General features: G+C 39.1%; 1 protein-coding gene across 1 annotated transcript; it reads right to left on the reverse strand.

The window, feature by feature from the left end:
* Nucleotides 1-38,120: 38,120 nt before the first annotated feature.
* CAVIN2 (caveolae associated protein 2) lies at nucleotides 38,121-50,742 on the reverse strand. Its single transcript, XM_037850650.1, has 2 exons — nucleotides 50,057-50,742; nucleotides 38,121-40,613 (listed from the first exon to the last, which is right to left on the reverse strand). Exons 1-2 carry the CDS (start codon nucleotides 50,537-50,539, stop codon nucleotides 39,795-39,797), a joined length of 1,302 nt encoding a protein of 433 aa, XP_037706578.1. The 5' UTR covers nucleotides 50,540-50,742; the 3' UTR covers nucleotides 38,121-39,794.
* Between the last annotated feature and the right edge of the window lie 10,274 nt (nucleotides 50,743-61,016).

Raw genomic sequence — 61,016 nt, forward strand, 5'->3', positions numbered from 1 at the left:
TTCTTAAGCAGGACAGTGAAATGATGAAAGTATTGTTTTAGTACTATTAGTCTGGAAATGAGACGCAAAATGGAATAGAATTGAGAAAATCTGGAGATAGGAGAACAACTAGGAGCTTGCTTTTCTCTGACTATGAGGTAACAAATGTCTTAATTAGCTTCATGACAAAGTAAGTAGAAAAAAGTGTTAGTTGGCAAAATACCAAGTGGAAATGGCAAGAATGGAGACACGTGGGAGAGAGGAGAAAGAAGTGGAAGACTGTCAGACACCTAAATTCAGAACCTAGAATAAAGTCAGGGTAATAGACCCAAGTTGGATAGTTAGGGTGAGGATGATGAGTTTAGTTTTGAACATTTTGCATTGGGTTGCCATCAGAAAACTGAACTAGAGGAGTCTAGGACATTGAGGCTCAGTATCAGGAAGCAAATTCGGGAGGTATATTAGTTTCCTATTGCTGCTGCAACAAATGACCACAGGGTTAGTTGTGTAAAAAACAACACAAATTTAGTATCTTATGGTTCTGTACGTCACAAGTCTAAAATAAGTTCCTTGCCTTTTCAGCTACTAGAGCCTACCTGCATTCCTTTGCTCATAGCCCTTTCCTCTTCTTCAAAGCTAGCAGTGTAGCATCTTCAAATCTCTGGTTCTGACTCTTCTGCTGCTTCTTTCACTCATAAGAACTCTTGTAATTACATTGGACTCTCTCGGAAAATCTGGGTATTCTCCCGATCTCAAGATTCTTAACCTAATCACACCTACAAAGTCATTTTTGACACACAGAGTAACATATCCTGAGGTTCCAGGGATTAAGATGAGGACAACTTTGGAGGGTCTTATTCTCCCTTTGTATAGAAACAGTTGGATTCTCTTCCAATTATGTACTCAAGGGAATGTGGATAGAGGGAAAATTCCAGAGGGCCGAAGACCAAGACTTACCCATCTTAATGTTTTCTCATCATTTTTCCTGTCTCCTTCTCAGTATCATGACTAATTCTCCTGGCAGACAATGCTTTCTTCCCCACTCTTTCAATTACTCATGTGGCTTCTCAATCAACACTTCACCTGTGGTGGCATTTCTCAAGGCAGAAGAAAATGACACTCTTTCCTTGTTTATTCTCACCTCTGGCCTTACAAAGCACTGGAATTTCTTTAAAATAAAAAAAAAGAAAAGAAAAGAAAAGAAAAGGATCCCCTAATTTTGATTTGTTTAGTATACTCCAGTCATTAGTTATATCTACCTAGATTGAATTTTATAAAATGGCATTGCAATTGTGCTACTGTTAAGTAAGACTCATATAATTCATCCTTTTTCTCCACTTAAATAATGAGGAAATAATCATGCTTTCAATAGTGGGCTAAACTGTTGTGTATTGACAAAGTTTTAATTGATTTGAAATATGAGAAAGCTCATGAAATATGAGAAAGCCAGGAAATCACTGGCTTAGACCCTTGGGGGCTCTACCTGGATTTAACTGTTGAAAACACTTACTGAATGCAGTTGAATCCTACTGGGCCCTGTGATCTGTGCTGCCACACACTTGATCTGAGAGGCAGTGTGCTATAGGTCAAGAAGGCACTTACGCCGTGGCAGCAGGGTACTTGGGCTTCCGAGTCTAGGATCATCCACGTAACCTGTTGATTCTTTATTCGTCAATAAACAGTGGTGTGCCTCTGATGTGCTAGGCAGGGTGCTACATCCTGGAGATAGGATACTGAATAAACCATAGTTCCTAGTAATCAAGATGCTGACAGTCGGTGGTTAGGGGTGGGAGGAAAAGACCTCCAAGAAAATAGGCAGCTATATGACACTATGGAAAGTTCTGAGATAGGAGCTGGTATGGGAACGAATATGAGAGGTACCCACTTCAACTTGGGGTTCCAGGGAGGCTTCCTACAAAAGAAAACATCTAAGTTGAGTCCTGAAAGACTGGTAAGAATTATTCACACTGATAAAGAGATGGAGAGAGGGCATTATGAGCTTTCCTGGGAGAGGTGCTAGTAGGTGCAGAAGATGGGGTGAGAGAGAGTGTGGTGAGGCACAGGAGTGGAATCTTTACTCAACCCCTGTCTGGGTAACATTGGGAAAATTACTTAAACTGTCCAAGTCTCTGTCCCTTCATCTTTAAAATGAGGCTAAGATGTCTTTCTTGAGGTACGATTGTCAACAAAGTGGTAGAATTGAGATTTAAAATATTATCCAGGAATAATTGTTTCTTTTTTTCGTCCTTTATTTTACATCAGTTACATAGTAATTAGCCAGTGATCCTCCGCTCTACTCAAAATAGCTTAAAAATGAAAAACCACATAACAAAAATAAAATACCAAACTGAACATGCTCTAGGTTTCTTAGCCTGGCTCAAGGATACCTGTCTGACTATATCGATCTAAATCTAGATTATTAAATGACTAATAATGATTATCATTTTCAATCACAATTGAAGTAGTACTCATCTCCAGCTTATGTTATGTATATACATATCTATATATTTTCACTTTTTAAATTAGAACAATTGTAGGTTTACAGAAAAATGAGGCAGAAAGTACAGAGTTCCCATATACCCCCACCCCACAGTTTACCCTATTATTAACATTTTCATTAGCATGGTACTTTGTTACAATTGATGAAAATGGTATTATTATAGTCCATAGTATACATCAAGATTCACTGTTTGTATTGTCCTATGCTATGGTTTTTTTTAACATTTTTATTCTGGATTTTTTAAGGCACTGACTTCAGATGAACACCTGCCCACATGGCTTAAAATAGACCAATTTGGACCTAAAAAATAGCATGTGTTTTCTTTGATTTCTGTGCTGTGTTTTCATAGGAATTTTTTTTTCTAGGGAAACTGTGAGTTTATTAAGCTGGAGTTTCTCTTTCTGGTATTGGAACAGTTGGGGAAGAGTGGGCATGACTTAAGAGGGAGTGAGAAGCATTATTTTAGGTGAGGACAGTTTAATCGTGCTTACTGATGAACACATCCTGCAATATAGAACAATTTGTCTTTTCCATACATGTCTGTATCATCTTCATTTGTCATTATTCTTGTTATAAATATATTGAGCAAATCAGATGCTGACACTACTTATTTTTTTCTGGGAGGTTTATAAAACTATATATTGTTCAATAGTCATGTAGGCATCCCAAATTCATAGAAAATTGAGAGAAGGAGACATGGCATAGAGTGTCGTGGAGTGTCAGTAGAAGGGTTAAGAATGAGGGATTTAAAGTCACAGAAACCTCAGCTTAAATCCAGGATCCTATATGGCCCTGGAAAATGATAGCTGACTCTATGTCTCAGTTTTCTCAACTGTAAAATGTGGCTATGAATAGTACTTTCCTCAAAGGATACTTAACAAATTTAATTAAATAATCCATTAGAATTATGTTGAGAGTAAAAGAGAGAGCCAGAAACAATAACAGCAATAACAACAAACTGTTAGTTTAATGAGCAGAGGTATGTGGAGTAAATACCTTGGAACTATAGGCAGAGTCAAGACATAGGAAGGAGTGAATAACCTTGGCATTCTTTTCCAGTGAAAGGATCAAAGAAAAGCAGCTGGAGATGGGCCAGAGTAGCAAAGGACCTGAGACCCTGAGATCTCAAATGTCAGTTTTTCAGTCCCATCATGCTTGCCTAGGACTTGCAGAAATTGTTTGGATAATTACGAAGGTAATGGGATGTCAGTAAATTGAGTCAAGGAAGGTCCAAATTGGAGTAATATGGCTGTGAAAGCTGGCCCCCAGAGATTTTTTTAAGCTCTTGTCTTCTGAATATGATTTTATCCTAATAAGCTAATTAAATCTAAAAGTGTGAAAGTGAGTCTGAACATGGCCTTCTCTTTGCCTCTTGTCTTATTTTTTTAATAAGCACAGTCCTTTCTATTGCTCTCTCTTGAGATATATTTTCTAGCTAGAACACTTCAGAATAGATTGCTCGGGCTACCTCCATTAACACAGCAATTCTTCCCATTGCAGGTGCAGACCTGAGCTATACATGTCTGAATTAATGGACACTCGCTCCCAGTCACGCGGGCAACTTGCTAAGTGGTCTTGTCTCCTTCAGCCTCTGCGGAGGGCGGTGCTCAATGCCAGAGAATAGGCAAGCTTAATTAAGTAGGGGCCCTTACTTTGAATAACATTCTAATTTTAGCTCTGAGTTGTTCTTAATTCTAATGACAATTCCATTCTTAAAAGGACCTGGACAACAAACCAGAAACATTCTTCCGTGAATTTATTAGACATTATTTAGGCTGGTAACAATCTGTTTTGCAAATCTGGAGAAATTGAACAATTACTCAAAAGTCCCCTGAGCAAATATCACATTGGATCTGAACAGATTGCTGCTTTTTTTTTCTTTCTTTCTCCAATGCTTCATATTACCTTTCTGCCTTTCAAAGTTTGCTTGACTGGAAGAGGAAATATCAGTACGAATCTATGCGACAATATGCTACATGACCCAGATCTAACACACTGACTTTCCCCGAATAAAGGCTCCATGACAAGCCATTGCAGGAAATACTTCAGGGCTTTATAAGCCTAATTATAATTTCATTAACTTAATCATAAATTACCCCTGGCTCAGGTCTGCTTGTTACCTTTTCCCTCTCAGTTCGGATTTTGACCCATGGGTTTCCTATTTAATGTGGCAGCTGCTTAGATCCTAGGTGAAGCATAGACTTGAAATGCAAGCAGTCAGGGGGCTATCTTTTTCAGTGTGCTTGAAGTGCACCAGGAAATTGTAGGCTTAGCAGGAAGAAAAAAAAAGCTCAAATGCTGTACAGACACTGCAGCTTCAAGTGTCAAAGTGGCGGCACTCTAAGAGAACATGGTGACATGCTGCCTCTGCACCAGAGGTTCTTAGGTCTTAGGAAAAAAAAAATTAGATCCCATTTACAAAGTACGCATGCGGTTCCTTCCTCCTGATCTAAGTTTTAAGGTTCACTTAGAATTAAAATCAGGCAACAGATAAAAATCAAAAGTTTAAAATGTCATGCATCAAGTAATCAGTTTATGGAAATGGGAGAATACTGAGGAAGGCACATCTGGAAGGTTGTCCAATAGCCCTGAGAGTTATGTGCTGTTCAAAGGCATGAATCCTCTATCACTTAAGAAAATCTGCTGGCTGCTCTGCGTTTGACAGTTCGCGGCACAGTATAAATTCACCTGAATCTGATTTATGTGCATGCAAACACTGTAATGAGAAGAATTACTATGACTGTTTAGTGGTGGATGCTGTCTGAATGGGTGCCAAGATGTTGCCTGATTGTTGGTGCAATGCCAACCCTTTTCTCAATTAAGTATTCTTTCAAATCACAAAATTGCTTTGGTTGAGGGGCAATTTTAAATGGCTACAGAGGTTTTTTAATTTATTTTTAATGTGAGTAGATCATTTGGCACTTTAAATTGTTCAGGGCTTTAATTTGCAAGATGTGTGGCATCTTGTTTTCTTTGGTTTGGTCTGGTTTTCTGGGCAGTTGGGTACTAGAGTTGACTTTAATACTGGTTATAATATTGTCTTGATTTTTTTTTTTGATGCACAGCCTTTTTGGGGGGAAAATATTGTTAAAGTTTCTGGTGTGAGTAACTGGAATCCTTCATAGATTTTTATTTCCTTTTAGTGTTCATTTTTTGATGACTTCAGTTGGAATTCTAATTGCACTTAATCTTTATCCATCTGGAAAACATCATGGCTTTAGACTAAGCATTCTTAAACTGTTTAATTTCTCTATCTTCTGAAGGAAAAGTTCATCTGCTTTTACAAATCTCTGCTGAGATTATAGGAAGGGAAGGATTCTTTAAATATAAAAATTTTCAAAAAATCTTTAAACTTTTTGAAAAACATATAGCTTATTTTAACTTTGGTGGTGGACCTGAGGGAAATCTTACTGAAATCTAGATGCATAACCCAGACTGGACTGCTGACAGGTACCTGGCTATCTCTGCAGTGTTTTTTTTTTCTTTTGGGGCTGCAAGAGTTCATCCTCAAGATTGGGAAAGAGTCTATGACTGCGAATCTCATGAGGCCGGGAATCACATCTTGTCGTAATTGTACCAAAGTAGTGATATAATTCAGGATCAGGCACTTGCTGTCTCCTCCTTCTGCAATATTGCTCTAATAAAGATCAGCTAAACCCAGAGGCCAGAAACATTCCTCTCCTTATACCTAAAGCATAGCTAGGGAAGAAGTACAAAGAACTAGGGGCCTTTGACAAAGAAAAAAAACAGTATGGTAATTGGTATTCCAAATACAATTAGTGAGATAAGTTGATCTTTCATCAATCATTCAAACCCCAAATTTATAGTGAATGCCCACAACACACAAGACACCTCGTGAGGGAGACTGTAAGGAAAATTTGTGAAAGACTGAAATGGGCAAAAAGAAAAAGAAAAAAAAAGACTCCAATGTGATCTGTCGGGAACAACCTTCTGGGTTATCTCTGACTTCCATTGTCTGGGAGCTATTTTGCCACTCTCTAAGTTGTAGAAAATTGATAATAATGCAAATGATTCTTGTTCATAGAAATGTAAATTAATTGTGTCTGGTAGAATGAAATTAATTATTGCTTTGTGAAGAGACCAGTTTTGCATCTAGTTGTAATTTATTTCAGATTTCCTTATCTGAGGATATATGTGTCGTAGGTTGAATTCTCCTTTGAACGGGTTGTAACATCATACAGTTCCCCTCATTAATTAACAAGTTAAATAAAATCTCTGCCATATTTTCTTTTTATATTTGTATAAGGGTGATGATTACACCCTCTTTTAAACATTCTCTTAACAATTTGACAATTAAAAATATGACTCATACTTGCTCTTAAATTGTGTACTATCTAATTGGGGAAATAGGACATATAACTACAAGTCGACAAGCAATTCTCAGCTTTCTCAGTCAATGAGGTTGATGTTACTATATTTTGAGGGAGATTATAATAATCAATAACTACTTTCATGTATTATTCCCTCTTTTAACTAGTTCACTACTTGCAAGTGAGAAATTCATGTGGAAAGATTAAAGAGTAAAATTACAGGCTACTGTAGCCACAGGGATTAGTTTTTTAATAAGATTTATTTTTTCCATTATTAAAGTAATAATTTTATTATTTGGAAAATAATACACCATGAAAAATTTTAAAAATGGAAATCATGGAAAAGTAGATGGAATAAAAAAAAAATAACCTACAACTGTACTAATCAATGTTAAGGTTTTGGTATGTTTTCATTCAGATTTTCTATGCTTGGTTTTATCATTGTTGGTTTTTGTTTTTAGTTTAGTTTGATTGTTTGGTTTTGTTCTCTTACACAATGTATGTAGGCAGAATAATGGCCTCCCAAAGAGTTCCACATTCTAATCCAAAGAAAGGGGAATGAAGACTGAAGATGGATTAATCAGCTGACCTTAAAATTGGGAGATTATTCTGGATTAGCCAGGTGGTTTTAAGTAATCACAACTGTCCTTATAATCACAACCGTCCTTAAAAGTGGAAAAGGGAAGCACAGAGGGAGAACCAGAGAGACGGCAGTCGAGAAGGACCCACCTGCTGTTGCTGGAGAAGCAGGCCTTAGCCAAGGGATGTAGACAGCCTCTAGAAGCTGGAGAAGGCAGGGAAGGGAATTTCCCCCTAAAGCTCCTAGAAGATATACAGGTCTGCTGACTTCTTGATTTTAGTCCAGTGAGACCCATTTCAAACTCTGACCTCCAGAACTGTAAGACAATAAGTTGATATTGTTTAAGTCACTAAGTTTGTGGCAATTTGTCACAGCAGCAATAGGAAACTAATGTGTACATATGCAGAATTGCATTTTTTATCCATAATGTAATATCATATGCATCTACATGTTATTTTAAACATTTTGCAAATGAACTTGTAATGAATGCCTCACAGATTACTTAATCATTCTCTTTTTGACTATGTAGAATTCTAAAGAATTTTTATTTTTTCTACTAAAGTAATGCTCCTATTAGTATCTTTGGACATAAAGCATCTTTTATATTTTACATTTTGCATTGTTTCCCTAGGATAGATTTGTGTAATAGAATGACTGTACTAAATGGAGAAATACTGATTTAAAAGGCAGGGGTAAATAGTAGAATTCATGTTTTCAACCAGTTGGGATGTATTTTCAGTTTTTACCAAACCCTTAAAAGAACCGAGTTAATAATCCCCACCCACTTCCAGACACGCACCGCCTCCTGCACTTACCTCAGTGGGCCAGTGTGACAGAACCCAGAAAGAGGAAAATGGCAAAGTCCAATGAACTAGGTGAGAGTCCTGTAGACACAGGTACAGAGGGCTGCAGGTGACGTCATTCATCCCGGAAATAAGTAACTGGCTGAAGGCCCAGAATTTAGCAGAGCTCATTGGAGAAAAATAATCTTCTTCAAAAACATTTAGAGTGACAATTTTATGCAATTAGGACTCATGCGGGATAGTGGCCATCTCAGGATGAGGCCTCAGAGGGCGACTAGCACAATCTTCAGAATACAAGAAGATATTTTGAGGATGGACGGATGTTTCATTTAGTACCACTGTTCAAATGTCTGCTAATTCCTAGTAAGGGAGAACTTAAAATTAATATTAGAACCATGATATCATTTTAAATATATTATCTATAATCAGCTGCATGGTAACTCATCTATGATTCTTACTCCATGGAATAGGTTTAGTGATTCCCAAATAGATCCTTTCATTGTCTTCATTGTCTTGCTAAAGGGTTGTGAGAATGAACCTCTCAGTATTTTTATAGCTAGATATTTTAACAAAGTGGACACACTTGACAACTGCAGAAAATTCCTGTATCTGGAGTGGGCAGACCAGGTAAAAAGGGCCTTCTTCCTCCCCCTCCCCCATACCCATGTTGAATATTGCCTTGTATGCGACACAACACTTTGTATTTTCGTGAGCTAGTCATGAACAAGGATAAGTTAATGCAACCAGTTAAAAAAGGTTGCGAAATATTTCGATTAGCTAGTTTCCTAGATTCCCTAGATAACTAGTAGGGAAGTTTTCAGCTTTTAAGCCAGTCTCAATGAAATGAAAGAAGCCTTGATTCTTAGATACACAGGAAAGAGTGAAACTGGGGAAAAGAAATGAACTTAAAGTTCCAAGCATACTGTTAGTTATTATATTTTAATCTTAGTTGTTATATTTTAATTTTTCCATTTATTGTATGTTTCTCAATCACTGCTTCATTCCCTCTAACTCCCTTTACAGATAATTCCATTTAATGTGTCCTGGATCGACAGGTTAGAGAATTTACTAAGGGCTTTTATGGGCTGAGGGGTGACTTCCTGGGAAACATTCCCCTAGGAATGATGCTCACCCTCAAACAGCAGGAGGACAGCCTAGTGGAAAACGGGTCATTCCAGGATAGAGTTGGACCTTAACTCTTCTGTGAACTGTATAAAATTAGAAAAGGAGAACATTAAGTATTGACCTAGAAAGACTGAAGAAAAGTTATAATTTCATTAGAATACACTTTTATGAATGGGGTAAGTTTTATATCGGACTACAAAGTGGATGGTGACTATTATAGGTATTTATTTAAACTATTGGGAGTAATAAGGAAGAAAACTGAATAAAATGGCAACAATTGCTTAGGAGCTAGCCAGCATTTGCTCTGTTTTATTTTCCCAGGGTAAAGACATTTGCTTAGAATGAAATGGATTTCTAAATAATCACTCTCATTCTAAGTGAGTCCACCTAGGAAGAAAAAGTCATTAAGCCATCAATGCATCCTCCCTCCGCTTCCTCACCTAAGCATTAAAACAAAGTGTTTGCAAACCAAGGACCTCATTTTCAACAGAGGCCTATAAGTTAACAACCTTGCTTATGGAATCTCAATTTGCAAACATTCCACATATTTACCTAAAAACTTCAGTTCCTAAAATATCACTTGTTTGGAGATAAGATTTTTGAGGGCTGTGATGCTATGTAAAGAAGGATATTATAAGGCTTCTTTCAAGATGTAAATTTGGGAAAAAAATAGTATCTGAATATGCAGTTGTTTCAATATTCAATTGTGTGAATAAATTAAGAGTTCTAATGTCCTCATTCTTGCTTTGCATATGTAAATATGGCATTTTGTACTTGTGGAATTGTTTAGATAACTAGAGTTGGATTTGGAGCTCAAAAGTCAAATCTTTCACAGGCACATTTGTTCTGAGAATAGGGGGACAATTCTTTCATCTTTGCTTTTTTGGCCTATGAGAACTATCTTAGTCAATTTAACTTATGTTGCTGTCAGCCACTCAGAGTGAAATGGCAGTTTGTGGAAATCAATGAGTTTAGGAGAAAAAAATAGGTGATGATTTAAAAAAAGAGAGTTTAACGTGGAAATAGTGCATAGATGCCAACCTCTTATGCTCCTTGGGCAGTTCCAGGGGAATTGGCACTAAAAGGGAGGCTTAGGTCAAAGCTTGGTTGATTCATTGATTTATTCTATAAATATTTATTGAGCAAATAATATGTGACAGGCAACCTTCTGGGTGCTGGTGATGCAGGGGTGAATAAAAAGATGAAGCTCCAGCCCCCACTGGAGAGGGCTGACTGAAGGAAAGGACATTGACGTCTCCTGAGGGCAGAAGAGTGCAGTTGTAGTGTGGATTACACGGTTCTCAGTTTTTATCTCTTTGGCTCCCTATTAACTAGAGAAGAGTCTGCAAATGTCTTTTGGAATATTGCATACCTCATAGGCTCCCTGGACATGGCAAGGCAAGGGTTGGGGCTGGCAACCACACTCACAGAACTGTCCTTCTGAGTATACTTTGGTGATACAGATGTGGTGCTTTTCAAGCAGGGTTACAGTTCACACTGTTAACAAAAAAATTATATTACTTCTCCTAGGTTCTAGGTCCCATGCTAGTTGCTAAGTGTGCAAGCGGGAGGAAAACATTCACATACCCTGAACTCATGGAGCTTGGAGGCTAATGGGAGAAGCAGACATTACAAGTATCACAGAAACAAAGATGAATACAAACTGTGAAAAGTATTGTGAGGAAGAAGTACAAGGAGCTGCAAGAGCCCCTGCAAGAACAGGGGCCTCTTGTGTGTGTCCTAGGATCTGAAGGGTGAATGGAGTTTAGTGGGAGAGTTGGAAGGAGAGGCACAGTCTCGAAAAGGGCCATTTTATGAGAGTTCCTAGAGTTGGGGAAGTGAAGGTCATTATGATTGGACCACAGAAGGGTTGGCAAGAGTAATTAAGATCATAGGCAGGGAAGTGGGTACAAAGAGAACCGTCTTGATGCTAGCTGGGCTGCTGGGGGGATTCCAGCAAGCACACTGCTACTCTCTGCTTCTATTATACAAAGGGATGGGGGAAGACAAGTTTTTCAAAGATAGGCTAACATCAGACAGATTTACTGAATGGGAATAGTTTGTTATAACACCAAGTTCAAATGGAGTGAGATTCTGTTTTGAAATACCACGGTACTATTTACGATTTTATCCAGATCGTTATTTTCTCTACTTCTTGGGTATTAAGGAGCGATGTTTATTACAATCTAACACTGAGCCTGTCTGGAGTATTCACTGAAAATATTTGCGTGTGGACTGAGTTAAATTTAATCGTAATAATTATTAGTCTGTAGATTATAGCCTAATGAAGGCCTTATATATGTGATGAAAATTCAAGAGTAGAAATGGGGGGAAGACAAAAGGGGAGCAAGGCCAAATAATTTACGTATACATCCAAAAGTCTGAATTGCCCAAGTCCTGGAGAAGAGAGTTTATCATCACTGAAATTCTGGGTAATTCAGAGACATGTGATTTTATGATTGTGGCAACTTTGTCTGCATGACCTATCTGCAAAAGATGCATCTTATATGAGACAAAACTCGAAACTCATTAAAAGAAGTGACCCTATATATTCACATGAGTATTTTGTTCTCTGGTATCAAGGCTAGTTTTCGGAGTTAATACATCCATTTCTAGTTTTAGTTGGATAGAAGCTTTCTTTTTTAATTTTGCTTGGCTTTAAAACAGAAGTTTTCAAACAATCATCCATATGAACCTGGAGGTATAGGAGACTTTCCAGGAGCTACAAAGTCATGGATACCGCTAAGGGAATCCATTTCCGGATCCTCAGCTTCTATGTGTGAACTTTGTTAAAACTGATCTGCCTGTGAGTATGTCTGTGCTGGGGTTGCTCTTCCCCCCGCCCCTTTCACAGCCACTCTTCTCTATTCTACAGAAGGCAGCCATGCTCTCACCCATCTCCAGTCTTCCCAAGGTACCTAGCAGAGATACTTGAGATTGCATCACTCCTAAGGGAGGCAGGTCTTGTGAGAGAGAAGCACAGAAAGTGCTGGTGAGATTTACCAAAGTACCCTGCATCTAATTTTCTTATCATTCCAGCAACAAACTCATGTCTTTCTGCGTTCTACAAATTTGAATCTAAAGGTGAGGAAGTTATTTACAAGATGTGATTTAACATCTTTCTTTAAAATAAACAAGGAAGTTGAGCATTTACTGATAGGGAGTAAGTCTGATTTGTTGATTAGTTTGACAGTGAAGACAAACTTTGTCACTTAGTTCTATGGTGGACATTTCCTATAAATTTAATGAGGTAAATTTTCAGCTCCAAGGTTTCGACATATATTTAAAGCGTGTTAGCAATAGAAAATAGGTTGGTAAATACATCCTCTGCAATAACTTAAACTTACAGTAAAGATTTTTAGAATTCAACTTAAAAATATGAGAACAGATACATGGTTACTCAAAAGGTCATGAATTTAAAATATCGGCTAATGGAAAAGAAGTGGGGCAGCCCAGTGAATGAAAAGGATCTCTTAAATCTCTCACAAGGAAAAGAATTTAGCAGTAATTACACCACCTAAACATTGAATAAACAGATTACCTTGAGAATGGAATATATATATAATTTTTTTCGATCAGATAATGGATTATATATATATATATATATAATATATATAATATATATATATATATATACGTATGTGTATATATATATTTTTTCTAAGTTTAATTTCCCACAATTGTTCTGGGGACAAATGGTGGATTTCTTTAGTCTTTGCAGTGAAGCCCTGCTCTTCCTGTAGGAGAGCATAGGTTATCGTGTTCAGCAAAGTTGTCTTCTAGTCATTGAAAAACGTGTCATTCAGTTTTCAAACACGTGCTAGAGCCAAAGCCAAGAGAAAATAGTGTGTTTGCCCCAGATTTATTACTCAAAGTTCTATTTTCTTATTAAGAAAATAGCTTTTGTTGTAGAAATTTTCAAAAATACCAGGAAGGATTTAGTTGTATATACTACTCATTTTTCTATGTTTAGAAATTATTTTCTGCTTCCATTTTCCCCACTGGGATCTCACAATAATAGTTTTGTAACCACTTTTTAGTTTTATCAATGCAGCCTGATCATTTCCTCATTTCATTAAATATTATTCTACTACACCATTTCTTATGATTGTGTATTATTCCATCAGAAGAAGTTACCATAATTAATTAACTCTATGTTTCTCAGACTTGAGAAAATACTGAATCCGTTTCAAAGAAAAAATAAATTCCTATGCTCCCTTCAGGATTGTCATACTATTTTTATGATATTACTCCTCGATATAGAAATAGAAAATTAGGATAAATTCTGCATGATGTTAGCTTGTCTACAACTATCAAACCAATACAAATTTACATTTAAGTTTAGATATAAAATCAATACAATTAAAACTACTAACAGTCATTTAATGTGACAGTTGATGTTTAAAAGTGGGATGATGAAAGTTTTATATTTTCTTTGTCAGCATGATTTATTTGATTTTGAATCTTATGGACTATCATTTGAGTCATCATCAATACCATCTTCATTGTTTTTTTCTTCTACATAACAAACTCATTTTAAACCAGTGATTCATTATTTTCATGGGTCAATCAATTTAATGGTGCATCTCAAAATACAATACAGAAAAAAAAGTTTAACCAAAAGTTGTTTACTACTAAACTTATTGTTTGTAGTACAACGATAGCTACCCACATGGTGAATGTGACATTGACAATGAAGTATCAAGTGACAATAAGGCTGTTCTCCCACTGCTGTCCTCCCAACCACTGTCCTCCCACCACTGCCTCCCAACTGCTGTGATTTCTGGGTTCTTAGAGCACTCTAGGATGTCAGTCTTCATTAATGTGACTGTAAATACAAATACAAACTCGGACATTGAAATCAGCATGCTAGTTAGCTAGAAGATGGTTTACCATTATGGTCCAGAATATCTGTATACATTTTTTAGTTATCAGAATAAAAACACTGGATAAAAACAAAAAGAAAACTTATTTTATAGCTCAGATCCTCAGCTATAAGGCTTTTGGAACCCTAAATTGACCAACTTCTCTTTTGCTCGATATCTGATGTATTAGTTTTCTATTGCTGCTGTAACAAATTACCACAAATTTAGTGGCCTGAAACAACACAAATGTATTATCTTACAGTTCTGGAGGACAGAAGTCCTAAAAGCAAGGTGTGGCACAGCTATGTTCTTTTGAGGTTCTGTGGGAAAATCCATTACCTTGCCTTTTCCAGCCTCTTGGAGGTCGTCTTCCTCCCTAGTTCCATCTTCAGAGAGGGCCACTCCAACTTCTGATTCAGGCATCACATTCTGTTTTATGACTCTGGCCCATCTGTCTTCCTCTTATAAGGACCCTTCTGATTACATTGAGCCTGGTCAGATGATCCAGAAGAATCTACTCATTTTAAAATCCTTAACTTAACCACATCTCTAAAGTTGCTTTAACCATGTAAGGAATGCAGTCACAGGTCCTGGGGATTGGGGATATGGGCATCTTTTCATGACCATTATTCAGCCTACCACATCTGGGTGCCCACAATTCCCCTTATTATATACAACAAGGATGTGATGTATGCAAATCTTTTCATCAGCCATGAATTTTTTTTATATAAAAGAATACATTCATAGTGCTGGAATGTATAAATCTCAGGGTACATGCATTTTTTTTAAAAAGGCTTTTGAAAAATGTCAAATTACTCTCCGAAGGGATTGCTTCAAATTACACACCTGCCAGTGTTGTATAGGGTAAATTTTCTTGTCCCTTAACCACACTGGGTATTATTAGTTGTTAAAAATTCCTTGCTACTTGATATGGGAAAACTATTCATTGTTATTTTATTTTATGGCAGTTTTATGTTACTTATTTTGATAACCATAGACATTTAAAAATACATTCACTGGTCATTCGTATAAAAGAAAATAACTTAAATGGAAACTTTATTCAAGCCTGCATTGCTCTGTTGGGGTTTATTTTGTTACATGGAAATCACTAACCTGTAAATGGCATGCTTCTGAAATTGCAGCATCAGGACGAAATTTTTATGTGTCTTTGAACTCAAGTTCACATCTCAGGATGTTCAGGAGTGGAGGCTAATTGTTTAGATAGATGCAAGGCTAAACTGTTCAGGAAGAAACAAATCCAGCCCAGCATGTTTTGTGCATATTGTTACAGGGATAGCCTGGCTCATACAGGTGCATGTCAGAGCTAGATTGTGTCACTTGTTCCTTCTGTATCAGAGAAAACATCTTATGATGCATTACTGTCAGTGCCAAATTGATACTAGATATTTGATACTATGATCATTAAAAAATTGGAACATAGAACTCTCAAAAAAGACACAGATTTGAAGGATTTTTAATAAATTGTTTTATTATACAATTATTACATGTTCATTGAATAAAAATTTTTAATTGCAGGAAGCAGAAGGGGAAAAAAAAATGTCGTGGTGAAGAAGGATTATTTTTGCAAAGCTTTCTTTATCCCCAGGATACTTGGGAAGTTAGAGGCTTGGGGTGTTAGTAACAGAGGGTCAAAAATAAGACTGCACACCCAAGATAAAATAGGAAGAGTGCTTAGATTTTATTTGCTTATGAGGATTGTACACTTTCTCGCTCTGAAGAAGTACTTATTGCTGTGCTAGGGAATCCAGGCACAATGCAAGGCATTTAACCCTGAGGACATCATGCTAAAATATTGCTCTCAGAGTTTAGAGAAGCAACAGTATCCTTTCCTTCCTTGCTAAATTCCACTGGGGCTTTGCTTTTCTTGAAGAAGACAAGTGTCAGTGGTTTTCTTCCTTTAAGATCCCTAGGAAGGGGCTGTTTTTAGCCGTGAGCTGCTGCTTTGCCTAGCACTGCAGTGCTGTGTAGGATGTCTGGTAGAGAAGGCAGCTGGAGAGGAGGAAGTCGGAAAGTGAATGCATGTAAAGGCAGAGCTCTGGAAAAAAAGAGAATGTTCTAGGGCAAACGCACCCGCAAGCTGCAGCTTTCAGACATGGCAGTACACGGGCTCCAGTCTCCTGGGCTCTTTCATTTGCTTGGTGTTCTAGGAAGAGCTGATTTACTTGGACCATTTCACTGAGACTGTGAAGCTAGAAATATGTTTTCTTGTGCATAGCAATTAACAACAGGCTCTAAGAGTAGCCTGCAGAATGGAATATTCCAGGACTTATAAAATGCTAGGCATTTTCTTAGTGGCAGCCAGCAGATGGTGGTAGCGTACCATAGAAAAGCAAATGGAGCAGGCTGGGTGAAACTGGGAGGTTCAGTTTTGTTTTGCCTTGTTATTTAAGCTTAACAATACCCATCTATATATCCTGTGGGTGCAGAGTGTTTGAGCCCAGTCTGATCTTAAACTTGTTTTATGATGATATCATTATTTTTTACTGCCACAAATTAACTGTCGGTTTCAATCTACCCTACGTTTCAGCTGCCTTCAGGGATCATCTTGTCAGTTATGCAGCTTTCCAATTTTATGGCTGAGATCAAGAATGATTCCTTAAAGGCACATGGGAAACACAATGTGCCTTTAGGATGAAATGTGGGAAAGTGGATGTGAGCTTTGCTACTTGGCCGACACTGAAGGTGTGCGGGAAAGATAGATAAGGGCAAACCACTAAGGCCTCAATTCGGTATGAAATTTGACTGTCTTGACATTTACTCAGGTGCCATCATTCATGTAAGTATTGATAGTAACTTACTATCAACTGAGTGAAATGGGGCTAGATGAGTTCCAATATTATCTTACAGAGTTATGTTCAAACATGGAAGACTATAAAGAGGGACTTATGGCATACCAATGCTTCCAGATCTGGAAGAAATTCTTTCATTAGGATGTAAGGTATCACATTAAGTCATTCATTCATTCTTCCTTACAGCAATTAATTGTTCACTGAATGCCTACTGGGTGCCTGCCCTTCTCCAGATGCTGGAAGGTTCTTGGGAACTTACTGAGCAGAAACTGCTGATTGCTACCTAATCTTTAAGTGTAAGGGCAAAAAGAGTTAGGATCCTCTTTATAGAGCTGGCAGAGCACCTCTGATTGATGATAAACTTGAAGGAGAAAAGGGTCATATTCCAGCTTGCCCCAGTCAACGATTTCCCTCAGCAACACCCTGTCATAAATCTGCCGCTGACTTTCTGCTACCAGCCAGCACACTATCCAGGGATACACTGAAAGATGGAGAGAAATGCCAAAACCAGTAAGAAAGGGCCAGCCAGTTCTTCAAATGTGAATGGACAGAGTGAGCATGGCTTCAAGCTCCCTGCTAAATTGTCTGGAGTCTACAGAGTGATTGTTATTCCAGCTTGCTAAGTATGTGATATCTGCTCCTAGAACTGGCTGTTTTTTTGTTTTTGCTTTTGTTTTTTACCAGAATTGAATAATAGCTACATTATAGCCTGCCCAAGGTGGGCCAGGCCTTTTCCATTTATTATTTTTAATCTTTGTAAAACTCATTCAAGCTGGGCATTATTACCCTCTTTTCACATATAAAATAACTGAGGCTTAACTTGTCCAGTAAACAGCCATGCTGATATTGAAACCATGCTCCTCCCACTCGGCTTACTCCCTCTCTTTGGAAGCTAGGATACTGTTTCATTGCCCAGAGTATATAGGAAAGAGAAATAAAGGCAGCAGCCTCAAGCTTTGTGCTTAGAATCATGGCATTTGGAAAGGTGTCAGGCAGAAGATTTAATATACAGGAACTGTGAGGTGTCCCGCAATATAAGTGGAGTTTTGGAATGTTGGGAAACAAAATCTGCAGACATTGCCTACAGGTTTAGATAGCAGACATGGGGTGGCTTGTTCTGAGAAAAGGCTGGAGAGGATCAGGCAGACTGGAGCAAAAGGCAGAGAAGCAGAGTATTAATTGGAACCTACAACACCAGGAAAATCTTTGCCTGAATTCAGGGAATAAAAGATGGATAGTGATACATTGGTCTTTTAGCTCCACTCTTGGGCAAGGATAACAACACGGCCGGCAGCAGCATTTTCAAACGCAGACAGCCACCAATATTTATTTATAGAGAGAAAGTGCACAAGGTGGGATAAATGCACAGAAACGCTTTGAACACTAAGCGCAGCGCAAATGGGTCCACTATTGATTCTTAGCGGAAATGTTCAAGTCTGCCTCATGAACAAATATTACTCCCGAGACTGCCTTTAACAAAATATTTAGTCTGACCTCTCCAGACTGCATTTACAAGCTCATTTCCCTCCTCTTTACATTTTAGGGCTTTTTGCTGAGATGTAGTAGGCTCTGTGCAGCAGTCCCAAAAGACTTTCATGAAAAGTTTCAGACAATAGAAAATAGTCCTAAGTGATTATACAGTGTTTCCACCGAAAGGTAGTATAGAGATATTAGAGAAGAATGGCAAACTATAGGAAGTTAACATAAAGGGACATAAAGGCACCCTGGGGTGTAACAGCAGCTGGTGTGGCAGACCTTTGGAATGTTGAGAAGCAAAATTGTGAGACATTGCCTGTTGGGTTTTCATCCACGACTTGATTCCTTTTCCATATGCACATGATTCAATCAGATGTGACTGTCATGGCCAAGTGTGAGAACCACTTAGGGCTGTTTAAGAATCCATTAGAATCATCAGATCTCTTCTGAGCTAACCAGAATAATCAAATCTATACCTAAGTGGAAACTAGTTTAGCTGCCTGTCTCACTTACCTTTCAAGAGAATTGAGAGGGAATTCTTATGCAAGATTCACTCACAAATGCCTTCTAATGGTTTTTTAAAAACACTCTGCTCATCTTAAGAAAAAATGACTTATGTTTATGTTACTGAAGGCCATTTTTTGAAATGTATTGTGACTTCATTTTAATAGTCTTTGATCTTAGGTTACCCACAGGGTGATTTTGAATTGAGCAGTCTGTGATTATAACGTAAGTGATGTAAAAAAAAAAACAAAAAAAAAACAAAAAAAAAAAACAAAAAAAAAAACACAGCTGCTATTTATCTGATTGCCAAAGTTCCCAGTGCATTAGCTGGATAAGCTGTCCATTTTTGTCTGGGTTAGTGTCAGAAGTTTTCAATTGTAAGTTCCTCCAGGACAGGACTGATGTCATCTCCTTCACTTTGAGAGCCCCAGGTTCTGCCTCCAATAAGCATCTCTTGAGTGCCCACAATGAGTCAGGAGTTCTCCACTGGCACACAGAGTCCTTGCATCCAGAGAATGCCACGAAGACATTTTCTTTCTTGCATAATTATGTGCAGGGAATCAAAATTTCGTTTCCCCCTTCTTCCTGCAAGCTTGCCTTTCGTCTTTCCTGATCCTATAGAGGGAGGGAAGAGGAAAATCAGGTACATTATTTTTGAATCGTGAACATTCAATCAATGCTAAGGCTGATGTAAATATAACTGGCTCAGTGCTAAGGGCATATTTGGCTATATGGCAGAGACTTGGCTTTGTTTGATTCTCTCTCTCTCTTTTTTTTCTTTTGCTTTAATCTTCTCATAGTTAGGAAAGAAACACAGTGGATTCTCCCAATTACATCTCCTACAGCCATGGCTGCTCTCTTATGCCACATGTCCTGTCACCTATAGCTTGGCAGACTTTTGGTCATCTTGCTGTCTGGAGTCTATAAACTCTATGATGTGTGTAGCCCTATAGGAGAACAGGAACCCAAAGATACCTGTAATTCTTGGGAGCTTCATATGTTCAAAATTCATTCTCCATGACAGTGTTCTCAGTATGCCTTATGGACATCTGGAATATTTTCCTTTTGATATATACCATTTGTAGTTGTATAAAGTTTCTTGCATTTTTGTATTTTATAATCACATATTCTGGAAAGTGTTACCAAAGGAGAGGGAAGGAAGTATAAGTTAATGTAGAGGGCGATTAAGGTAGCATGTATAAAATCCACCCTCAGCAATGCCGGAAATATGCAACATGGCCGCCAGGGCTGATGCAACAACAGCTTAAGTTACCCTCAGCCTTCTTTACGGAAGTAGTTCGCGCCAAAAGTGCTAGTTCGCGCCAAAAGTGCTAACCTTACATCTGCCATCTACCCTAGCAACAGCAGCCACCAATCCTAGACCGCCACGAGCCCTTGCTAGCCACTTCCCCTTCTCCTAGAGTATATATGCTCTGCCTCTTCAATAAAATTTTGCAGCTTGATCAGAAACCTGTCTTGCTGTCGTTCCTCGCGTCTCTTGTCCCATACCATTCCTCCCTCACAGGATTCGGAGTCTGCGTTGAACGTCCCGCGGGCCGGGACAAGTTAAAAGCTCAGGGGACTAGGCCTAAGATGCCACTTTTAAACTTTCGGACTTGGAGCAAGTTACTCTTTACAAGTCTCAGTATTTCCATAAATAAAATAGGAGAAATAAAGCCTAATCTAACATTACTTCATATAAGAGAAGTACAAGTCTTTTAAAATTCCAAAGTGCTATTCGAGTACATGGTTAGAAGGAAAAAAATTAGCTTTATTAAGCTTTTTCTATGTGTGATTAGCCATGCTAAGGCAATACTTTTATTTAGGGAGAGAGCCTTATCTATAATATACAAGACTTGTAATTCTTGTACATAACCAGAGCACCAGAACACCAGCAGGAAGGCAGTATCAGTTTCTTATTTATTACAGTGGGTTGTGGAGCCAGAAGGCATGGGCTCAAATCTAGTTCTGCCATTTTGTAACCTTGTCATTTAACCTATTTTCTCATTCATAAAATAAAGCTAATTATATTTACTTTATGGAGTTTTGATAGAGATTAAGTGAAATATAATATGATAAAGTATTTGGTACATTGTAAGTATAAAGTGCATTTTATTAGTTAGGAACTTGTCTATTCTTTTACCACAGAAGATAATTTCTATTTGCTTTAGATGAAATATCCCCTTACTAAAGCCATTGATTCATAGGAGTTATAATTTTTTCATAAAAAATGTGCTTGAATTTCACATTTTTGAATTTCAAGGGAAATTCAAGGGAAATTCGTTTCAGCCAACAACTTTTCCAGCACTGATCCTTCTCACTGAGGAAGAGGTCTTACTTAACACTGCCTTCAAATTTGTGGCATCTTCAGCCTTTATAGTGACTAACAACTCTATTCTTAAGGACTCATGGTCTTCCACAATCTATTGGCTGAAAAGAACTCACTGGTGTCTTACTGTTGTGGTGCCACTGCCATGCCAAAAAGGGCTGAGTTCACATCACTTTGAGTACTGGAGAATGTACTTATCATGGAGGTGGCAAGATTCACTAACTAAGCACAAGGAAATAGGAGATAGACCACCTGAATTCAAATCTTCACTTTGCCCATTACTCACTGTATGACCTTGAGAAAGTTACTTGACCTTTTAACCCTCCACTTATTCATCTGTAATAGTTGGATAACAGTAATACCCAACATTTATTTCTGTACTTTCCATGTGCCAGATTCTGTGCTCACTGTTTCACATGTACTATATCATTTAGACTTATGTCAACTTGTGAGGTAGGGATTATTTCTAATACCCATTTTGCAAATTAAAAAAACCAGAAGGATAGAGAGTTTAAGCACATTTTCTGGGGTTACACAGCTAGGAAATGACCCAGCTGGGATACAAATCCCAGTGACTAGAACAGAATCTGTGTTCTTACCACTTCATATGCACTTTGAATTCTTAACACAGTGTCTGGTCCCTGTAAGAACGAAATAAATGTTAGCTAATTCTATTAGCAAGCAGACCATTCCTCTGGCTTTAGTGCTTTTCTTTTGTCCACTTAGCTTACATTTTCCTCAATTATATTTCCAAAGAGGTGAAATTCTTTGTGAAGAGACTGTGCCTTGTCCCATTAAAGAAGTAAATTCATATTAGTGTTAATTCAGAAAACCAGTTCTAACCTTAGGCTTCTCTGAAATCCAGCAAGATTTTAGTAAGAAGGATTCCCCCTTCTCTTTTTCTTCTCTTCCTCCTTCTCTCTCTTTATTATTGGTATTTCATAAATGTATTCACTGATCCTCCAACTAAATACAAATATTAAAAATAAAATCTTACTCTCTTGCACCAATAATAAAAACACAAGCTGCCACTCTCTCAAATCAAGACTCTAATCCCCAGAGATGCTACATCAACTCAATCTGGTTTGATAAAACTGTACTGACCCCTAGGGGCCCCTCTGGAGATGGTCAGACCACAATTGTGGCCACTGGAATTGTCACTGAGCCCCGTTATAAATAGCAGTGAATTTGTCCAAAAGCTGAGAGACTATCAGCTTTTGTTCCCCCCAGGCTAAAAGATGTTAGAATCTGGGGAAGGGCCAATGAAAGCTAATTATAGCTTGAGGGTCTTGCCTTGGTTGCACCAGGCCAGGGTCAGAAGCCCTTGCAAAGCAGGACTTTTGCATCCAGACCATTTGGAAAACAGATGTGGATGGAATGAGCAATAAAGGGAGGTTGCTCAAGTCTTGTAATAGCTTGCAGTTGTCCTTTAACCAGAAGTCAGTCTGCCCTTCTCCTCTTATCCTCTGGTGATTTTTCACTGCAGCAAGTATTCTGCCTCCTTCCCAACACAGAAAATGTGGCTATTCTTATGTGTAAGGTGCCTCAATTTAGAGGAAAATAGAATTGAGTCCACTGCCTACTCCCTGTTCCAGGAATGTTTTTCTCAAAATAGGAAATATATACTGTGTATGCTGGGTGGCTAGAATTAGTTTGGATCAGCATGACACAGGGAGATTTGTTTGCTTCAGAAAAAATTCTACCACTGCCTCAGCTGGTTGCAGAATCCAGGGCAAACATCTAGATGTGGAGCTATTGAAATCAAGCCATCTGGGTGGATTATTATAATGATGGCTCTCCCATGGATTCCCACATGCCCTTTTAACAAAGCCCTTTATGGTCAAACTGGCATTTCTCGTTAAGACTTTGAAACCATTATATGCAATTCCTTCTTCTCATTGATTAGGTCAAAAGAAAAAGAAACGGAGTTTCCTATAAAGATAGGTAAATCTTTTCTTTCTGTTTGTGTTTTTATAACTAACTCAAATATAGTGCAGGCTGTTCTCTAAAGATACAATGAACTTAATCACCTCAAAATTGGGTTGGGGTGGGAGGAAAGTTGGAAGTGCAAAATGAGGTGTGGAGTTTTATTTGGCTTCCAAACACCCATCTGTGGGTAAAGACACCACTAAATTTATTGTTATTCAGCCTTGGATTCTTATTTCCTATCTACCTATTGGGTAATAAAGGCTTAGATTGGTTTTGATTGTGTCAGTACACTACAGAGCAACAATGAAAATGTGAATCAATCCATCTCTAGCACAATGTCCAGGAGGAAAGAAGGGAAAATCACTCACAGCATGTTTGGAGTTTCTAGTGGGGAGAGTCATAAACCATAGAAGAAATGTACGTTTTTTTTTACTGGGTGAGAGATTTCCAGGCAACTGGACTCACCAAATGAAAATAAAATTGGTACCTAGGGAAGATAGCTTCTTTCCACTCCCCCAAATCTCTCAATCAGGAACTTCATTAATCCACTATAAAAGAATTGTGCTTTGTGATTTATAGTCTCTTTCTTTTTCTTCAAGTTGAATGTTAATGTTCTGCCTTGTGCCCTTAACTTAATGGATATTCTCAAAACTGTCAGCTTTTCTTTCATGCGGGAAGAAGGAATAATTCTGAATTAAGAGCACCAAAATAGGTTAAGGATACATTATGTCAGAGGCTGTAGATTGCTAACAAGCAAAGAAAGCACAAGTCATGGGGTATAATAAAATTACGGCCAACTGGGTATGATTGCCAGCTATTTTATCCCAATGACTTCACCTGTTGATGCCAGAGGTAACCCATTCTAGTCTGTCTAAAATTTGACACAGTCCTAGATGTCTTTCTAATTCCTGAGTGAATTGCAATTAATGAGTGTGGAGGATGCTGTGGTGCCTTGCCTAGATCCCTTTTCCCTGTCCATGCACCCTTCTCTACCTGCTGTGGGTGTTGGCTGCTCTTGACGCACAACTGCCCCCTTTTCCAGATGATTGCTAATGGCAGCTGAGTTCCCAGATCATTATAATCCCCCACTCCAACTCAGTGCAGACAATGATTGATGGATATGGGGCTACAAATGAATCTCATGGATTCAGACTTTGTATGAGACTACATCCTGGTTCAGCTCTTTGCGTTTCCCTCTCCCGCTTAATATTCTCTGTTACTGGTTTTCCTGGAAGAGCTCTCCCTAAATTAACTTTGTGCGCCAGAACCCCTGTCTCAGGCTCTGTTTCTGGGGTGCCTAGAGTTAAGACAGCGACTTTGTCTATATATTTTAACTTATTTTGTCCTGATGAGTTCCACAAATGTCTTTGTTAACCAGAATTTCACTGGAAAACAACAAACTATTCTCAGAATTGTTGGTCTTTTCTATTGACCTTTAGTAAGCTTTTGTAACAGAAGAAAAGATCCTTCAGTACAGCAGTGTTCTCTGTGCACCCTTTATCCATCAGCTTACTCGGAAGAAGCATGATTGGGACAGGATCAAAGCTGTGAAGGTTGGAAATTTGAACTCAGTGTCTGATTCCTAGTCCCCTCCTTCTAATTTTGGTAGTTGTCTAGCATTTGGCTCTGTTTCTTGCACTCCTAAAAACTCGGTTTTTGAGTTAGAATTGTGTCTTGCCTTAATAGGAATAATTATTATGGTCTTAGTAAAAAGTAGACATCCTGGTTGACACAATAAAAGATTTTCAACAGTGCATCAAAGTCTGAAATGATATGTATTTTCTGAGCCCTCTGTAATTAGAAATGTGATTGGGTAAATGTCTTTGAAAATCTGTTCTGGTTTAAAGAAATTGACCTAGAGCCTGTTCTAAACTGGGCACAAAAATTGCAGATTTTGAAGGTCTCCTTGTTTCACTACCAGCTACTGGTAGGAGGGTAGGCTGATATAGCAAATCCAGCTGACAAGTGCAATCCTCAAGGAAATGTCAGGTTGAACCTGTGCTTAGAAAAACAGAGCATGGAGGTCATGCAGAAGGGCACAGGGTACAAAAATATTTTAAAGGCATTATTATTTCTGTTAGGTGGGGGAAGTATACATGATAATGCAGTGAAAGAGTTTGAATCCTTCACAGACTTTAAAACTACTTTGTCTCAAACACAATGTCCAGGCATGTTGACTGACTCACCAACTTGGATATTACTGATTCTCAGTACAGTCTTTCAGCCTAAAGAAATTGACTATTTGTTTCCAGCATGTTATCGCTTATTTATTATCAATATCTTCTAAATAATTGTGATGCATTCTTCTTAAAGCAGGCAGGAGATTGCTATTTTCTATTTAGCCATCTGATGTTCATTTTGGTTCCATTTCTTTCTGTTCACACATGATTTTTGCTGGATTTAGAGAATGCAAAGTTAGCATTTAATCTTTGAATGGGATGCATCCATTCCAAGGTCAGTACTGAAAAGTCATGTAATTACTTTTAATTTTCTCTGATTTATAGGTTATTTGTTAAAGTCACAGAATTTCCCATTCTAAGACTCTTTTCCAGAGATCCTGTTTCAATAAGTCTGCTGTCTTTTTTATGCGATTTTCTTAAGATATAACCACATAACATACAATCATTCAAAATGTACAATCAGTTGCTCACAGTATCATCATATAGTTGTGCATTCATCACCACAGATTTTGAACATTTTCATTACTCCAAAAAATAAAAATAAAATTAAAATAAAAAAGAACACCCAAAACATCCCGTTCCCCTCCTCCCCCATTGTTCATTTATTTTTTTAAATACAGTTTAACTGAGATACATTCACACACCCTAGAGTCATCCATAGTGTACAATCAGTTATTCACAGCACCACCATACAGTTGTGTGTTCATCATTAGAATCAATTTTTGAACCTTTTCCTTACTTCAAAATAAAAAAAAAGCAAAAAAGAATACCTAAATCTTTCCATCCCCTCCATCCCACCCTATTCTTCTTCTAATTTTTGTCCCCATTTTCCCACTCATCTGTCCATACACTGGAAAAGGGAGTGCGAGCCACAAGGTTTTCACAATCACACAGTCACAATGTGCAAGCTGCATAGTTATACAGTCATCTTCAAGAATCAAGGTTACTGGGTTGCAGTTTGACAGTTTCAGGTATTTCCTTCTAGCCATTCCAACACACTAAAAACTAATAAGTGATATTTATATAGCACATAAGAATGCTCACCAGAGTGACCTCTTGACTCCATTTGAAATCTCTCAGCCACTGGAACCTTATTTTGTTTCAACGCTCTTCCCCCTTATGGTCAGGAAGATCCTCTCAATCCCACAGTGTCCAGGCTTATCTTCAGGAGTCATTTCCCACATTGCCAGGGAGATTTATACCCCTGGGTGTCATGTTGCACGTAGCGGGAAAGATAGAGAGTTCACCTGCTGAGTGGGCTTAGAGAGAGAGGGGGCCACGTCTGAGCAACAAAGAGGCTCTCTAGAGGGGACACCTAGGCACAATTATAAGTGGGCTTAGCCTCTCCCTTGCAGCAACTGGCCTCACAGGGGAAAGCCCCCAGATGGGGGGCCCAGGCCGCTGCCTTTTAAGGAGATAGGAATACATTTTGTTGCTGCTCCATTTCCAAAACAAAACAGCTTGGAACTTGCCATTTATTATTAAGAAAGGAGAGGTAATTATTATATTTGCTAATGTTCTTGCTGAAAATCCTTTCCCCCTGCCACGTGATTAGCATACCACTTGACAGGGCTAGACAACATAAGAAGCATCTCTGAAAGTTAGGCAGTTCATATCCCTGCTTGATAGGAGGGAAGCAAGATTTGGAGAGCCAAAAGAAATATAATTACTTTAGAAACATCTGAATTATTTCCTGTTCATTTCCCTCTGGCCCTGATGCATTTTATGACTGCCTCTATCTAAATGAAAAATCTATGTTAAATTTCTGCAAACAAGAATAGTGGCACTGACAAAATGTATGCCTTTAAGTTTTATTATCGGGTAAAAATTGGGATATAAAAGTGAGCTTTAAATTTTTCAGTTTAACTTACTATATTGTTAGAATGTTTTGTTCTCTAATTTTTATATTTATATGATTTAATGATAGGAAATTCAGTGAGAATTAGAAAATTTAAAATCCCACAAGAATAAAATATTGACTGACCAGCTTATGCATCTCTATTAGCAATTTTCTAAGAGTTAGAACCTTGCGAGATAAAAAAGCCAAAATCAGGGGATATAAGGAAGGATAAAAAGATATTTGCATATGCTTATGTCATCTCTCTGAGTTGATTTAGTATGTTGGTTTTAAAAGGTAATTCCTTTCTTTGATTTTTTTCCTAATTCTTTGTTACCCATTTCCAGAAATAAACCATGATTCCTTGAACTAGAACTTCACTATCAGCCCTAACCTCTCTTAGTAGTTTGGCCAAGTAATTGGTGGTATTTGATAGGGCTAGTAGTTTAAGTCATTAGAGCAGATTAATCACTTGTGAATAAGTAATTATCTTTGTAGATATAAATATAGATGATGTGTGGAAAAACAGACCATTGATATAATGGAAGCCTTAAAATATAGTTTAATCTCCATTATCTATGTTCATAAAAAGGGCAAAGATAATTCAAGGGATACTTCAGAAATAACCTGTATATGTTATTCACATACATTTTATGAGTTTTAGAGCAGGTTTTCTTCCATAATTAAAAATTTTAAGCCTATTTAATTTGCATTCTCTGAGTTTCCACCAATTAATGGCATGGTGAGATCATTCAGAGATATTCTGGGTGTTGGAAGTCAGTTAGTCTAGAAATAAAACATTTGCTGCCGTTACTTGACTAAGTGGCTAAGCCATATCTGGGTAACTCACATTATGTTCAAGCAAGAAAAATGCAACTTTATGATAGCTGTCAAAAAAGAAATTGCAAATGTCCCCAATAGTCAGAGCATCTTTGCAACAAAGAATGGTAATTATTTCATTGTGTATATAAAATATTTGCTCAGTTAAACCATGTGGATTCCCAAACCTTGTAATATGAACTCTACTGTAGCAGTACTGAAGAAGGATGAAACTATGGTTTGGAAAGTTACCTGCTACCCTTTCTCAAAAGTTTCCTTCCAGCCATCCTTGAAATGTGCAGGGCCCCAGGCAAATATTTTTTGTAAGTTCTCTGTTTATATAAACAATTTGATTTTCAGAAGTGTTACAAAATTCATGGGCCCATGTGGGGCCCAGTGACTTTCAATAAAGATTTAGAATATTGGGTAAAGTAGAGTCACTTACATATTCTTTTATTTGTACAATCATTGCATAAAGATTCTTCGTAGTAGTTAGGCTTCATACCTTCCTGTTCTTTACTGTCAAATGCCTGGTTTGTAGCTAATTTCATATCTCCTACCACGTGAGGAAAAGGTAGCTCTGCTGTTGTTTCCAGTGCCACAGCTCTTCAGATCCTGTTTGCATTGAAAGAGTGTAGATCTTCTTGGTTCTGCAGTTCTCTAGTACCATTTATTTAATGCTGACTATATCATTACTCATGAAGCTGTGTCATCCATCATGCCGCTCATGAATACTGGTTTCCCATGACTGTCTCAAAGGTTGAAACTGTGTTTTGTTGATGATGACCACAAATGCAAATCTCATCCAGCATATGCAAGAAAATGTGAATAAATTGTGTTCTAATCAGAATTTTACTGCTCAGAATTTCATAGCATAAATGTAGAACAACACATCTTCCAACTATGTCTCTGCTAGAATTCTTTAGGCTATGACCACTGCATTCCCAGAATGTGATCTCTTTCAATGTTGGTGGCACCTCTGCCTTCCACCACCTCCACTTATAGGGAAGATAGGTGAGGAGCCTACGAGGGGCAAGAAGAATGGTCCCATTTGCACAAGAAATGTCCATCACTTGCCCAACATGTCTTAAGACCAGCCTGGCAAGGTACAACATTAACACATAAATAGAAGGTAAGAGAGGAAATAGATTGGTAAAGCCCTTGGGCATAAGAGAGCAAAGATCTCGAAAGCTCTTGGAGGAGATGGGTGATGCCACTGAGACCACCCCTGGAGGGCAGCCTGATGCATAGTGTGGAGCCTGTGGAGGAAGTAGAGTGGTGGAGGTAACAGCCTAGGGTAAAGGACACTCTCCCTCTGCAACCTGTCTCCCCCCATGCTATGGGTGGAGGTGGCACCCCACTTGGAAGAGCCATCTGCATGGCTCAGGGGTGGGCAGTATACTCTGTATCCCAGAGCCCAGTATTTGTCCTATGTCCTTCAGGAGTGAGAGTCATCTAAAATCAGCCTGTCAGCACCATTCTGGAGGCCTAGTTTCACAAAGTCTTACCTAGTCTTCTCCAAACTCTCACAGTCCTTCAAACAAAAACAAAAACACAAAATACAAAACAACAAAAACAACAACAAAATACACCAAAACTCCTACCTCTGCTAGCTAGCAGAGTTTCCTCCTGAAGGCTGCTTGGGGCATCTGCCTTACCCCTGCATGGTATAGAGGTTTAGAGAGTGCACTGTGCGGTCGCAGTTGACTCGTCTGGGAGGGGGTGGCGGCCGGTTGCTAAATCCTAGGCTCTCAGGTCTGCTCGGAGGGTACCGGCGGCGGGGGCTCTTTCCCGGAGGCGAGGGCGAGGCGGGGGACTTGGCCAGGTCCCCGGCGGTGGCGTGCAAAGTATGGAGGGCGGCGAAAAAGGAACAGGCGGGACACGTTTCTTTTAGGGTGAAGAAGCCAAGAGAGTTTATTAGGGGAGAGTACAAGCTTATATCGGGCGGTTTAGAGGGCGGGGTAGCTGTAGGGGTTAAAGGCTTGGATTGGTTCTGAGAGGGCGCGGAGGTTGATTGAAAAGGGGCGGGAGTTGCTCCGGTAACGAAGAGGGTGGAGGGCGCGGGTAAGGCACGGGGGTGGGGTTTTCTCCGGCAAGCCCTCCCCAACGATTGTACTTTGGGGTGAGGAAATGGGGCCTGCATTCGGCTCCACTTTCTCAGGCCCGGGGGGCCGTGGAGGGCGCTACCACCCGTGCCCCACTACCTTTCCTAGGGGCTGATCAGTTCCCCTGGCCCAGGCCCGCCAAGTCAGAACTCGATAACAGTGTCCCGCACACTGGATCTCTAGACACGGGTCCTGGTCTAGGTTGGAACTTCCTGTTCAGATGGCACTCCTAGCCCCAGCTTGTTGCAGGTACCAGAGGGGCACTTATATAAGTTCCTTGAAAGGCTCTTCAAAGCATGGGGCTCCCTGAGGTGCAGATGTCTCTGCTTACTCCAGTCTAATGGCAGTACTGGTTTCCCTCTCAGCTTCTCCATTACACCTCATTTCACCATCAAATGCCTCATACAATCCTGGGATCTGTTCTTAAATGGCTGCCAAGTTAAAAATAAAGTGTTCTTCTTGATGCTCCAGTAGACAACCTTCTGAGATGTGTTGTTAGCACATCTCTCTGCAGTCCAGGTGAGGAAGCCTAAAATTTTAAGAGCCAGTTACCACATTCTTCAAGTATTAACATAAGGTCATAAGCTTCAGCATTATGTGTAATAGTCCATTTCCATTTCTCAGCTGAGAGTGGTCTGAGCTCTGAAGAGAAACTTTCAGCTCGTGGACTCTTCATACAGAGAGAACATTCAAGGAAATTGGGGCTATTATATTGCTTACTGTGTTTTCATTTAAATTGATGAAAGCAGAGCAACTTGTCACTTCAGTAGAAAAACTGGAATATATGAGTTTTGTGGGAGCTGCAGGACTCACAAGTTATGACTAGTAATGTAAATCTATTTTTAAAATGTCTAGTCCCATTCAAAGAACAATGAAAAGTAATGGGAGTCTCTTTGTCTTTTTGTACTTAGAAGAAATGGATATGAGAAGTTGGTATTCTAAAGTCATAGATCAAACATTGTAGTTTAAGAACTTCAGAATGACAATAATTAGAAAGAAATGCCTCTTTTGTAGAAAAAGGAAGATTTTTTATTTCTTTGGTGTTGCTATGGAGAAAAGATGTTGTAGTGGTTAGAAGGTGGAACTTTATTCCTGCTCTGAAGTGTAGATGAAGTCCAGGCTTTAATTTAGTTTTAATCTGATTTTTCCTGCTTTTCTATTTTCTTTCTCGCGCTCTCTTTTTTTTTTTTTTTTTTTTTTGCACTATTTCCTACACATGTGAGGAAATCCTGTTAAAATCCTTTTGTGTTTAAATGGATCATTTCCTCCAAAAATTATTATTTAAATTTTCTTAAGAGTAAAATTGGTTGTCTCTCTTCCAAAGGAGGGACTTCTGGAGAACCCCTGATCTAAGAGGGTGTTTCAGGCAGAACAATGGGTCTGATTTTAAAATCCTTGAGAAGTAATAAATAAGCTGTCTCTGTTTGGGGGATGATTTATTGCTGATCTCTGGGCTTATTTTTATGTAGTTATTAAAGAAATGAAAAGCTACTCCCATGTAGCTGTGATAAAGAATAATCTATATCCACAATTTGCTGTTAAAGAAGGAGCTGCAAGAGAGATTAAATGAGAAAACCAAGGTGCAGGACAGTATGTGCAATAAGATCCTGCTTATATAAATGTATAGAAGAAATACAGAGATGCCTGTGCATCTCTTTTTTTTTTTTCTGGAATGACATGTAAGAAAACTATTACCCATGCTTACCACTGGAGTGTGGGGCTGGGAGAAGGGGGATAGAGCTGGCTTGTTTCATTCTCATTTAATACCTTTCTATATCATTTTAATTTCCTTACTATGGTCTTTCATATGGTAGGCAGAATTCTAAAATGGCACCCAAGATTTCCCACTTCCTTCGTGTACACATCCTGCATAATACCAAGGTCTTTGAATATGATGAATTTTACTCAAGTGTTGTGGTTAGGTTTTGTTAGATGGCATAGTTTACTTTAAGATAAGGAGATTATACAGCTAGGCCTGACCTAATTACAGGAGCCTTTTAAAAGCAGAGAGTTTTCTTGGCTGGTTGAAGAAGAGGAAGTCAGAGATTCGAAGCATGAGAAGGATTTGATGCATAATTGCTGCTTGAAGATGGAGGGGTCCACATGGTAAGGAATGTGGGCAGCCTCTAGGAACTGAGAGTGGCTCCTGGTTGACAGCCAGCAAGGAAATGGGAACCTTAATCCAACAACCACAAGGAACTGAATTCTGCCAACAAGAAAGTGCTTGGGAGCAAATTTTCCCTAGAAGCTCCAGAAAAGAACTCAGTTCAGCTGAAATCTTGATTTCAGCCTTGTGATGTACCCTTTGCAGAAAACCTATGCACACTATGCCTGTCTTCTGACCTACAGAGCTGTGAGCTAATAAGCGGGTGCTGTTTTCTGCCACTAAATTTGTGTAATCTGTTACAACAATGGAAAACTGATGCATTGTATTAATGGACAGTTACAGCAGGTGTGATCTGGGCTGTGGAATTATGGGTTATTTTTTGACCATTTTACATTTTTGTATTAAATAAAATATAAACCTTAATAAGTGTTATTGAAAAAAACCAACTCTTAGTTTAAGGAGAATATGTACTCTTTCAAAGTCGAATGTAAAGTTACTAAAGCAGTCCTATTTTCTCATTTTATGCTTTTTATTTATTCACTCTTGCCTCATTCTACCAAAGATATTGTGTAGCATTATACATTAGCGATGTGTTTTCATGAGGGAAACTTCCTTAAACATAAACAAATAAAACCAAAACCAATTTAGAAAGGTTTGGCAAGAGAGTGACCAAACTAGCAGTTTACTCTAGTACGCACCATGCCTCCAGGAGGGAAGGGCATATTTGTCCTGTTCACTCCTGTCTACCCAGTGAGTTCAGTGCCTCATATGGGGCTTGGCAAACAATATGTGTGCAATACTTCTTGGGTGGTTAAAACAAATGAATGTGCTTGCTGCCAGTGCTGCGTTAAACAGACACTGTGGGTTTTCTTCCAATCAGACTCTCCCTTCCACCATTTTGTTTCCTTCTTCATAGCACAGAAAACTTATATTCCTGTGTATTTCTCCTTCCATCTCTAGGACATTCATGATCTCTTACAGAGCCTAGCTATGGTATCTCCATTTAAGTATTCTTGAGGTGACTATTTAGCAAATAATTTCTTTAAGGCTGAGGATTTATTTTTGTCTTGAATTAGTTTTTCTCTCTTTCTTTGCTACTATAAATTGAAACTCTTTTTGTAGGGAATTCCCAGCACTTTTTTCTTCCCCAAAAGATAGGGAGCTTTTAGATGGCAAAGACTCTTCTGTCTTATTCTTCTGTCTCACCTGCATACCCAGCAGAGAGCCAGGCACATAGAGATGCTTAATAAATGTAATAGAAATTAATGAAACAAAAGGAATACTTGTAGTGAGGAAATATTTCTTGCAGATAAAAACAATGTAGGCCTACCTGCCTAAATTACTCTCTGAAACTTCTACATGTAAGGTAGTTGGGAAGGACCTTTGGTTCTCTGACAATAAAAAGTGTGATGGTGGAAGGAAAAACAGAGGGAACTAATGATTATAATTTCATTATATATCCAGCGGGCATCAATTTCCCTTTCTCTGGTTAATTTCAGGGACTATCTTACAAGCTCATATATTGCTTTTCTCCATCTATCCTGGAAGTAGGGACTTCCTTTCATGATGTAGGGATTTAAAATTATTATTCCTTAGGAATTTGTTTTTTCCAAATAAGGGCACAGTCACCAGAATCTGCTGCCTTTCCCTGCATGTCATTAGGGTCACTGAGACAGCGAACTGCAGCAGACCTTAGAGAACATGGCTGATCATGGTGCTTCCTTAGAGATTCAAGTGGTTACAAGCACAAAAAGTTTCTCCTTAACAAAGGACATCTTGACCCCCTGTGCTAAATCTCTATCAGTTTTTTCCCCCAACTCCCAGCTCTGAAGGCTCAATTTAGCATCCCAGAATTGAAGCTGTGTACTTTCCCTTTTGTACCTCATTACCTACAATAAAGGTTTGAAGAACTGGAGTACTGTCTGGCACTTTTGCTATGATATATGACAGAAAGAATACGGCTTTACTTTTTTTGTAATCCATAGAGCCTCCTGGTTATTGACAGGAGTAGATATTTTTCAGCAGGAATGTAGAAGTGGGATAGTCACATCAAATGCACAGTTTACCAAAACTATCCATCTCTTTGACATTCGGGGACTCTATAGGTAACCTACAGGTGGCGGGCACTGCTAAGAACAAGTAGTGGTGCCTTCCCGCTGGAGAACATATAACCGCCTTTTGATGTGATTGACTGTTGTCTCCTCACCACATTAACTGTGCAGCATTAACGACAATCTCACAAGTTCAGTTAAGAGTCAAGAGGGAAATTTCTTACAAGTGCTGGCGAGGGTGTTTTTGCCTTTAATGTTTCCCTAAGAAGGCTTTTGTGCTTTTTCTCAAGGCCAATCCAGTCCTGTTACCAGCTTTCTATTCTTGTGTGTTGCCTCTGGGAGGGGAAGAAGAGCCTAAGAGCTTTCATCTCTGCAAACCAGAAGTCAGAGACTGGTGGTACAAGCCGGGGCCATATCCAGCCAGCAGGCATTTAATTTTGGCTCTCACAGAGTTTAAAATGATGTGAACTAGTTGCCAAAATTAAAAACCAGGAGATTTTCCTGCAAAAAGAAATCTGCCTTTTGGGCTCTTCTTAAAAGAAGAGGTTTTGGCAACACTGGGTCTTGTTTTCCATATGGCAACTGGAGTAGGGTGTTGGCTGCCAGTGCACCACCAGCCAGGGAAGCTACCAGAATGTACCTTTCCCTTGTGGGGATTAGAAAAAGGCATGCCTCCAAGCAGATGAATAAGGGTGCCTCATCAGGGAGGACACAGTCTACGTGTGGTAGCTTCCTTACAGTTGCTTCTCCCTCCTTGAGCCATTTTACTCATGTCTGACCCCTTAAGCATTTTAGTTTGTGACCACTGCCAAAGCCTTTTAAGAAAGTCACTGCCTGCAGCATTCATCTTGATAAATGAAGGCTGACCTAGAGGGTTTCCTTTGATTCCTTAACCCAGGGATGGAGACACCAGCAATTGCTTGACCTAGCACCTATATTTTCTGAGAAGACAGCTAGGCAGTTTTGCAGGAATTATATTCAGAGGCTAAGTCTCCGTATCCTTATGGTCCACCTCACTTCCTGAACAGCCTCCCCCTCTCCGCCCCCCATGCTGATTTTCCATTTGCTCTTTTTTTTCAGTTGTATGAAAGGATGTGTCTAGGCGGGATATAGATATAGAGATTTCTCTGATATGACAGAGGGAAATGAACTCCTTTAACTTAAAGAGTTTGAAGCAGACTTCGTGTGCCATCCTTGAATTAGCTGATTCTAGTATCTATCTCTTTTGACAGGTTGCCCTTATTAAACCCTGCCTCAAAGTGAACCCCGCAGCTACTGACAATAGACAATGCCAGGGAGCTCAGGAGCCCCTCTGTGGCCTTAGCAGACCTGAATAGTCTTTCTGCGGCTCCCCAAGAACTGTGAGCTATTTTTTTTTTTTAACATTGGCATGACAACCGTCATTATCATTTACAAAGTGCAGCTCTATACATGATGCTTTATAAGGAGCACTAAAAATGAAGTTAATCCTATACCATCTGAGCACTTGTAAAGTGATTCAAAGTTGAGCACAGTTGTGTAATGTAATTAGGAGTCAGTTTTGGCAGTAGCATGGATTTCAGACTGGGCATGAACTCTGGCTGTGCCATTCACTAGTTACGTGAACTTGGACAAATCACTTGAATTCCATGACTCTCAAAGGGATCAGAATTAAATTATAACATTTAATTTATATGAGTGAGAATTTAGAGTGTTTAAGAACTCCTGAGTCAGGTTTGAATAACCCCTTCCCCACCCCCATTTAGTAGTTGCAGTAAATTAACCTTTAAAGTCTCAGGTTCCTACTCTATTAAACATGGGAGTTAAAACAGTAGCTTCTAATAGGATTTTGTATGATTAAATGAGATAATGCTTGTGTCTAGCATATGGTAGGTATACAGTATTGCTGGCCATTAGAGTGTCCAGCCAGACATAAAGTAAGTTATCAAAAATCTTAGTTTCCCCTTCCCTGATGCTTGTATCTTACTCATTTGGGCAGTGAGAATTATAGCAAAAGGGGGAATTAGAGGATGCTTTGCTCAACAAATATTCAATGAATTGATTTTATTTTGAAAAGCATTTACATGCACAAACATCAAACAGTTTTGCTAAAGGTGTGGCTTCTTAATTGGGGCAGTTTGTTTGGAGAGTTAAAAATAATTTTCGAGTTCCCAATACTGCAGAAGAATGTAGTGGTCAATAATAATGATGATGATAATGTGAGTTACTACCTATTCCCTTTTGGAATGAGTTCCTGGCTGCCAAAGTCTTTATCTAGACACCCAGATCAAGCAGAATACAAAGGTCATAATGCCAATTTCATCTGAAACTTGTTTTGCAGTGTCAAAGCCTTGGATTTCAGGAAGAGACCTGTGGTTGCTATGGAACTGTTAATAATGATTGCTGCCTGTACCTCATTCCTCATACCCCCAATCTCCAATATCAAATCACTTAGATTTGGGCCGTGGGGCAGTAAACAAACTTTGGAGCAGGAATTAACTAGGCTTGGGCATTAGTGTCTTAATGTAGGAAATGACTTACATTATAACCTTTGCTTTAGCAGCTTTGCTGTGTGGAAGGAGCTTCTGGTTTCCTGATAGTCAGCTGAAACACATGAGGTTCAAACCTTGCTCTTCCAAGTGAACATTACTACAACATCACACAATAAATGTCAAAAATCTTTGCTTTGTGCAGAGCTGACCTTAGTGTAGGTCTTTTGTTTTACCAGTAATTCAGCCATTTAGTAGACTGTTAAGTGGAAAGAGGAAAGCATTCCTGTTGCAATATGTATCTACATATATATTTTTTAAAACCGTGTAGAAAAATGACATCTTTGCTTTGTTTCTGTGAGGTTTGCGATACATGTAATAGACACTTATTTCTGAATTATATTTCTAGGATAAGAATCTCAGTCCTTAGTAATGTATAACCAATCTTTGGGGAAAACTAAACCAGTTTTGGAGCTCCAGGCACGCAAAGTTCTGAATGGTTATTGGATGGGTGGGAAGAAGACAGATCTAATTTGGAGACTTTGCAGCCTCACCAGTATGCAAATAACTCAGCAATAATACAGAATAAATAGCTTCCATTTCCACAACTGCTGCTTTCTCTAATCCCTACAGTATGTGTTTTCAAAAAATTATTTGGCCCAATTCTCTGTTTTATTGCTTAGGATTTTAATGCTTCGGATGTGGAACATAGAATAAATGTGATTGTTGGTAAAACCTAAAAAGAGGCCCGAGTGCAGTTTTGTACTGACATGCAGCTCGTTTATGAGAACAAATGAAGGAAGCATTTTTGAAAAGGATATGTAAACATTACTTTAGCTCTGGATCCCTCAACTCCTTGGCTGTAAGAAGTGACAGTAACTCCATAAAGGTTGGACAGGCATGCTTTGGGCTGTGAGTGAAATTAAGTCTTCTACCAAGTGTATAACACTGCAGAAGACAAAGGTTTATCTGCATGAATAAACTGAATGTACATTTCAATACATTCATGTTTGCAGGACTATTTAAGGTATTATAAGATGTGGTACAATACAATAAAAATGCAGATGGAGCTATCAAATTCATCAAGCTGCTGCAATAAATTCAGATGCTCTCCAGAGCTGGCGAGGTGATGTCAAGAAAGTTAAACTTGAAGAATGAGACTTGGATTTCTAAATGAGATCAGGGAGAAAAGAAAGCAGAGTTAATAGGGAAATCAGGACTGCAACAATCACCATTACTGCTATGTTTTGAGTAGAATTTAAAAAATCAATTCTTTCTGCTTGTTCCAAAATCGTTCTGCCAAAAAAACTGACACTGTTATGTACCTTTTATTTTTGGTTTATTTAGTCTTCTTTAATACAGCCATTGTTAGTTCAACAATCCAGTATTTGGGGTAACATTACTACAAAATAAGGACATAGCTGTATAGGTTATACCATCAATACATTAGTTAATTTTATCGCCTTATTAAAGACAAAGCATAGTTTAATATTGTCTTGGATTATCTATATCTGTAAGGTTATTTATAGTGGTACATACTAAAGGCAGGGGATGTGCTCCCTGGATCAATTGTCTCTTAACCACAATTTAATAGTTTTTTCAAAACAACAGCATTTTGTAATTAAAAATAAAGCAATGTTTTAGTATAATGTTAGGCAGAAGTAAAAAGTACTTTGAGTAAATGTATATATATACATAACCACTAACATGCTTTAAGAAGTTAAGAAACATTAATGTTCTGTGAAATTAATATCTAAATGGAAAATGTACCATTATGTACAAAAAAGGAAACTAGAATTCTTCCCTTCCCAAGCCCTTTAATTGTAACATCTTCCAAACCTACAATGTATCATTTGGAGTGTAAGCATTATTTTAAAATTGGAAAAAACATTATGTTAAAGAATAGTAAGATCCAACTTCATACAAAGGCAGTACATAGTAAATACTTTTTGAAGATTTATATCACTTCCAAATGTTAAAGAGACAACATCCTTTTGAACTTCTTTAGAGAAATATTTGTAATGCCTTTTATTTATTAAGAAATCAAATGTTGCTTTAACACTGTAAAATATATTTGTTATATTATTTGAAAATTAGATAACAGAATATTAAGATATAATGTATTATTCCAGGATATATAAATTTCCTTAGTATTGTTATTTAAGGAATGAAATACTTAAGTTAACATTGTAAATAATTTAATTTAAACACATGCTTTTTTCTCTTTATTCTTCATTCTCTTCAGCATTCTTTTGTTCTTATTTCTTTTATTTTCCAAATTTCCCTTCGTAGCTTTCTTTTTCTACTAGTCCTGAATTTACTACACATCAAACTTCATTAGCTGATTATTACAGTCTTCGTTTGCGATGAAACAATGGTTCCTATTAAGTGAAAAAACAACTGAACATCCTCTTCTACCTTTATTAAATGTTTCCTTCAATGTCTTTAGATTAGATATGGATGTATATTATATATCACACACTAAAAGAAGAATAGAGTTGCAGAGTACTGTGGAAATTCAGTATATTACTGATACACTATTCAGCAAGCTTATGGAATGACAAAAAAAAATGAATCACATTTCATGACTAGCATCTTAAGTGCCCTCTGGTTTTTCTGACTAAGCCAATTGATCAGTATTTTCAATGGCGCCATTTCTTTTTCCTGGCAATACTTGGAGAAATTATATGTAAACAGAGCCTAAGAGCAAATTAGAGAGAAGTGGAGCCCCTGGCAGGTTGCCTTCATAGTAAATCTTGGCTATGTGCATGCTGCTACTATATTATAAATCATTACTGACTGGACAATAACATAGGAGTGAGTGGGTAGTGCAGGAGTTTGTTCCTAAGCTCTGGTTACCTGTTTAACAAAAATATAGGAAGGGCAAACAGGCTGTGTGCATGCATGCGTGTGTGCGTGTGCATGCGTGTGTGTGTGTGTGTGTGTGTGTGTGTGTGTGTGTGTGTGTGTGTGTGTGTGTGTGTGTGTGTGTGTGTTTAGGCCGTCTGGTCTACCTGGAGAACAGCCGGCTGCACGGCTTCCTCATCTGACTGCTCTTTCTCCTCAGGGGTTAGCGTGTAGCCATGTTCATAGCGCATTTTTTGTGCTTGCTCCAGGACCACTGACTCTTCTTCTTCATCTTCCACGATGGTCAAGTCGACATTGTTGTCCATCCCCGAGTTACTCCCTCTCAAGGCGGCCCTCTCCACATTCCTCTCCACATCCCTCTCCACATCCCTTTCCGCATTCTTCCCTTCCACCAGGGCACTGGTGAGCGATGCTTCAGAAAGACCCTCTGCGAACGAGCTCTCCTCGTGGTCATTCTGCACTGAGTCACTGACCGTCATGTCTTCTGACTTGGTCTCATTTTCTGTGGGGCTTTCTCCCTCTCGGACCTTCTTGCGACCAAAAGTGAGGGGAGAAACTTTGAAGGGGGAGCTTTTCCCTGAGGATATTTTCTGGTGATTTGAAGTGAGAGATTTCTTAATCTTCTCTCTCCTCTCTATAGATACAATCTTTGTTCCCAGCTTGTTCATCTTTTTCTCAATGTTCTGGCGTGAAAATGCTTTCTTGAGGCTATCCACCTTCTTGAGGCTGGATCTTTTTATTTTCTCTGCCCTGCTTTCTTCCATCTTTTCGTCTGCACTGTCTTCCAGGGCCTTCTCATCGTGGGGCAATTCATCATCCGATGAGAGGTCCACCGTGTGCAAGGTTTCCTCTAGGGACTTGTTCCCATCAGCAAGCTCCTCTTTCCCTTCTGCTGGGCCAGAAACGGGCTCTTTCACAAACACACTGGCAGGGATCTCATTTTCTTCCTGAAAAGATTGACAATGCAGGTTTCATGTTAATAACGTATTTACAAAGAAACCTATAATTTGTGTACATGTCTTTTTGTGACTTGGAGATCAAAGAAACAAAACGTCTGTGACTTCAGCTTTCTAGAATAAGAAGAGTTAATTCTAAATTGGTCAAGTCATTCCCCTAGGCTGGATAAGGCCAAAGGCTGCCTGCTGGGAATGTCATGAGGGATGGCAGCAAGAGCTCTATCAGTGACAGGCAGGAGGAAGTGGGCTGCGGCTCTGATAGACCAGGAAGCTGCCTAGATAAGCGAGCTAAAGAAAGTCTCTCTCTCCCTCCTCCCCTCCCTGTGGTTAGAGGGCTCTGCTCCTGCCAAAATCCCACTGCAAGAGAGACTGCAGGTCAATTGGAAGACAAAAGGTGGGGACAGGGGAGAGGACTGGGAAGTCCTCAAGTGTTTAGACGTAGCCTATATCCTTCATGAGGTTCCCTAACCAACTAGAAGTCAGAAGTACAGGTATGGTCAACCTTAGTATCTGTTCAAAAGTGTGTACTAATTTTGCTCATGACATAAATTTAGAGTAAGAGAAGCAAGGCTAGCCTTCCTGGGGGACTGTTAAGAAGCCATGTGGTTTTAAGATATCCTTTGTGGGAGTTAATAAGGGGAAGTGGGGCACCATCAACCATTTTTAGAGCGGAGAGGGGAAATTTCACTGGCAGGCAGTTTATCAAGCCTGTATTGTTAAACAGGTCTCCTTTGGGCAGGAATACTTCAGCCCCCACGAGTGAGGAGAAGCTCAGAATATGCCCCCTTCCATGATCCCCACCACATCTCTTCCTCCGGCTTCTAGGCACACAGGCAAAGATCCTTTCTTTGGGAGCAGAGACTGAGAACCTGCCTCCAGTGTGCAAAGGAGATGATGCTCCAGTGCTGCTAAACAGGGAGATTAGGATCCATAGAGACTTGGGTTGCACAGCATAAGAATTCTTTTGAATTTTATATTTTACTTTGAATATTGGAAAATGAGAGCCAGCCAGCAAGGTGCCGTTACATTTTCATTGAAAGAAATGGCATAGTGGAAAGGATGTAAGGCAGGAGACCTGAGTCTCCATCTTTGCTGAACAGCTAACTAGCTATGTGGCTTTCAGTAAATAACTTAATCTCCTTGGGTCTCAGTTTCTTCCAAATATGAACAAGAGGGTTTGACCTAGATTAGTAGTTTTCAAAATGCACTCCCAAGGATACTAGGGGTTCCACAGGAATGCTAGAGGTGGGCAAGGCTCCAGAGCCAACTTCCATGCCTGCTTTAACCACAGCTTCAGTGTTAACTGATTACATCTTGGGTTGCCCAGTGAACTTTCAGTTTGAAAAATAACTGGGTTTAATGAATTTAGAAGTCTGTTTGCAATGTAAACTTCATGCAAAGTTCATGTTAACTGCAAGAAATTTGAATTTTGCAATTTTTGATTGAGTGAAAGTCAGTAAAATTAGGTTATGAACATGCACCAAGAATGTGATCACATGTGTTTTTTTTTTTTTTACTTCATGATACAAAGTAAATGAATAAAGTTTTATATTATAGAGGAACTTTAAAAACACGTCTCCTTATGAACCACTAACCGGTATACTTGTTACTCTTTGAAAAGATACAGTCCTGTATTTCCCCCTTCATAATCCCACCAGAGTCTTTTCCATAAAATGGTTAGAACCAAAGGATAAGATCCTGGGTAGAGGTAAAAAGAAGAAAGCCTGGTAAAACAGAAATCTTATTAAATTGAAGATATCACATATTCTGTTTCCTGAAGCCCTCTTCACAGACTCCTATTTTGAATGTCATTCCAGTACAAAAGGCAAAGTAAAGAATTGAAAGGAGAAAGGGATTCACACAAGTCTTCTACTACATGGGCTTTGCAACTTTCCCTACTGCACTGCTCCAAGTTGAGGTTGCCTGTTTCGTTGGAATATACTCCCCAAGAGAGTAGGGATTTCCTTTTATCTTGTTTGTTCACTGTTGGCCCCAGTGCCTAGAAGAGTGCATCACAGGTGCCCAAAAGTGTGCATGTTCTTAGAAAGGCCTGAGGGTGGCTGCGGTGGAGACCCACCTATAAGAGGAAACAAATTTAGCTCTGTGTCTAGAAGGGAGTTTGCAAACTGCTGCTGCTACTGGGCAATCAGGAGAATCTAAGGCCTAAGGGGACAGAGGTTTCCATTTTAAGGAAGGATTGTATTCTCATTGGATGAGATTACAGAAATAGCTAGGGCCCTGCTGCTTAGTCCAGAAGCAGAATTACTTCTGGGGTTTGACAGGAGGGATGGGGAAGTTATGACAGGAGGTTTGACAGGAGGAATGGAAGAAACCCAGGAGTTCAGTGTAATGTTATTAAAAGTCCTCAGTGGAAAAAAGAAAAAAAAAAAAAAAAAAGAGTAGAAACTCCTTAGCGAGGAAGACAAATTCAGGCAGAAAACTATATAAAAAAGCCTTGGTTACCAAAGAAGAGGCACATTTTGTATAGGATAATCTCTCAGGGTAATCAAAGATATAAATTGGATAACTTCTCTTTCTTCAATCTCTCCAAAAGGTAAACTTACTAAATATACTTCAAAAAGAATAAAACTAATAATCTTGCTTTTTTTTCTTAAATGTAAATTTTTATTATCAAAAATCATAGTTACCCTTGAGTCTTAGATTTTTTGTCTCTCCCATCATGTGTCCTTTGACACATGAGAAAAGTATATTATAAAGTGAATTAGAAGTGGTCTGTGGTCAGTACACACTGCATGTATGAGGGTGTTCAAGAGAAGGGGGAACCCTAGTTGAACTCTTTTGTAAAATGCCAGGGAAATTTATATAAAAGCTCTTTGATGCTAAAAATGAAAACAGACCCAGTGGGAACAGAGATAATCCACAATGAGTTGGATGTGTCTTTATGCAATGGGAAACAAGTGAGATAAGTCTTGGCTAACTGCTGTACTTCTGGTGTCATTTTAATTACTCAAGCAGTATATTATGTTCCGTCTACCGGACAGTGTTTATTTTGTGGCTTTTTATAGCATCCACTCTGAAGGTAAACCCTTTCTTTTCACACAGGAATTTGTGAATGTCCAAGCTCATGTGGATTTTAACTTTCCATAATGTTTGTTTAGAAGCAGAAAAATACTGATACTTTTCAAAATCTCTATTTTTTTCTTAAAATGTATAGGTGGTGCTTGACTACGAAGGGACTGTTACAGTGGTGGAGAGCTCAATTTGAAATTCAAGTAGTGGATCCTCTAAAACAGAAAGTGGATTCTCTGTAAATACAGCCTCCCTGGGGTACCACTCTCACCTGCTTACATGCCCTGCTCTCAGCCCTCTTACACACACCTCAAGGAAACATACTATTTCACATGCTTACAGGTGAGATGAGACACCTGCCTTCTGCCTCCTATTGTAATATTTTTGATCTGCTTTCTCTTATAGATTCAAAGATTGATGGCTGTTGTGAAGGGAAAATGAAGTCTGCATCCTCAACTTTGTCGCCTCCTACTTATGCTATTTCCCCATGCAGATACTGAGGCTTTATGGCTCCTTAAAAATGGCACTAAGAATCCCCTGCCTGCTGCATTGCTTGGTCTGTTCTATGCAGCAAAGAAACGGCTGACTACTTGGCCTAAAGAGTTGTTTTCAAAAAGGTTCTCAGTCTCCACTGATACAGCTGCTCCTGGTTCTGACCTTTCACAAGGACCCTTAGGAGCTCTTCAAAGGAAGAAAGAATTAAACAGCATACTTCAAATATATATGAATGATATGCTGGAAGCATAAAAGAGAAAAAGAATGGAAAGAACTCTTGAGAAGTGGCATTTTTACTTATACTTTAGCTTGTTTGCTGCTTATATAAATTCTTGTGCACTCATACTCCCAGCCATGCCTGTAGACTCAACACAGAGAAACTTGCCAACATGATGGGAACTTCTTGGGTTGGGTCTTATGGAGGGAAATCCTCTATGCACATGTCTAGCTATGCCCATTTTAAAAGAGAAGGAGACTCTAGGAATAGTATCAGATAAGAAAATCTATGGTAAGCCATTTAAAAGCTTGAATAAGGAGAGGGGAGCCAGTAGTTCTGTCTCCTGTCGCTACCTTACCAGCCCCGTTGTTAGAGGAAAATATTCCCACAGGAATGTGGTGGCATCCTGGGTGGATATGAGGACCATAAATTTGTGTTCATGGGTGTTTTATTCAATAATTTCCAAATACTAGTTATTAAAATGGATCTGTGCCCACCTGACAATCTGATTTATAGGTCGTTTTTACACACTGATGGTTTTCTCTGACTTGTGTTTCTGAGGTATAGATTGCCGAGTGGATAAAGCCATTGATTAACATTGCACCCCTAAGGCAGCTGTCGGTGGAATCAGCAAGTCATAAGAATAAAATGCATTAGTTGTAATCCCTGAGCAGTCTTTCACATTCTAGAGGATTTAAAAGTTTCATTATTTTTTCAGTGTTATCAAGGGTTCTATTCTTTTTTAAGATCACACTGGTTAGGTGTTTTTTTTTGTTACACATTAAAAACACAAAACAAAAAACCAAATCACACTGAATCATTTAAAAGCTGATGTACAAAACCCAGTAAACATGAACTTTACCATAGTGGGATTATAGTGTTTGTTTTTACTTAATTCATAATTCAACTCTATAGTTTCTATTATTAATAAGATGAAACCTTTTTAGTTACTTGGTTTCTCAGGACCTCTGCTTCCATCATATAAAATAAGATTCAACTAAATGATTGTTACGGTGCTTTCTAGCTCTCTGATATCTGACCTAAATTCCATGAAAAATAATTAACAAGTCACAGAAGTGGTGATTCCATACTGTAGTGATGCCAGATATTTTGTTTCATGTAAGAACCAAAACTGTTGGACCTGAGTCACATTGGAGAACATGTTTTATTTAGTCAATTCAAACAGATACAGATTGCAGGACAGCAGAAAGGACAACATTAATTTGGAAGGGCTGCATCTGAGAAAGAGTCTAGTTTTTGTTATGTGAAAGAATGTAATGATTCTTTCAAAGAAATACGAACAATAATCAAGTATTCACTTTAAGAGCCTGGGGTGGTGCTGACATTCAATAGGTGTAAATAATAATAATAACTAGTATTTTGTTTAGCTCATAAACTAAAAGGGCACTGAATAAGTCGCACATCTAAACCAATACCCCATTATGGAAATTTTAATCAATGTGATATAAACATTGTGAGCTGTCATATAAAAGTGTCTTTGATTATCTATATCCCCATTTCTTTCAAGCCTGTACTAATTTTAGAGTTTTCAGAGCAGTGGCTTTGTATAGAGAAAGCTCAGTCTTAAGAAAATCAATTTTGAAATAGTCTGAAGATGTTAGACTTTGTAGCACCCTTCTAAAATCCTGATCTCATCGAGGGAACCCAAATGATGAATATTTGAACACATTTATGGGTTCAATTCTCCAGAAATGTTTCTACTGCAAATATCTAACCTTTTTACTCTTTTCACCCAATTTAGCAATTTTATCTGGAATAAAGTGTAAGCTGTCCATGAGTATTCTCATTTTGTTCCCTAGAATTGAAATCACACTCAAGCTGTATTTTCAAATAATCATTACTAGAATCTTACTAGGACATAAGTGGGTACTACACTCTCAGGGCCAGTTACCTGTGAATTTCTAGTCTCTTCAATCAACAGAGAAAACTTCCTCTTTTCTGAAAATTCACTGATTTTCTGTATAAAGTCTATTTTTAGTAAAAGGTAGCCATACTTACAGACAAAGTATTAGTCTATCTTTGGCATTTGCCTTTTGATCAGCGACCCCTTGGAGTCTTATTTCATTTATGCTGGGTCATGTCACAGTATTTAGATTTCAGACATTGATCTTAAGCTATTACAAAAATATTTAAAGGAAAGCTGCTGAGTTTAACAAGGATTTAAAAATTCATGTTATTTCTCAAAGGGATAAGAATGTCTTTCCATTTTTAGACACTACTGGTTACAATTTGAAGTAATTGCTAAGGAATAAGATGCTTAACAGCTATGACAATGTTGTAAACTTCAGCACAGATTTAAACAAGTAAATGACACGTTTTAAAGACAAATTGAGGACTTTCATAAATGCAAATGTGTAAGTATCTAGCAAGTCAACCAACCAACAAAAAACACCTGCAGACTGTAGAAGAATCTAAGAGGTAATGACAGAACTTCACAAACTGGAAATGGACTCTTCTATACACTGTGACACTAAATATGCTCAAGTCAGGTAATAGATTTTCTTTCCTCACTCTTTTCTTTTGTTTTCACATTGAATTTTTGTCTTAAACTAGAAGACCAACAGAGTTAATAAGGGAAAACCCAGTATAAGGTTCAAGTGGACTGAAAGTGACATTTTACTTGAAGATGCGAAGTGGTACCTGGTACACTATCTGCCCCCCACACTCTTCGTAAGTCTAGTTTAAAGGTCATTCTCCATTACTGTGAAGACTGTGCTGCTTGTAGAAGGGTCTATTTAGAGTAGGTCCTTTGTATAGTGCCCTTTGCTTTCATGAGGCTAGTGGTGACATAATGCTGATTCCAGCATGGTCATACAATACCAGGCTGGGTGGAAATGCATGTGCGTTTTATTAAGTCACAACTGAAAAAGCATACACATAGCTGTTTTAAGATCCTGTGAAGAACTGTATTTCTAACCAAGCAAAATGTGCAGCCTGTTCTGTGGGCAAATGAATTTCAGATCCACCCAGGAATAGTTTCTATTCTTTGAGCACTTAAATCATGCTGGTTATTGCTAACCATTTTAAGCATGTTATTTAATTTATTCCTCACTGTATGAGAGAGATATGAGGAAGAAGCACGGTGTTTAAGAGCATATGCTTTAGAATCAATCAAACGTGAGTTCAAATCTCAGCTCCACCACTTGCTAACTAAGACTTAGGAGGAGATATAAGCATCTTTGAATCTCAGCATCCTCATTTTTAAATTGGGGATAAATGAGATAATGCACAGAAAGATGCTTAGCAGAGTATGCAGGGCTTATTAAATGCTCAGAAATTCAGGGTCTTTATTAACATCCTCAGTGTATAGATGAAGGAACCGAGGCTTGGAGAAGCTACAAAATGTACCCAAGTTCACATGGTTGGCAAGTGGTGGAACTAGGATTTGAACTTGTGTCTCTGTGACTCCAAAATCTATTTTCTCCAACACTCTACCACTCTCTAACACAAGTTATTATTTTATCCACTGACATAATTACTACCTAGAAACCTCTACTTTAAGAAGGATCAAGAGAAAGAGAACAACTTTTCCACTGAGGGACTGCAATTATATTTGTTTTTTCAAAATAATCAACTTGCAATGCCTTGAGAGTTGAGATTTCTAATCTTTTAGGCTAACAAAGGATCTTACATAGCTTAAGAAGGCCCGGTTACCTCTCTCTACTTCTAAATGCCTCTGAAAATGCTCCTTCAAACTGGCCTTGTGCACTGCATGCTAAGGGTCCCCACCTGGAGTCTGAACACTTTGCTTTGGATCCTCTTAGTGTCCACCTTGGTCTTGAGCTCCTTTGTTTTTGCTTTTACTCACTATGTGGATTAGTCCTACCATTTCTGGTGGCAATTTCACACCTGTCAATCCAATGTGACAAACCAAAAGACCATGCCAGGCCCTCAACAACAGTTCCCTTTAAATTTCCCAATAGGTTTTAAATGTTAGATTTACCATTCTCTTGAATTTCTAGTCACATATCTCTTCCATCCCTCCCCCAAACATCTGCAGAACAACCATGGCAAAATCAAACAAAACCAATCCCAACAAATGGTGATTTTCGTCTACTAAATACAGTTTTTTTTTTTTTTTTTTTTAATTCACTCCATAACTGAGGGATGATACAAAAGATAATCTCCCTGATTCACACTGGACGAGGGGAAATTTCCTTTGGTGATTCAGATTTTTAAACAGGTCTGTACATGTTTGGTTTTGTTTGGAGATCAGTGTTTAATTTAGAAATGCCTTAAGAGCTGAGATTTCTAATATCTCTTTGACTAATAAAGTAAGGATCTTATATGGCTTAAGAAAGGCCCGTTACTGTATCTCTTTTCAATTCATCTGGTGCATGAAAAGCTATTCCATTTGCATTAAAAGCTGAAAAGTTTCCCTGCTGCAAAAGCCTGCAAGATACAGGAGGACATCAGCTGCCTGAAGCTTTACAACACTCAAGTGCAATTTGAAGAGGACAAAAAAGCAGGGAGATGAGTCTTCCCTTTTATGGGGGGGAAGAAGGCTTAGGCTCTATCTTGGCAGAGCTGATTCATTTAGAAAAAGAAGGCTCCCTCGGTTTAAATCCAAATTTCCAAGTCTCTCTTGGGAGATGAAGGCTCTCCCTGTGTGCCTTTTACAATCAAACTGTTGGTTAAAGCCTCTCCCCTCCATGGCTTTGAAATCCTCTCCTATTCACTTGGTCACAATGAGACAGCCCTGAAGAGGGGATGGCAATTGCTTCCTGGGCTCTGTGCTGGCTGGGTTCCGCTGGGCGGAAGGGCTTCCAGCCTGAGGCAGGGCTGCCCTTGGATTCACAAATGCCCACCACTTGGCCAGACAACAGTCCCACGCAATCCCCCTGTCCCCAGATAGCCTCTTGCTACATTAATTGCATCATTGATGCATTAAATAAATTAAGTGGCCTTTTTATTCCAAGGCAACTGTTTGAAGGGGAAAATATTCAAGACCAGCCTTTGTAACTATAACTGGTAACAATGCTTTTATTTTAATTTACAGTTGAAGTATCTCTAAGCATTGAGAGGCATATCTAGTGTGTTTGTAAAAGAAAAGTTATGCTCTATATTTTTAGGATATCATTTGCTAGAAAAGAACTCAAGATTGCTTTGCCCAAAAACGTCTTAAAAGGAAAAGGCTAGTACTTCTCTAAGGGAATCGGTTTCAATACTTGGTTGGTCCCCAAAACATACATAGGTTTTGAACAAAGGGATAGTATGAACAGTTAATTTCTTGGTTTCAAAAAGCAATCTCATAGTATTACTACATTTCCTTAAAGAGTTAATAAACAGTCACGGAATTAATTTGCCTTGTCCGGCTAACAGCTGCAGCCAGAGCCTCATGTTCATAATGCAAAAAGACAAATGAATTTGACTAGAGTGTGCACACCTGCACACTTTCCCAACCTGTATGGAGTGCCTCCAGATGCTCGCTGACAAATAACCCCTTGGGCATCTGCCTTGGGTTTAGGCTGCAGTGACCTGGGAAATTCCCATCCCTGTGTGCAGATTTCACATTAGCCTGCAAAAGGCAGGAGAGGGACAAAGCCTTTTGTGTGTGATCCCTGATGGGCAGGGCAGATGTAAAAAGGGCTGTGAGAGCCAGGATAACTGAGATCACAGATGTTAGGAAGCCCCAGCCAGGGGTGAGGTGGAGACTGGGGGAACTACCGACCTGGAAGATGAGCACTTTGAAATGGTTGCGCCTGAGGAGCTGGGCGTGGTTGTTCTCCAGCCTCTTCACCTGCGCGCACTGCCGCTCCATGCGCTCCTTGACAGCCCGGGTGTGGGCGCTGACCTTGCGGGACTTCTCCAGCAACTTGCTGACCGTGTTGCCGGTGGAGGCCTGATACTTTGAGAGCTTGGTGAGGTCGTTCTGGATGCCCTTCACGGAGTCCTCCAGGCTGATCTGCCTCTGCTCCATCTTGTGCTGATTCTCCTGCACAGCGTCCAGCATGTTCACCAGCTTGTCCAGGAGCGTGAGCACGGTGACAGCGTTCACCTGCGAGTTGTCCCGGATGGCCTCATCTGTGCTACCCAGGTTCAGGCTAGGGCTGGGCGTGGAGGAGGGCACCGGGCTGGAGCTCAATGTCTTCTCCTGCCACCTGTCAGAACCTGGGTGCTGGAACTTTTCGGCTTGCGCAGCGTCCTCTCCCATGGCTAGACAGGTGGAAAAAGTTCTTTCCCTTTGGGAATGGCTTCTTACTTGGATGAGAGGGAGGCGGTGAGGGGTACAGAGCAAGGCCCGCTGGTTGAACTCAGAGCACTGCTCTCCAGGACTGGCAGAGGTTCAGACAGGCAACAACTGGTTACACTGGTCAGTGGAACTGCATTCCAGCTGCTCTTAAAAGCCCTGCTCCACCCAGTGGGAGGCGAAGGTTACAGAACTGAGAACCACTCAGGGTTCAGCAACATGCAAACACTTCCTAACCCTGTTCTCCACGGCACAGGGCACTTTGCTGCAGTTTTGGGTTTTTTTTTTCCTACCACTCTTCCTTTTTTAAAATAAGTTCAATGTCATATTTCAATCATGACTTCATCTAGAGGCTGAGAAAAACACGCTAACTTGGCCCAGCTCCACAGTCTGCGATTGGCTAAAGCTAGTAAACTTTTCACTGGCTGCTATGTTACAGATGCAATAGAGTGCCTGTTTTTTTTTCTTTCCTGGATACAAGTTATTGTAACGGAAAGTATTGTTTACATTTGCCCTAGAACTGACTGATGGGCTGCAGGACAACCCGTGTCCTACTGGGAAAAGCAGAGTTTAAAGTGTACTTGCAGTCAAATTTGTATTAAGTTTTAAGTTTCCCATTTCCAAGGGAATGGAAATAACCCTGATAATGCAATGGGAAACAACTCTGTTCTTGCAATTAGGGATGCAAGACAAAGTTGAAAGAAATTGAACTTCAGGAATGTTGAAACAAGTAATGCTTCTGTTAAGGACTGTTATGTATGAGATGGAAAAATTTTGAATGAACAGATCACTAGATAGAGAGAGACGTTCTTTTGAGAACTCAGTAAGATTGGAAGAGGAAAAGCCAAAAAATGAAGTTTGTGCCCTTTAAGATCCTATCATGCTGATTGTTTTTACTGATTTTGAATTCATGCTGAGAGATTTTCTCAGATGTCCACTTCTGCACGACATATATTGACATGTGCCCAGAAGTGTGCCTCTTGGGCAGGTTGGGTTGGAGTTTCTGAAATACTTCTAATGTTTGACATTTCCAAATTCCTGTTCAGTGAAGTGGCACACCTGTGCTAAAACATGGTCCTCCTCAGTGGAGCCCTTGGGATGTGGGACTTATTCCCTAAAATGACTTTACATGCTTGAATTGGTTTTAAATGTATCCAGCCTTTGAAAGTGCTTTCAGCAGGAAGTTTGTAATAGGCTTTCTAGGAACAATTTTGAGAAGAACAAATGCCAGCTCATATTGGGTCAGGGATTGATAGTGGGAAAGTGCTGTTCTTCAATAGCATAATCTACACGTGAGTCAATCAATCAATGAGCCATTTGCTGTCACATTTATTGAATTTGTGAATCCCCACTATCTGCACACTTCTCAATGCACTATCTAGAAGATACTGAAAAGGGTGATCCAAGTCCCTGACCTAAATGAGTATACCTGCTGCTCTGAAGATGAATTAAAGATATTTACAGAAGTCTCCCAATTTCCTTAGATAACTCATTCACTTAAAGTGAGCCCTTTAAGAATAGGGACCAAAAAAAGTGAGAAGAAGATTTGGTCAGGAGTTTATCTTCAAAAAAAAAAAAAAAGAGAAAATTATTAACATTAATTTACACTTAACAAAAATTAGTTAGTCAACTATGTTTTAAATATTAGAACAAAGGATGAATCAAGTATTGATTTTGAGAAGCATAATTTTCTAACAAAATTATATGGCATCATGACACAATAATCTTTGACTTCTACCAGCAAATCATAAAGAGGGCCATTATTGCAAAAATATTTGAGAGCTTCATCCATTTTCCAAGAGCCTTTTTTAATGTTTGGCATTCAAATCATTCCCTTTTGAAGCACTTATTGTCCCATGATGCATGTGGATTTTCTTTTCTTCAAATGTTAGCTGTTTCAGCAGCAGATCCTCATTTGTCAGAGGAGCTGCCCATGCTTCAAGGGCTTCTCTGACATTACCTTCATCAGCTGCATGATTTCCTACATATTTTCCAAGATTTCTGATTTCACATATAATCACTTCACACTGACTTGCATTGATTTGCACTGATTTTGCATTGCATTGTTGGATGTTGTATAATCAGCTAGATGAAGAGAGATGTTAAAGAGATGGGGGTGAGGTGGGAAAAGGAGACAGGCTGCTTGTTCAACAGGGAGAAAGGTTTACATGTGGGCTTATTACTTTTAAAAATTTATTTTTAATAACAAATAATATATCAGTTATCTAATGCTGTATAATATACCAGCCCAAAACTCAGTGACTTAAACAACAACCATTTTATTTACTCACAAATCTGTGGGTTTGCTAAGCAGGGCTCAGCCAGTGAGGCATCTCTGCTGGGCGTGCCCATTCAGCTATATTTGGGCTGAGGAATCTGAGGTAGTCTCCTTCACATGTCTGTATCCTCAGCTGGGAATGCTGAATGCTGGGGCCTCTCTTTCCTTGCAGTCTTTCAGCCTCCAGGGATTCTCCATGGGATCTCTCTAGTAGGAGAACCAAACTTCCTTACCATGTGTCTCAGAGCTCCAAGGAATGAATGCAAAACGCTGCATGGTCTCTTAAGGCTAGGCTGCGGAACTGTTCCCTCATCACTTTCCCAATGTGCTTTTGTCAAAGCAAGTAACAGGCAAGCCCAGATTCAAGGCAAGGGGCAATTGACTCCTCCTCTTGTAGGAGGAACAGCAAAGCCCCTTGGCAAAGCATAAGCAGCTGGTGAGAGACTGCTGTGGCCATCTTTGGAAACAATCTACCACAACGTGAGTTCATTCTCCTTTTACAAGAGTATTACAGGCAAAGCTGAAGTCTCCCCTTGACCACTGTTTCCATTCCCTTCCCTTCCCCCTTTTCACTTTCATGGATTTATCATCTATCCTTTGGGGATTATATTTAGTGATCAATTCATTAGTGAATAGTTTCATATTGTGATGCAATTTGCTTCCTTGTACAACCTTTTGATTGTGGGAACTTGGTAATGAGGATTTACATAATTGGGAACTTTCTTGGCCCGCATAAGATGGCATTTAACTAAGTAGTAAACTGTGATGCAAGCTCTAAGGACAGCAAGAGTTTATAGAAGGGGAAAGCAAAGGCAATAAAAGAAAGCACTATTGAAAAGATAGTATTTGAGGTTACTTTGACTTTGACTAAGGGAGCAAACCTACCATTTAGCTGACTTTGATTAAGTCAACTTTCTGAGAGAAATTAGTGAAATTCAGAAATCAACTCTTTTTTTTTAAATTTAATTTTATTGAGATAGTTCACATACCATACAACATGTTCTAGTCCATGAAAGAGATTTCTAATATTTGTACAGTTAATCACGGAGATTGTCCACCACAAGATTCACTGTTTTATACATTCCCATCTTTTAACCTCCAACTTTCCTTCTGCTGACATATGTGACTCTAAGCTTCCCCTTTCCACCACATTCACATACCATTCAGCACTGTTAGTTATTCTAACAATAATGTGCTACCGTCACTTCTGTCCATTTCCAAATACTTAAGTTCAACCTAGTTGAACATTCTGCTCATAATAAGCAACTGCTCCCCATTCTTTAACCTCATTTTATAATTAGTTCATATCAGTGAGACCATGCAATATTTGTCCTTATGTGCCTGACTTATTTCACTCAATGTAGTGCCCTCAAGCTTTCTTCATCAATCTGCTTTTTTTTTAAAGACGGTTTTGTTCACCCACAATACTTTCCATCCTAAGTAAACAATCGATGGTTCCCTGTATAGTCATATATGTATGTATTCACCACCATCACCACTGTCTATGTAAGGACATCTCCATTTCTTCCACAAAGAAGGAGGAAGAGTCAAAGAAGGTAGAGAGACAAAAGAAAAAGAAAGAGAAAAAAAAAACATGACAGCTAAAAAGCAACAAAAGGAAAGATAGAGTTAACCCAAACTAGAATAAAAGAGTAGACAACATCACCAAAACCAAGAGTCTCCCTCTTGAAGGCATTTAGCTTTGGTATATTGCCTTTGTTACATTAAAGGAAGCATAATACAATGTTTCTGTTAACTATAGTCTCTAGTTTGCATCGATTGTATTTTTCCCCAATACCACCCTATTTTTAACACCTTGCAAGGTTGACGTTCATTTGTTCTCCCTCATGTAAAAACATATTTGTACATTTTTTTCATAATTGTTGAGCACTCTAGGTTTCACTGAATTATACAGTCCCAGTCTTTATCTTTCCTCTTTCCTTCTGGTGTCCCATATGCTCCTAACTTTCCTCTTTCAACCACACACACAGTCATCTTTGTTCAGTGTACTTACATTGCTGTGCTACTATCACCCAAAATTGTGTTCCAAACTTTTCACTCCTGTCTTTTCCTCTCTGTCTGTAGTGCTCCCTTTAGTATTTCCTGTAGCACAGGTATCTTGTTCACAAACTCTCTCATTGTCTGTTGGTCAGAGAATATTTTAAGTTCTCCCTCATATTTGAAGGTCCGTTTTGCCGGATATAGGATTCTTGGTTGGTGTTTTTTCTTTCAGTATCTTAAATACATCACACCACTTCCTTCTTGCATCCATGGTTTCTACTGAGAAATCTGCAGGTAATCTTATCAAGCTTCCTTTGTATGGGATGGATTGCTTTTCTCTTGCTGCTTTCAGGATTCTTTTGTTTTTGATATTTGATAATCTGATTATTAAGTATCTTGGCATAGTTCTATTCACATCTATTCTGTTTGGGGTACGCAGCGCTTCTTGGATCTGTAATTTTATGTCTTTCATAAGAGATGGGAAATTTTCATTGATTATTTCCTCTGTTATTGCTTCTGCCCCTTTTTCCTTCTCTTCTGGGACACCCATGACAAGTGCATTCATGTATTTCGTGTTGTCATTCAATTCCCTGAGACGTTGCTCATATTTTTCCACTCTTTTCCCTATTTGTTCTTTTGTATGTAGAATTTCAGGTGTCTTGTTCTCCAGTTCCTGAGTGTTTTCTTCTGCCTCTTGAGATCTGCTGTTGTATGTCTCCATTGTGTTTTCATCTCTTCTGTTGTACCTTTCATTTCCGTAGATTCTGCCAGTTGTTTTTCCAAACTTTTGATTTCTACCTTACGTTTGCCCAGTGTTTTCTTTATAGCCTTCATCTCTTTTGTTATATCTTCCCTGAACTCATTGATTTGTTTTTTTTATTTGATTTAGCATATTTCTTTGAAAATCTTTAATAGATTGTTTCATTAAAGTGAAACAGTATCTCAACTGTATTGATTGAGATGTAAGTTTGTGCCTTTGACTGGGCATATCTTCATTTTTCCTAGTGTGATTATAGTTTTCTGTTGTCTAGGCATCTGGTTTCCTTGGTTACCCCAATCAGATTACCCCAGTCAGATTTTCCCGGACCAGAATGGGTTCAGGTCTCAGAATGGGGTTATTATATTCAGGGTGTATTTTAGAAGAATGACAGACTTTCCCATGAGGTTTCCAGTTGTGCTTTTCCTAACCTGCCCAGCAGGTGGCACCTGTCAGCCTGTTGCTCCTTACTGGTATAAGGAGATGTGGCCCCTTCAGTTTCTGTTTTGGCTGTTTTCCCCCAGGCTCTGGGGTCTGGTTCTGAAGGGAAAGCTGGGCCCCACTTCCTTACTCTTAGGGAAGATATACCCCATAGGGAGTTATCATTTGCATTTGAATTGTCTCTCTGACTCTGCAATCTCCACCCCTGTGTGGGTCAGAGCACTTATAACTGAAAATGGCTGAGGCTCTCTCCACTGAAAATGGCTGCGTCTCTGTCATCTGAGCCCCTCAGGTTGAGAGAGAGTAAAAGGGACAGAAAGCCCCCTTTTAGAGCCAGTACATGGCCCCTCAGTTTCACTTGTTGTCTAGAGGTAACACCTGGTTTTCTGGGCTTCCCCTCCTGGGACTGCTGACTCTTATGGTTCTTTAAGGTCAGTCATCACTAAAAGCCTCTGTCTGCCTGTTGGGGGGTTGTAGCTTGTTTTCAGCAGTCCACATTTGTTAATTAAAACCCCAGTTGGAGCTTGATTGAGCTATATTTGCTTGCTGGGAGAGTGCTACTCCCTACTATAGCAAGGTTTTGCAGCTAAGCCTGCCATGGGGGTAGGGAGCTCCCAGCTTCGATCACATTTTTACTTACAGATATGCTGTGATCTCAGGCATTCCTCCCAATCCACGTTGTGTTCTCAGGCAATCCTCCCAGTCATGGTTGTCCCCTAGCAGTTATTCCAAGTTATGTACTAGTTGTTACTAGTTGGTCATTAGTTGGTCCAGGGTATAAATTCCACTCCTCTCTATGCCACCGTCTTCCCTTCAGAAATCATCTTTCAAAATCTACTTATTATACACTGTGAAGTTCCTTGGAAGTTAGGTAGTAGAGTTTAGACTTGATACACTAATGCATGGGAGGCTACCAGAGGTTTGTGAACATGTGAAAGTGGTGTGTATAAGAAGGATTAGTGCAGCAACAAAATTTAAGTGTAAGAAGGAGACATACGGTTGGTAACAATTGTTGAATGTGAAATAAGAGCTAGGAACTGGGGTTGCAGAGATGAGGGACATATATTTCCTATCCTTTAAAGCTCCCATGTTAGTTGGAAAACCCAGGCAAGTAGACAAATACTGGGTATAGACATACATGTATCATGCTGAGAGAGACTAATTGTCTCTGCTAGTGTGGGCTTTAGTCACAATAGAATATGGTTAGGGCTCTGAAGCCTCCAACTGTCATTAACTGCCTACTGCTTTCTCAGGTCCCTAAGTCATATAATCACAAAGGACACTATAGAAGAATGTCTACTTTATTACTAGATAGGCTTTGGTTCTGATATCTATGTTATTTCCCACTCTGAACCATTAGTAAGCCCCAGGGCTTGGTTAACCCTTTAACATAATTCCTGGACCAGAGGCAGCTCAAAGGAACTCCTTGGTTTTGGCCTTTTCCATTTAGGCCCATTAGGTAACCCGGCATTCTTGGTCTTACTACTGTGGCAGTGATAGTAAACCCAGAATGATGAACCCGTGGTAAAGAAAACCCTCTCCTCCCTGATTAAGTGAGCAGAGCAGGCTAAGCTGCCTACTCCATATGTCTTTTCCTTTGGGTCTCATCCTGGAGTCAAAAAGACTTGCAAAGTCTGGGCTGTCTCTTGAATAGGAGACAGTCCTGGGGTTGTGTAAGTATATTCACTACAACATAATGCTCTATCAAGAAAGGAAGGAAGGAAAGAAAGACGGAAGGATGTAAGGAGGGAAGAGAAAAGGAAGAAAGGAAGGAAGAAAAAGAAAAGGAAAGGAAAGAAAGAAAAGGGAGTATGTCTTCCAGTTGGAAGAGAGAGCTTTCCTCCTTTTTTATTCTCCTTGCAGAAAGCTTTTTCTACCACTGTAGCCCTATCATATACTTGTGGGTCTCCATTATGTCCCTAGCTTCTGGCTGTTGGGAGGCAATTCTCATGGGTTTCTTACATTTATGAATATCTTTTGAGCAGAGACACTGACAGCCTTTTGTTCTGGACAATCTTTTCAAGGATTTTTGTATAGTGAATAACATTGGGAGATAAAGATAGTTTCTCTCTCCTGAGCAGAGAGTAGAATTTTTTGCTTTCCAATGTAATAAACATAATGTTTCCCTCTGGGGCAAAGATTGTGCAGATTGTAGTCTCTTATAAAAGTTTGTGGTTTCCTAAGCTTGAGGTTCCTCATGTGTGATGTAAACCTACTCCATGCACAGGATCTACCTGGACCCACTCTGCATCACCCCCATGGGACTTGGGGTCAAAGGGAACTGAGGTGCACATGAAAGTCATGTGCCTGCAGTTCAATGAGTAATAAAAACTTTGTCTCTGACCCAAGAGTGTCATATCTTCTGCCCTGAAACTGTGGCAGGCTAACTTGTTAGTTTTCAAGTAGGTTAAAATGCCAGACCCTTCACACTTCTTGACACTGGACACTTTTCTATCTAATCATAACATCTTGTATAAATGAAGTTGAGAGAATGAAGTTGAAAATATTTAAAGACACTGGACACCTGAGAGCTGGCTCATTCAGGAACCTTAAATGACAACTGCACCTGCACTTCTTTTATGGTCTGAGTCTTGCATGAAGATAGAGTGCATAGTGAGAGGATTTCTAGTGTAATCTAATCTTGGCAGAAATAGGGATTTCTGACACCAGGGCATGCTTGCAGATCAGCCCTTGAGGGCAAAACTTCACCTGAGGAGAGTGTGACCCCATATGAGAAAGGTCTTCAGTAGATATAATGGAACCTTCATGGTTATGGGTTTCATTTTAGGGGTGGGGCAAATTCATATCAAAAGAAGCAGGTCCATATTCTTCCTTGTGGTTTAGGGTTTGATGAGATTTATGTATCATGTTACTAAGACTGATTCATTCATACATTCATTGAATAAAGGTTTATTGATCAACCTATCATTTTCAAGAGACTGTGCTAATTTCTGAATGTATATGGTTGAATGACATACCTGTCTTTGTCCTTTTAGAACTTAAATGTCAGAGGAAGATACAGGGACTCTGTGTTTTTCATGGAGGCCATGTTCCAGGCAAATGCAGAATAATAGATTAAAGATGACTGCAAATTACTTGCTACTATTATCATTGAGATTTGGTGTTTCCTTGTGTCTGTGAAGGCTTTAGTGACTTGCTCGACCAATAGAACATGCCAGAAGCTAGGACATGTTAAGGCTTGCACTTTGTACCTTGATTTATTATCAAGATTGGAGGCATGGAGACAAATTAGAGCATCACCAATTAATCATTCATTTGCTCATCCATTCACCAAATATTATTGATTGACTATGAGGTACTGAAAGTGGGAACATAGCAGTGAACAAGAGATGAAGCTCTTATTCTTCTGGAGCATATGTTCTGGGGGGTGGGGATAGAGAGAGATAATAAATAAAAATGCAATATAATTTCAGACAGTGATAAGTACTATGAAGGAAAATAAATTGGAGTAAGGGACAAGAGAGTGACAAAGTTAGGATTGTCAAGGAAGTCTTCTTTGAGCCAGTGACATTTGAGCAGAGATTTGTTGCAAGAATCCAGGTGAGAGAAGAAGGCTTCTTCTGTGGTAATGTAGTCTTTTTAACACAGTGAAAACACTACATTTTAGTTTTTTAGTTGGGCTTGTTCCCACTTAGCTAACGATTACGTTTTTCAGCCTCTCTATGAGCTATGTGTGGACATATTACTACATTCTGTTCAATGAGATGTGAGCAGAAGTGATATGGCCACTTTCAAATGTTTCCCTTTAAAAGATTAGTGATGTGCTCCCCTACCTGTTGCTCTTACCCCCATCCTTTTTCTGAGAGATGGCAAAAGCTGAAGTTGTGACTTTGGACCTGAAAATGGACACCATGAATTAAAGATAGCAGATCTTCCTACTCTCTCACTCTTGCTTCCTCATTTCTCTCTCCATCTCCCTCATTATCTCTTCTTTCTCTCACACTCTTTTCATTCTGTCTCTCTCCCTACCACCCCATCTCCCCCCCCATCTCTTTTGCTTTGTTTCTGTCCATCCATGTCCATCCATGTCTCTGCCTCTCCTTCTCTCTCTTGCTCTCATCCCTTCTCCCCCACAAGGCGATTACATGAGATGCTATTTATAAAATGCTTGGACCAGTGCATGGCACATGGTAAGCAGTATATGTGTGTTTCCTAAATGATTAACTCAATAAATAAAAACCATTACTAATATCACTATCTAGGTTAGATTCTTGAAGATGTAGTTTCATTCTCTTGTCAAGAATTTGTTATCTCGTGTTGCATATGTGATATTAAAAACAAATACCTCTTCTGCTGTCCCTTTCTGACTTCTAATTCATAGGGCACCATGTAGCATACCAGAAGAAATATATAGGAGTGCTTTGGTTTCACCGCCAGATAAATTATCAACTGCTTTGAGTGAGTTGTTCAGTACAGAACTATAACCTTACACTACTTGAAAGAAATATAAATCAAGGTCTTCATCCTGAAGAAATTCAGTCTTTTGGGAAAAGCAAGATTTACGCACAAGAAGCAATGGGAAAACAATACCAGGCAATACCTAATGAAGTGTTGAAGTTGTCCCTTTTTAGACTCAGGAAACCCCTTAACCTCACAATAACCTTAACTGTTGCTTTTCTCATCACAAAGCCTAAAGCAAACAGGAACCAGGGCAAAGAGCTTTAAATTGGAAAGGTACTTTAGTAATAATGCTTTGCTCATGATACTGCATTTTCATCTATATTGTCTCAAGCCACTATAAGATGTTGACAAACAATCAATACTTCCGGGAAGTGGGTGGGCACTCCACTGTTTTTTCATGATGAATTGATGCTTGGGGAGGTCCAGGGCTCTGGTCAAAACTGAGATGGACAGATTAATTTGGCACTCTTTTCCTTCTCCCACTGGATAGCCTCTTCTTCATTCTTCCTCTCCATCTTTCTGAGACACTCTTTTGCTGTTTA

The sequence above is a fragment of the Choloepus didactylus genome, chromosome 9, assembly GCF_015220235.1.
Source record: "Choloepus didactylus isolate mChoDid1 chromosome 9, mChoDid1.pri, whole genome shotgun sequence".
Classification (NCBI taxonomy): domain Eukaryota; kingdom Metazoa; phylum Chordata; class Mammalia; order Pilosa; family Megalonychidae; genus Choloepus; species Choloepus didactylus.

Coding starts and splice junctions, on each gene's coding strand:
- CAVIN2 (XM_037850650.1), bottom strand. CDS start 50,539: ATGGGAGAGGACGCTGCGCAAGCCGAAAAGTTCCAGCACCCAGGTTCT. Junction 40,614..50,056: donor TCAAAGTGCTCATCTTCCAG/GTCGGTAGTTCC, acceptor CAATCTTTTCAG/GAAGAAAATGAGATCCCTGC.